Here is a 69260-nt window from a genome sequence, read left to right on the forward strand (position 1 = left end):
CCGAATGAACCAACCTTCGCCAGCTATGGTCGTGGCTTGTGCTTTACCTCAAGTGTTACAAAATAATTTAAAGATTCTGTGAAAGAAGCAACTTGGGAAGGAGGGTGGTAGCAGTTGTGATGAGAGTTAGGTGCTTGTCCCTGGTTGTACTATGTCAATCACATCCACAGTGTGTGTGTGCATGCTCTCACACAGACACTTTTAAGCTGTTGGGAATTAGCTGGGTTTCCCTGACCTGTGTCCACTATACAACTTCGGGTTCCACCTTAAACAGGAAAGGTGTATGCATAACCCTGAGGTTTTATAGCTGTGGAAATTTGGAATGAATCCCAAATGCAAAACAAGAAAAAGGAAATCAAACAAAGGGATCTTAACTGAGGAAGTCTTTTATTCACAGCTAAATGCTAGCATTACAATCTGGCTATCTGTTTTTAAAAGATTAAAGGGGAGGGGAGAAGAAGGTTAAAACAAAACATTTATTAAAAAATTAGAAAGTTTTTTGTGGTTTTTTTTTGCAAAGCTTGACTAGAACCATCTTACTCGGTCTGCACACCAAACTGTACAGATATTCTAGCTGAGCAAGTAAGCATTTGAGAGAAAGGAGTGAGATTTCCCTCCCCATGCACAAAATGCAATTGAGAAGGTGGGAGAGGCAGCAGCATTGTGTAACGCGGTCACCCTTTCTCTCCCGCCCCTCCAAAGACAGTTACTGTACACAAAATAAATACCTTTTACAAGAGGCTCAGTACAATGCTACAGTCCTTCACTGAAGGGAAACATATATACATATAAATCCTGTATATAACTTATTTTACGTACATCACCATCAATGCTACATGTTTGTTTGTTTGTTCTTATTTGAAAAAAGAAGGGCTAATTCAGGCAGGCATTCCAAATGCAGAAAAAGATAGTAGCATTACAGGAGTGGGCAGTGCAAAGTCAGGAGGATGGGGCTGAAGACAAACAGAATTTGAGTGGAATGATCCCCAAGGAAGCATCTTTATGTTACAGACTTAGGGGCCCTTCCAGACTGGTGTTAAGTTTGTTTGCGTAGGTGGGTGGGTGCAGACATGTATTCTACAACATGTCATTGACACAATAACAGTGCATGAGTGGTGGAATTATACAGGGCAGTCCACACATTATTTTCCTTTATTATTTTGTGATACTTCCCCAATGTTACCACATTATTGACTTCTGGAGGAGCACCCTTGTGCTGTAGTGCACCAAAGTCGGGACAGTCTACCCCCACATAAAATTTGTGGTGTGAAAAGTTACAAGATTTCAGCAGAAAGCTATGGGACACGCACTGACTGGAAGCAAAGCAGTTATGTCTGCCCCAAAACCTTTATAGGCACAAACAGTATTGAAAGCAGAATCATGTATAACCATCCAGATACCGCCATCACGAGCACAAATGACCATAAGTGCACAATAAAAAAGGACTCTGAGGAGGTCCCTAAACTAGTTTAAGTTGGGATTGTGTGAAACCCTTTTGAGAAATATTTAATCTTATCCAGTTTGTTGGGGTGTGTGTATCCTTTGAGGTTTCTTGGTTGTTTCACCTAAGAAGGAACCTTCAAATTTGCTGTGAACTTCACTTCAGTTGAAATCCAACAATAACCTCAGGCATACGTGGACTCTCCCAAGAGGAATTTAATTGTATACATCTTGCTGTTTCTTTCTTTTTTCCAGCAAAGCATAACAGAACGAAGAACCAAATTGGGCTTTAAAAGGAGCAGCTTACTGAGTAAGGTCTATTTTTCTGTATAAGGGAAAACCAAACACCGGGCTTCACTGACAGTACTGATAGATGAGATGTTGCTCTCCCCAATTCCAAGTCTAGCACAGGCTTTATGACAGCATACATATCTCTAACACAGCCTCAGGAAAATGTCAGGCTAAAATGCCGGGCATATTCCAAAGAAGTGTTACTTACAGCCCGACAGAAAAGACGCACACAGTGACCTTTTGAGTTTTTGGAAGTGCATTGCGAGAGAGAAGAGTGAATTGGGGAAAGGACAGCATCCAGCATCATGTTAGAGTGACTGGAATTTCACTTCCGGTAGATGACCTCATACATGGGGTGAAGACACACAGAGGATTTTAAGCATGGTAGATTTGGTATGAATGCACTTTTCCTGCCTTGGAAAAACATGTCACTTCTTCCAGTGAGTTGGGGAGGGAATAGTTTTGCACGTTTCTGATGTGTTGGAGAAAGGCTGGCTTAAGAGGGTACCTCTTGACAAGTGCCCCATTAGCCTGGGCCTGCGACACTGGCAGCATACCTCTTCCCTTTCTCCCAATCTGCTGGAAGTACATTATTTTTTGGTAAGGCAAAGGATGGATGCATGGAAGAACAAATGTGCATGTGCTGCTTTGATCTAGCATTTGACTTACCAGGCAAGACAAGATGCAAAGTTTGGTTGGCTAACAAAGAACTCACAGATGTTAAGAATGTTATGACTAACTGGATAGCTCAGTTAGACTGTGGTGCTGCTAACACCAAGGTTGCAGGTTTGATCCCCATACGGGATAGCTGCATATACCTGCATTGCAGGGGGTTGGACTATATGATTTTCAGGGTCCCTTCCAATTCTATGATTCTGTCTTCAGAATACAGCACAACTCATTTTCACAGCGCTGCTGCTTTTGCCTGATCTCCAGGTAGCATAACACAATATGTAAGTATAAATAGCTAGTAATCTCCCCTTTCTTATCTACCCATTCTGTTTCTCAAAAAAGTCCAGATATTCCCCCTGATAAATGAAGTCTTCCTGCAGTTATTAGAGATAGGTCTGATTTGCACACAGCAGGGGTAGAATTTAACACTATACCAAATTTTGCAGCTGGCCATGACTTTTTTTTTAAAGGGCACATTAGAAAATCTGGTGCTAGTCCTACATATAGTAGACACATTAAAGTTAATGGGTATGACTAACTTAGGTTCATTAACTTAAGTGGGCCTACTCTGAGTAGAATTTACTTGTATACAACATCCCAGAAGAAATAGTGTATGGCTTGGATTCATCTTTTGTTTAATGGGAAATGTATTATACCAGTAAAACGATTTATACTATTTTTTAAAAACAAACTGCAGTTTAATGCGAAACAAGAACAAAAAATAGTGAGAGGAATATAGGTATTATTTCTTACAAACGAAGGAGAACATCCAAGGATTATCCCAGATATCTGAAAGAATGTGAAGTGCAAGACTTGTGGTTTGGCTCAGGAAACTAACCCTCGGTCATAAGGAACCCTATCTTCTCTTCAACCTTCTTCATAGGGTAATAAATGTTCTTGGCTTCTATAGGAGCTCTCTGCATCTTGCAAAAAGGGAGAGTGGGATTGTTGTTGCCAAATGTCTTGTGTCTACAAAATTAAGATAGCTGTTTGGCAAGGAAAAGCTTTCTGGCTAAGAGTTCCAGTATTTCCTGTAGTGGTCAGGTCTCTCAAACTACTTTTTGTCCTCCCGGTGTTTAGGAATTTCTGCTTCTGGTTGCACCCAGAACCTTGAAAGCCAGTGGGAGCATCCAAGGTTTTTTGACCAGACAAAGTTCAAATTGGTGGTTAAAGACTGAGGGAACCCTTTTTCTTTCCTATCAAAAGTGGGATCTAAAACTCCAGAGCTTACTCCCTGGTTTAAATAAACCCTCTTCTCCTTTTTTTGTCCCTCTAGAGGATTTGGAATTGCCTTTTATGGAGAAGGGCTGTAGCATGGGGTTTTTGTGTGCAGGTAGTCCTAGGTTCAACGCCTGGCATTTCCTGTTAAAAAAGCAGGGCTGGGAGCATTGGTGCAGTAGTCCAGGGTCATGGTGGTAAGTCAGAGACCCCTTACTATTTCTGTAGCAGAGTCCCAGTATTCTACAGCCACCCTATTCAGCATGAAAGGGGAGCTTTTTTAGTCACTGTGTACTTCAAAGATAAACATTTAGAAACACTGAAAACAAGATGCTTCAGTTACTATGCATATTAGATAATTAGGTATATTAATTGCATGCAGCAATGTGTATATTAGGAGAAACTTGCACTAGAATACTGCTGAAGTTTCAGGATTAGAGAGAGAGAGAGAACACAAACAGATGTGGAATGCGGAGACCTGAACTTAAAATTGGAAAAGTGAGAAAGTGAGAGAAACCTAAATTGGCAGATTCACCCATCCCTGATCACTACCAACTATATCTGTTTCAGGCTGCAGCTGTTCTCTCCCTCTGGCCGTTCCAGCGGGATAGCTTTTAAGCAGTCATTAACTGGCTCCGTTCAAGGGGAACAAAAACAGCTTCCCCTTTATTGTCAAAAAGGTGCTGAGGGTCAGAGCCCTTGCGTAATGGTGGATCCTCTGAGAAAAGTTCTTTTCCTTTTCATGTAAGCAGAATGAAGCTGCAGCCTTCACACAAAGCCGAAGCAGCAACAGCCGAGGAGCCCATCTTAAAACCTGCACCCACTGTGCAGAGTGGCTTTGTTTGAAAGGTTGCCATCTGCAGGAAACAGGGTCATCCTTGCCTTGGACTCACCCATCTCAAAGCTGCCAGAGCACATTCCGCACTGTTTCAGCCCCGAGAGGGAGCAGCCAAGTAGCACCACGGAATTCCATTGCTTTTTCCCAAGAATGCACCACTTCTCCCAATCTCCCAACAGCCAGATGCTGAATGACCTTCAGCGCTGGCATCCAAAATCCTGCATGTGCTAGATACAGAAATCTGCCTGTGCCTTGTTTCCACAAGAAAAAGCAAAGAGGAAACAGGCAGCAGCTTTGATCACACCAACCTTCTGCTGATGGATGTTGCCCAGCAGCAGCAAAGAGTTGTTCCATGCGTTACGCAGAACAAGTTGGCAGGCTTCTGGACTGTACCATTGAACAGTAGATGGGGTCATTGCCAATGTTCCCTCATGTAAAGAAACTCTCTGTACATCATGAACTTGCACGTCAGGGAGAAAAGAGTAGGGCAGCCCTCTCTGGGATCCAGGAAGCTTTCCAAGTGAAGCATTTCAGGAAAATATGACCCCTCCATCAACAGTCTGATGTGATTCAGTCTAGCATTATACCGCCTCAAGGTTTGCAGTCGGTAGAATGTCTCTAAATCTTTGGCCTCCGTCCGCATTATACATTTAAATCCGTATCATAGCACTTGAAACAGTCACATATTCCCCTAAAGACTCCTGGGAACTATAGTTAATTTTAAGTGTGATGAGAATTGTTAGGAGGCCCTTGTTCCCTCACAGGGTTATAGTTCCCAGAATTCCCTGGGAAAAGGAATTGACTACTGAACCATTCTTAAGAATTGTAACTCAGGAGAGTTGGGATCTCATAACAAGCCTCAGTGAGCTTAACAAACCACAGTTCCCAGGATTCTTGGGGGAATCCATGCCTGTTTAAAGTGGTTTGATACTGCTTCCAGTGTATAGTACAGACGGGCCATTTGTCTACATGGGCATGGGCATTACATTTCCAAAGCAGGAAGAGCCAAACTACCCTATTTTTGTCCCCAAATGCCCAGTGCTTTCCTTGGTCTGTTTACATGAAGAGCAGCATGGGGCCTTACATTGAGCAAGGATGCCAAATGTCATGTTAAGTTACAAGGTGGAGGCATTTAATTGTGGGGAGACTCCATGCTGACCCTTTTGCCAGACGTGTCAAGATGGAACTTTAACAAAGTGAATCTGCCTTTCTTAAGGTTGAATCCAGCCTAGTTTCTCATACAACGGAATTCTTAAATAAGAAGCTATTCCCCCTTCTCAACACCAAGTTAATTCAGGATATAATTCTGAGTCATTTGAACATTGGGGGCCTTAGAAAAGAAATTTGAGGACCACACAGGTTTTGATGAAGGAGGAAGCTCGTTACAAGCCCGTTGTGCAGAAATGTAAAAGAAGGTGTTAGGTCAACCTTCACTAAACTGGTGCACTGGATGGCGCTGATGGGAGTTGTAGTCTGAAACATCTGGAGGGCACTTGATTGGCAAAGGTGCATTAGACAAACCAGGACTGACCTAATGGTGTACAGACTACTACATAGGTAACCAACACCATGTTGGCTACCCTTGGAGTACTAACTCTTACAGCAGAAATGAGTAGGCTCCAGGACTTGAAGTTTCCACGAAAATAGAGACTGGGTTTTTGAGTACATAGGTGGATAAAGGAATAGGGTGCCCCTATATTGGGACGCAGGTGGCGCTGTGGGTTAAACCACAGAGCCTAGGGCTTGCCGATCAGAAGATCGGTAGTTCGAATCCCTGTGATGGGGTGAGCTCCCGTTGCTCCTGCCAACCTAGCAGTTTGAAAGCACGTCAAAGTGCAAGTAGATAAATAGATACCGCTCTGGCGGGAAGGTAAACTGTGTTTCCGTGCGCTGCTCTGGTTCGCCAGAAGCGGCTTAGTCATGCTGGCCACATGACCTGGAAGCTGTACGCCGGCTCCCTCGGCCAATAAAGTGAGATGAGAGCCGCAACCCCAGAGTTGGCCATGACTGGACCTAATGGTCAGGGGTCCCTTTACCTTTAAGCACATGTTAAGCCCAGGATTTTGTTGTCAGTACCACATCACTCCTTGCAACTACTGCTTGTGTGCTTTTCTGAGTGCATACGGGGTGGAAAGAGGAAAGTATGTTGTATGTTAAAGCCTTCTCTATATAAAAGAATTTTACTGGGAGATAAAATGTTCAGTTGAAAGACAGTACATCTCAGGATGATTAAGCAGAAGTGAGGAAGGAACCACATGTTACGGAGGCACACCCTTGTCTCACAAATATGTACACTCCAGTTAACACAAATGCAAGGGTGAGGAGGAGCATGTGCAGGAAAGAAGTGGCAGCTTGGAGGAGTGCATAACTCTCCACACCTACTAGCTCTCCACTGTCACCCGCTTCCAGCCCCTGGAATATTAGCATGTGTGATCAACATAAGAAGCTGCTTTATAGTACTGGTCCAAGTAGCATGGCCCTGTCTGCACTAGCTGAGGGCAGCTCTCCAGGGTTTCAGGTGGGAGTCTTCTTCAGACGTACCTGGAAACTGAACCCTGGGACTGTTCACATGCAAAGAATGCGTTCTACCATTGAGCTATGGCCCTTCCCCAGAGGTCCGAGAACCCAGTCTTTTCTCCCCAACACACATGCTTCTCCTACTACATACTGAATCCCATTAATTTCAGAGGAATCCAACTCTCACTGCTTAGGAGACTAACTGCACTAGTGCCTCCTGCACTAACTTGTTCTTTGGCTTCCAGTATTTAACCACTGGAATTACTAGCAGGGTCATGCCTGCTGGTGTAAGATTCATAAGGAAATGTGATATATAGTTAGGGCTGCCGGATAGTGTTACTGCCAAACATTGGAGCAACGTGCGCATTACAATGGATAGCGAGGATAGTTCCTGGAACTCAGTGTAAGTATTTCTGTCCTCTTGAACAGGAACAGTTGACTAGAGTATCCACTAGCAATGCTGCATCCTTCAACCTCCCTTCCTCCCTGCAACTCTATAGAGCTGAGGTTTGCTTTCTGAAGCAGCTTGTCACGCAAGCTCCACCTGCTGAAATCTCTTCTGCACAACTATTAAAGGTGCAGGAGTCCTGTCCTTTTTTGCTTCTGGCCATCCTAGTTCTCTTCTCACTGTCCCTGGAGATGCCAGAGATTGAACTCAGAACCTTCCCCCTTAAAGCATATGCTCTGCTATCCTGGTATGGCTCAGTGCAAACTTGCCCTAGTGAGAGATGGGAAGGTGTCAAGCTTAAGGCTTGGGTGCTCACCTTATACTACCAGGTAGCATGGGGAACTAGATTCCTCCTGCTTTCTGCAGCAAACTATGTTCTTGAGCATCTCCTTTGCTGCCAGGGAGCATGGGAAATATTGCTTACGATGCATTCCAGTTCAATTCACTGAGACAAGCAAGGACTGGGAACTCCATTTTCCATGCATCCCAGTGGCAACAATAGCACTGGGGCCTAAGCTTGAGGCCTCTCCAGTGCTTTTTATAAACTATATAGTGATTTGAACTTTAAGGATGGATAAGCCATTATGAAGAATGTAGGGCTTTTAATTGGTGCACAGTAATTAGAGCTACAGTCCTAAGCACAAAGTCTTGGGTAGAATTGGAATACAAGGGAGATATGAAAGATTTAGCAAAATAACAACATCTGCTGGATATTCTCTTAGTTTTTGGGATGGAAAGTTGCAATTTTGATTCAGCGGAAATATTTTCTGAAGTTCTCCATACGGCCATTATTTCCCCTGGCTGCTATAGCTTCAGCACCGTTCCTGTCCTCCCCACTCTCCGAGTTGCTACTTTTCCTTTCTTCCTAGGTAACACATGGTTTTTAAGGGATCACATGGTGAAGAGGATGGCGCTAGAATGTCATGTATCCATTCAGATTGATGGCAACTGAGAGACGAAGGGCAAATGGAACATAAGAAGAGGCCCTGCTGGATCAAATCAAAGGCCCGTCAATATTCTTGCATTCTTTTTCACAAGGAATGCCAAAAAAATACCATAGGGGAGATGTTTTTCAGTTTTTCCAAAAGTGCTTATAGAAACTGAGTAGCCAAAGCATGTGAAAGCCACCAATATCTTTGTAGAATATATACCATATTTTTTGCTCTATAAGACTCACTTTTTCCCTCCTAAAAAGTAAGGGGAAATGTGTGTGCGTCTTATAGAGCGAATGCAGGCTGGTCAGCTATCCCAGAAGCCAGAACAGCAAGAGGGATTGCTGCTTTCACTGCGCAGCAATCCCTCTTGCTGTTCTGGCTTCTGAGATTCAGAATATTTTTTTCCCTTGTTTTCCTCCTCCAAAAACTAGGTGCGTCTTGTGGTCTGGTGTGTCTTATAGAGCGAAAAATACAGTAGATCATACATTCATACCATACTCACATACCACTTTTAACAGTCATGGACAATCCTGGGAACTGTAGTTTATTAAGAGGGTTGGAAATTGTAGCTCTATGAGTTCAGCATCTTTAACAAACTAAGGTTCCCAGGTTCCTCTGGGGGAAGTAATGATTGTTAAAGTGGTTTCATAATGCTTTAAATGTGTGGTGTGGATATGACCTTATCAGCTTTGGGAATGTTAACACTGTCTATGAGCATGATGCCATACACTTAAAGCAGAGACAGTAGAAATTGCTTTAGCTTTGATGGCTAGTTCCTTGATCCAATAGCTGTAATGTGATATTTAATCACTGTTTCCCTGTTTCATGTGCATGAACCTTGAGTCACCTTAGCATGAAAGCCAGTATGAAGCCATGGTACATATAATAAATCCACAAGTAAAGCAAGCTGTTGGGTGGGGAGAGGTACTGGGGAAATATGCGTAAATATAATCACATCCATATTATTATATACACTGAAACTGAGCCAACTATTTACAAGTAATGAAATACACAGTAGGTATTCCGCTTTCTTTTTCTGAATAATCGCCTTATCCAAACATGTAGCTGACAAACACATAATGGCCTGGAAGCAACAAAGGTTTCCATAGAAAAGGAAATGCTAAGCTGTGCTCAACCCAAGAGACGGCTGAGGTTCCTTTCTTAGACTGTATTACGCAACTGAGCAAAGGCATCCAAATGTTTTGGATCAATGAGCCTGTGTCAATTTTCAACGTATTTTGTTGTGTCTCGGTTTATAGAGTTTGTTTGCTGAACTCACTTCCTGATTTACAAAGCCTGGATCCGACTGGGAAGGGAGTTTTCTTTTCAGGCCATGGCGGGACATTGCTTGGTGATATCACCAAGGAACCCTTTTCAAGGACAATACTCAGAGTAGATCAGTTGAAATTAATTAACCCAAGTTAGTCATGTCCTTTAACTGGGTCTGCTTTAATGTTGGTCTGCTTTGAATAGGACTAGCACTTGAATGAAGCCCAGTTGTGTTTCCCTTCCCTAAAATAAGGGGTGGTGGTATACCTTTCATAGAGTTAAACCTATATCATCTTTCTTTGGCTCACAGCATTAATATTAAGCTTAACAAAGCTTCCAAATTGGCAGATGTTGTTGCATGGCAACAAAAAGGAGGATGAGCCACACCTGCCATTTTCAATCCCTAAAAGCCAGGGGTGAGGATTGAATGCTGCATGTCAGTGCCATTCTGCTCACACTGCTTTTAACCATGACATGATGTTCTAGTCAGAGAGCAGGTGAAAGGAGAGGCGAAAGAAGCTGCCTTATACTGAGCTAGATCCTTGAGCCATCTAGCTGAGTCTTATCCACACTGACTGGCCCTCCAGGGTTTCAGATAAGCTTGCATTTGATTGAGCCTGGGGCCTCTTGCATGCAAAGGAGATGTTCTACCACTGAGCTGCAACTCTTCCCAGGGTTTCTATGTCCCTCATGCTGCTGTTCCCAATGACTTGAGAGTGCAGGTATCAGATCAGTCAGCTGCAGAATTTTGATCTAATGGAGAACCAGTCTATTGCAGACCATGGCCAACAAATCACTGCAAGAAAAACATCACCATATAATAAACACTGTATATAATAAGCCTTCGACTAATCCTGACGAAAGCCTGCAGAACAGGTTTGAATTGTGTACCTTGTTTTGCAGCTGAGACAACCATCGGAAAGTCAGTTACTCCGGCAGAATCCTTCTGATTAGGAGCTATGAGTATCATGGCCAGCGTGGGATTAAGTGGCCTGCTCATTCATATACAGATATTCAACATGGGGGCTGGGTTAGGGGCCCACAGTAGATATTTGCTATACTGATTATGGGAGCTGCATACTACTGAAAAACTGATTGAGGGTATCCCTGTATTTGAAGAGTGATAGGTTCTTAGATGCCATTTCTGTGATAAGACCCACAAAAAAGCTTGGGGAAAGTGTGAGGAAAATTCAGGTCCAGCTTAGGACCTGTTTATAAATTCTCCTAGGTGTAAAATAGCGGCCAGAAAAAAAAGAAGAATATTTTTCAAAACATAATTACCATTATTCATCCAAAATCCCATGCTATTCCACGCTCACGCCCCTGAGGTAGATGCCAATTTGGAGGAAGACAATGCAAGAGAGAGAGAGAAAGAAAGTGGTTGGTATTCAATGCCTGCTATTCTTTCAAACAGGTCTACCCAGCAGGGCCTGTTCAGGTCAAATAGTGCACATTTGCCTTTAAACCTACATCCTTGCTTGACCATGCCAAGCCTGGTTCGGGTCAGGTTAGTAGCCTATGTTACACATGCCTCTGATCATGTGTCGGCCATCCCTTTGCCCTCAGCACTCCTGAAGCATGCAGGCGGTGGTAGCTGCTGGCGGCCGCGGCGAACCACATTTCTCTGAGGCGATAGGTTTCCCTGTGTAGTCAACGCACAAGGCGCTTCGTGTCCGCATTCCCTCTCCACACGTTTGAGAACAGGGGGACCAAGGCCCCATCTGCCAGATGGGGCACGGGAAGTCACTGCAGGGCTTGATGTCCTCAGGCTTGAGGGATTTGTTGCAGGCTGAGGAGGCCTGCCCTTCCACATCCAGGCACTCCACCGCTCGTCTCTGCCAGCCAGAGCCGCATGATTTTGAGCACTCGGACCAGTCTCCCAGGACCCACTGTGACGTTAGCATGGGCTTGATTACGTTGGCCAGGTTCTTCTCCTTGCTCTTCTGTTTGCTGAAGTGGACGTCCTTGGGGATAAAGAAGGTGTATCTCACCCTTGGGGGGAACAGCTCAGCGGAAACGGTCAACACCTGGACAGTAAGTGGCTCCGGGAGCTTCTGGAAACTTTGGATGCGTTCCAGGGTGGTAAGAGAGCCACTGTATCTCAGTACAGTCCCCTTGATGAAAATGTCTTCTTCCATAGCTGAAATGGCAAGGTTTCCATTCAAGAGGTATTTGCCATCCAGGGTTTTCAGAGCTAAATAGTTCTGGTCGGGCCACACCCCTCGGCGACCGTGTTGCTTGATGTCAATATTGGTTGCTCCTGCGGGGATTGTGACAATGTCGTTATATCCAAATCTGTGGAGACCAAAGAGACGTGTTTGTTTGTTGTATTAATATTGTGGTTGCCTCTGGCTTTAAACAATAAAAGTTTTCATTTATTCATTCATCCATAGTCAGATAATTTTGTTACGTCCGTGGTTTTTAAAGACTTGTTTTTATTTCAAATTTCAAATAATTATTTCATACCATTTTATGCAAATGCTTTTAAAAATTAAGTGGCATGAAATAAATATTTCCAAATAAAAAATAAAACAAATCATTAATATGTATTATATCTACCACAGAATGAAATTGGCTTAAGTTGTCATCTCTCCCAAGCTACCCCTAGGAACTGTGGCTATGTCAGGGGACAAAGGACTGCTAAGGGAATGCCTAGCACCCTCACCAAACCTGTAAGTCCCAGGATTCTTGGAGGTGGGGGAGAGAGGGGTGATAATTCAGAAGCAGTTAGGGGTGTTGCTGCATCAGGTGCAGCATCCTAGAAATGTAGCAGAAGCTAGAGAGACACTTCATTTCCCAAGAAAAGAGGGAATTGGACAGATAGGGCAAAAACAATGAGTTTTGCTCATAAATGCAATGCTTTTTTTTTTTACAATTCCTTTATATATACCTGTTATATATACCTGTCTCAAATCCCTGGAAGAAGTATTGAAAGAATATTGCTATCTGCCTGAACTCTCATCTCCCTTGAGGGTTGTTGGAGAACTAGCTGACATATCCTTAATAATGGTAGCTGGCAGATCCTTGTTCTTGCTTGCACATCAGAGCTGTTTCTGGATTCCCCAACTCAGTTACACGGCCCATGCTCTACTGGTAGGAACATACACTGAATGGCAGCAGCTCTCCTGGGTTCTCTTCCAGCCCTACCTGGAGACACTGGGAAGTGAACCTGGAATCTTCTGCATGCAAAGCAGATGCTCTGTCACTGAGCTGCTGCTATTAATAATAATAATAATAATAATAATAATAATAATAATAATAATAATAATAATAATAATAACCTACTTCACGGCAGAAAGCCATCAAAATAGCATACAAAATAAAAGTGGAATAATACACAAGCTCTCAAAACAGTAACACCATTACTACAAACTCCAGAAACAGCACAACAAATTTCTTCAGCTACAAAATTGATATTCCATAAAGGACCATGGCCCCTTCTGCAAAGGAACTCTCCCCTGTCCTCAGCAGGGAAACTGCTTTATACATCGGTCGATCTATCTTATTACTGTTTGCACTGATGGGCAGTGCCTCTGGAGGGATACAGACAGGGAACATTCCTAGCTGTGCCTGAAGATGCCAGGAACTGAAACTAGGGCCTTCTACATGCAAAGCTACGAGCTTTCCCCTTTGATCTATGATTTTTGTGCTTCTGCAGCACCATCTTTAAATCCAGCTCCAGAACCATAATAAACAAAGAGTCGGGTCAGCTATCGCCTCCTATGCAGTCTTCCTCTGGTCTACCCCGCCATCGCCCAACCATCTCCCTCCTTCGCAATACTGGGATTGGCTCTAGCTGCCCTGGTCTGCCTCGTACTTAGATTTGTTGAGTGAGCCAGATATTTTCTTGCAAGTTGAGCCGTTGCCACCGCAAATCCCACACTTGTCTAACTTCTTGGGCGAACCAATGATGTGGTCACAGCCAGCCTTGATGCACTGCCCACTCACACAAACAGAGAGGGTGTCGGGTGCACAGAGGGTCCCATCAGCTACCTGAAACAAAAACAAAGTGAGAGCAAAGTGAGGTTCCATTGCCCTTCTCTGTGATACCATGATTTGGGACAGGCACCCCCAAACTCAGCCCTCCAGATGTTTTGGGACTGCAACTCCCATCATCCCTGATCACTGGTCCTGTTAGCTAGGGCTGATGGGAGTTGTAGTCCCAAAACATCTGGAGGGCCGAGTTTGGGGATGCCTGATTTAGGATAACTCCAGTCTGCTAAAATGTACATACAGTTTGCACATAATTCATTTTTTTGCTTTTTTGTTTAGTTGCAAAAAGAAGCTCAAATGTGCTGTAACTAGAATATTAAGAAAAGTGAATAAGATGGATTATAATTGGAAATTGTTTTAGTTTAAGAATGATATTGGAAAGCTGTTACTTTCAACTACAAGGAAACTCAGAAGGGAGGGACTAGAGGAAGTCAACCAAGATGTTTAAAAGGTTGGATTTGTAAAGAATTAAGTTTGTTGTTATTGTTTATTTGTTTATTGTTCCTTTTTTCTTTTTTCGTTCATTGATGTATTTTTCTTTTTTCTGTTTTTTTCCCTGTGTTTGTGTGTCATTCTGCTTTGTGTTTTTTGTTATAATTGTAGAAAATCTAATTATTATTTTTTAAGTGCTGTAACTGCTCGAAGGGATTTTGAGGTTACTCTCAGAGCAAAGAGGAAGTCTTACTTTGGACTCAAACACTTTGAATTGACGGGTTCCCCCTTTAGCCCGGCAGAACAGCTTGCAGCGGTCGCGAGGTGACACGCCTGTGTACATGGGGACCCACTCCAGCAGATTCCCGTTTGTGTCTGTATAGTTGTAACTGTCATACTTTTCACACTGTTGCTCTCGAAAACTCTTGCCTGCAAAGGAAAGGAAAGGCATCTGATTGCACACGAAGACATGGAAGCCCAGAAAAACAGCCATAGTCATCCTGACTAGTAGCCATCGATAGCTTTCTCCTCCATGAATTTTCCTAATCCTCTTTTAAAGCCATCTAGGGTTCTCTGTGACATGCTTCTGTAGCAAGTCCTGATCTTGTTCGTGTTAAAGGGCATAGCTAGACTGCAGCCATCGGTCGTGTTCACATCATACATTCGAAGCGCTATGTTATCACGTTAGACCAGAGCTTTACAAACGTTTCATGTTGGTGACACACATTTTAGACATGCATCATTTCACGACACAGTAATTCAGTTTTACTAGCAAACCAGAGGTTAAACTAACCCCTTTCCAGCCCTGGGAGGAGGACGGGGAGCGCTTGCCCGACACACCTTCACACTGCAGCCAACACACTAATGCATCGCTACACACAGTTTGGAAAGCTCTGGGTTGGACAGTCGCAGCTTCCCCCAAGGAATTCTGGGAGCTGCAGTTTGTTAAGTGTGTTGAGTGTTATTCAGAGACTCCTATTATCCTCCCAGAGCTACAATCCTCAGTGGCTTAAAAAGCAATCTCTCCACCCAGGGAACTTTGGGAACTGTAGTTCTGGGAGGGCAATAGGGATCTCCTAACAACTCTTAGCAGTCAATAGCAGACTACAGCTCCCAGAATTCTTTGGGAGAAACCATGATTGTTTAAAGTGATATCATACTGCTTTAATGGTATAGTGTGAATTTGGCCTTAAACTAAGTTAGTAGTCATTCTGTCATTCCAGGGACCCCAGGTATTGTAGTTTTCTGGGGGGGGGGGATATTAATGATCTCTAACAGGTCATTCTCTGCATCCTGACTAGACTAATAATCCCAGGATTCATGACAGATAAAGCAATGGAAAACTGACAAATGTCTGCAGTGTAGTTAACCCTTACAATATATTAGCTGATATCTTAACGGCTTCCTGCCCATCCTTACAATGGTTGCATTCTTGTCACAAGCTATTTCCCTTTGGTTGGGGTGGGGTCAGCTCTGCTTCTTCCTTCTGGAGTCAGTGGGAATTAAGGTTTGCCGGGAAACAGCTGATTACCATTCGGTGGGCATTCCTCAGTGTGGCATGATTCATACTTGACTCTTTGGCCTTCGCAGTATTTGCCTCCATTCTTAGGTGTGGGGTTGTCACACCCTCTTTCGGAGAAATGCACTCCTCCACCACATGTCCTGGAACATGGCCTCCATGGGCTCCAGGGCCCCCAGTTTCCATCCACTGCCGGCTGCAAAATACAAATCTCTGAGTTAAGGCCCTGATTCCAGCTGATTTACCATTGGGAGGCTGCCCCAGCCCCCGTTATCATGGTAGAGAAAAGACCAGCTTGCCCTCATCCATTGGCCATCCAATGGGGAAGTTGCTGCAATGCTGGTTTTCCCTCTTCCCTCCCTGGTCCTCTTTCCTTTTGTATCATGTCTACTGGATTTGTATAGCAATTAGAAATTTTTGCATGCTTTAGTTAAATATATGACGATGACGACGGCGACAACAACAACAACAACAACAATAGTATCAGGCATGAAGGGAAAATACACGATCCCTGTATATTTTTCCATGTGAGTGGGAAGGTGTTCCTGTGTTTATAATTTTGAAATGGCAGAAAGAGAAAGGGGTACACACCCCTTCCTGTTTGGAGGAGAAATCATAGAAACTGTGTTATTCAAGTGTTATCTGGCGTTTAGTAAGAGGTGGGCTGTCTGCTTCTCACTAGATGATTACCTCAGGCATCACTGTGTCTTGGGCCACACAGTGTCCATCCAAACACATCTTCTCTGCCCCACAGGGTGTCCCATCTGCCCAGGGCAAGCTGCCATTCCTGGTGTGGCACAGGCGCTCCCCTGCCTCCAGCTTACACCAGAGCTGGGAACAGATGTCCTCCTGCGTGGTGTTTGGGCAGTGTCGAAACTCCTTGCCAAAGATCTGCTGGCACTGATGATCAAGGTTGTATAAGGGGACTTGGCCTGGAAGGTCTGTGGGGAGGGCAATGGGTTCGGCAGGTTTGTCAAGCAGGCAGTCACCTGGTGAGGGAGAGAGGTAAAGAAGGTCACACCATAGGCTACTTTTTATTCATTTCAATAATGAATAATAAGGATTTCAAAAGATGGTTGTATTTTGGCTTGCATATTGTTTAGGAAAGTGTGAATCAGGTAGGTATGTCTTTAAATGTGCACTGTACTTCCCAGCTACTGCACAGCCATAGTCAAATCGCATACATAACAAAAGAAGTCTGTATTCCAATTGGAAATATCACCAAATCTAGAGAAGCTAAGGATTTCCTTGCATAAGAACAACCTCCTGGATCAGACCAATGACCCAATGAGTCCAGCATTCTGTTCTCACAGTGGCCAAGCAGATAGATGCCTGTGGGAAACTCACAAGCAGGACTTGAGCACAAGGGCACTTGCCCCTCCTGTGGTTTCCAGTAACTGTCTTCAGAAGCACTGATGCCTCCAACCATAATGGCTAATAGCCACCCATTCTCCTCCATAAATTTGCCCAATCCTCTGTTTTTTAATTTTTAATTTTCAATGCAAAATTACAACAAAAATGACAAACATAAAATCCAGAAAAAACAAACAAAAATAAAGCAAAACAAAACAAAACAAACAGAAACAAAAACACACACACACACACACACAAACCTACAGAGAAAACCATGTCATCATCATAATCTTTACGTACATATACACATATTGACTTCCGTACATATACACATATTGACTTCCTTCCTCTGTTTTGAGACCTCAAAATTTTTAATCTTTCTGAATTGTTGTATCTAATGTAAATTACCTCTATCTTTATACCCTTTGCACCGTTTTTCAATTTCTTTAACCCTGCAAAGCTTCATTCGTTACATACCGATATACTTACTCCAGAACAATGTTTTTTTCATATATTCTTTAACACAATCCCATTCTTTTGCTAATTTTTGGTCCGATTGTCCCCTTAAGAATGCTGTGAATATTGCCAAATTTATATACAGTATTCACAAAGTTTAATTTGCTATTCTTTTATTGATGGATTTTTTTTATTGATGGGGAGGGGAATGCCCAATCCTCTTTTAAAGCCATCCAAGCTGGAGGCCATCTGTACCTCCTGTGGGAGCAACCTTCACTGTTTAACTATGCACTGCATGAAGAAGTACTTTGCATTACCTGTCCTAAAATCACAAAACCGTAGCACATGAAAAGTTGCAAAAGTGTTCAGATTCTGACACATGGCCTTTCTTGAGTTTGGCATTGACTAAATGCCTTGTGCAACTGAAGAGGGAGAAACTACAATATTGTCAATATTGTCAGAGATGTAATCTTGACATTACCAAGGAGTTTCTAATAGCCATTCTCAAAAGATGGATGGGCATCAATGGGACTGTCCCAGCAGACATCTGAAAAGGATAGCAAGTTTGATACCTACCGTGCCCTCCATCCAGAAATTCTGTGATGTGCATGGCACTGCAAGGGGACCATGGCAGAGTCTTGTTTAAGTGGATGAACAGAGGGGCCATCATGTGATGCTTCCCTAAGGTCCCAAAGTTCTTCTCACAGGCCTTGGAATCGTCATGAGGCATGCTGAGTACATGCCCTGGAATGAAAGAGCATAGAAACAGGAGGTGAATGAGCTATTCCTGCCTTTCTGAACTGATAATTGTCCTTGGAGATGCCTTCATTGCCCTAAATTCCTTTGCAATGTCTCTCCCATCCCCAAACAAAGTGCTATAATACCCTAGTAAACTTCTTTCCAAGTCTGCCATCTGAAAGCTTGGCTCACCCTGTACAAAAAAGGCCACTGAAAATAAAAAGTTACCCTAAAACAAAGCTTTGATTTTCAGTGCCATGATCCCCATTAAATGGTAAATGGACCCCTGACCATTAGGTCAAGTCACGGACGACTCTGGAGTTGCGGCGCTCATCTCGCTTTATTGTGCGAGGGAGCTGGCGTACAGCTTCTGGGTCATGTGGCCAGCATGACTAAGCCACTTCCGGCAAACCAGAGCAGCACACGGAAATGCCATTTATCTTCCCGCCGGAAGCTTTCAAACTGCTAGGTTGGCAGGAGCAGGGACTGAGCAACGCTCACCCCGTTGCGGTGATTCGAACTGCTGACCTTCTGATCGGCAAGCCCTAGGCTCTGTGGTTTAACCCACAGCGCCACCCGCATCCCTATGATCCCCAATACGCAATAAGAAAAGCTGAATTTTGAAACCTGCATTTTGCAAAGCTGCAGGTTTTCTATTTTTGCAGCACTCTTCTGCAACATTTGCATACTGCATAGTTTATTCTGCTTTTGCTAGTTAACTATACAACAGTGCACATGGCAATGAAAAACTTGTTCAGCAACTACTTGGGAAACGACTGTAGTTCAGTGATTGAGAACATGCCATGCAGGCAGAGAGTTTTGGGTTCAATTCTCATCACAGGACTGGGAAAGGTTTTTGGCAGCCACTGCCAGTCAGTGCAGACAATATTGAAGCAGATGACCAGTGTTCAGACTCCGTAAAAGACAGCTTCTGAGATTCCATTGGCTTCCTAAATTTCGGCAGTCATTGTTTAAATATACGCAAGCTTAAATTTCCAACTATGAGGGCTAGAAAAGGGTGGTGGTGTTTTTTTTAAGGATGGCAGTATGATGGGCTTCCTCACGCCTGCTGTGCACATCAATATGGGCATGGTAACTACCTAGTTCATGGGCCAAGGTGTAGGCTGCCTGGAGACCCTCATCTTCGATCACAGAACAGCTCTTGTTTGGGTTGCACATGGTGCCTGTCTCAGCCACTCCAAGGGTCCTGCAGCCCTGGTGTCCACAGAAATCCTGTGAGTGAGAAAATGAAGCAGAAACTAGTACACAAAGGAAACGGAGCCACCGTCACCCCCAATGGACCTCTCACACAATAATATAAATGAACAGATCGTTCCACACTTGAAAGGAACTGATGTTTCAGTGGGGTAGCACCTGCCTTCTGGAACTGCCTTCCCCTTGACATCAAGGCAATCAGTATTTCAATGCCGGTTCTAAATGTGTTTTTATTGTATTATAACTATTGTTTTTAACTGCTTTGTCTTTATTACTTTGTGTTTTAAAATTGTTTTTTAAAATTGTACGTTGCCTTGAATCCCAGCTTGGGATTTTTTAAAAAAATTATAGCCTGAGGTTTTTCTTAGGTCAACTTGTTTTTTAACTTCTGGTTTTTACCAATAATTTTAATGTATATTTTATGTAAACCACTGAGAGTTTTTTTAAAAAACCACACCAATTAAGTGGTATACAAATCCTGTTTTTTAAAAGCAAATAGTGAGGAGGCCCACCTAATAGCTATTCTGTTATCTTTTTAGTGTCAGGGAAAGACCTTGTCATTCTCCAAGGGCTTTTTGAACTTCTTAGAATTTGTTAATTCTTTTAAGCAACTGTGAGGGTTTTCCCATAGAATTGTAGAATTTTAGAATTGGACGGTACCCCCAAGGGTCATCAACTGCTTGGAATGCAGGAATCACAGCTCAAGTGTTCCTAGCAGATAGCTTCCAGTGAAGGAGAGTCCACCACTCTCTCCCTTCCTCTCTTAGTGATTTGTTTCAGTTGCTGGCTTTGCTATATTATTTTATCAAACAGTATTGTTTTCAATCTTCCTGTTAGTCCAGCCTTCTAAACAAACCCTTATGTCAGGCATCCCCAAACTCGGCCCGCCAGCTGCTTTGGGACTACAATTCCCATCATCCCTGACCACTGGTTCTGTTAGCTAGGGATCATGGGAGTTGTAATCCCAAAACCACTGGAGGGCCGAGTTTGGGGATGCCTGCCTTATGTATTTGGGGTGTGTGTGTGTCATCCCTAATACAGTGGTACCTCTGGATGCAAATAGGATCCGTTCCAGAGCCCCGTTCGCATCCTGAAGCAAACGCAACCTGCGTCTGCGCATGTCGTGATTCGTCGCTTCCACACATGCACATGATGTCATTTTGAGCATCTGCGCATGCGCGAGCGGTGAAACCTGGAATTAACACGTTCTGTTACTTCTGGGTCACTGTGGAGCGTAACCTGAAAACGCTCAACCTGAAGCATATTCAACCTATGACTGTAGATATTTACTGCAAGTATACCGTATTTTTCGCCCTATAGGACACACTTTTTCCCTTCCAAAAATGAAGGGGAAATGTGTGTGCGTCCTATGGGGCGAATGCAGGCTTTCGCTGAAGCCTGGAGAGCGAGAGGGGTCGGTGCGCACCGACCCCTCTCGCTCTCCATGCTTCAGGAAGCTCTGCGCAACCCTCGGGAGACTGGCTCCGAGGGTTGCGCAGAGCTGCCTGCAGTCCCGGGCTCAGCGCAGCTCTGCGCGGCCACCGGGAGCCGGTCGTGAAGTCCCGCCCCGCTCCCGATGGCCGCGCAGAGCTGCCTGCAGTCCCCGGTTCAGCGCACTTCTCCCCATAGCCAGCCCCACAAGCTCGGGGGACAGCGGGGAGGCAGAGCGCGCCTTCCCGCTGTTCCCTGACCTGGTTCTTCCAGCCCCGCACCTGGGGGGGGGAAATAATTTTTTTTCTTTATTTCCCCCCCCCCCAAAAAAAACTAGGTGCGTCCTATGGGCTGGAGCGTCCTATGGGGCGCAAAATACGGTACTCTTATCTCAAACATTTTGAAATGAATGCAGATGCTGTTTCCCACTCTGCATGCAGTTCAGACTTCTAACGGTCATTTTTCTGGTTGCCTATTGCAAAGAGGAAAAAATGGCAATGTAACAAAGGGTGCTCCCAGATGACCTCTTTATTGAACCTTTGCCCTGGTTTGTTTGCAGGGAGATTAGACAACGTTGGCCTCTGAGCAATTCTGTCTACACGCCTGACTGCAAGCGTCTACACACCTGTCTCGTCAACAAGACTGCCGTGTCATAGTGCTCCGGGAGACGGTCACTTGCAGGGTTGAACTGCTGCTGCCACTTGCAGAAGTTTCTTAGCATGAGCCCTCCGTTGTCAGACAATTCTGGCCCAACCTTCTCATCTTCCACCACCACCACCTTCACCACCACCAAACTGATGGAGTTCTTCAGGCTGGGGTGCTTGTAGATCTGAGCAGCCACAGACATCAAAGTGAGGATGTGATTCTGAAACATAGAAGCAGCCAAGGGGGTCAAGGCAGGGGATGATATCTCATTCTTCATTCAGGGGGTGATACTCTGCATTCTACGGGGGGGGGGGTCTATTTTGTTTTGGTTTTCCCCCAAATTTTTTTTATTGATTTTGACAAATATAACATATAAAACATACAAAAGAAAACACATTACAATACTAAAAAAAGAAAAGAAAAAAGAAATAAAAATATAAATACATATTCATTTTAATTTCCTCGAATCCCCCCTAATTGAATTTCATTATATCCCCTTGTAACAGCTCTCCTCTTCTTTCTAAAAATAAAACTAACTCTCAATTTACTATCTTCTAGTCTTTTCTTGATGTTCAAAATCCACAATGCTTAACAAATCATTCTTATTTTATTCCTAAGCCTATTTAATATTTTCAAGTGACTTCAAATTATCTTATATTAAAATATTTGGCTAAATAGTCTTTAAGTTTCTTCCAATCTTCTTGATACTCCTCTTCTTTCTGGTCGTGGATTCTTCCAGTCAGGTCGGCTAGCTCCAAAAAGTCCAACATCTTCATCTGCCATTCTTCTACTGTTGGTATTTCTTGAGATTTCAAATTTTTAGCTAATAGCAGTCTAGCCGCTGTAAAGGTAAAGGTAAAGGTACCCCTGCCCGAACGGGCCAGTCTTGACAGACTCTGGGGTTTGTGCGCCCATCTCACATCTATTGGCCGGGGGCCAGCGCTGTCCGAAGACACTTCCGGGTCACATGGCCAGCGTGACAACGCTGCTCTGGCGAGCCAGAGCCGCACACGGAACGCCGTTTACCTTCCCGCTGGTAAGCGGTACCTATTTATCTACTTGCCCCCGGGGGTGCTTTCGAACTGCTAGGTGGGCAGGCGCTGGGACCGAGCAACGGGAGCGCACCCCGCCGCGGGGATTCGAACCGCCGACCTTTCGATCGGCAAGCCCTAGGCGCTGAGGCTTTAGCCCACAGCGCCACCCGCGTCCCCCTAGCCGCTGTAGTGGCATACAAAAACAATCTAACATCTATCCTATTATTCCAAGCAGAAAGGCTTCTGGTTTCTTAACAACAGAGGGATCTATTTTGAGGGTTTGGAAGCCGTGAGCTGGTACAGAAGTATCCAAAATGCATCACAAAAAGAGAGGGGCAAGTTGTGTTTTTGGTTGCTCTTAAATATTCCTTAGAGCAGGGATGGGGAATCTGTGTCCCTCCAGATGTTGCTGGACTGTAACTCCCATCATCCCTGACCATGGACAGTCATGACAGCTGCTGATGGGAGTTGGAGTCAGCCATATCTGGAGTTTGAATTGTGCTTTACACAATGAATAGGGGGGTGAAGGAGTTAGCACACAGATTGTATTTAAAATATTGATTCCAAGCCATTTTTGCCTCCATTCTAACTGAAAGGTAATTTAAAGTTTCAAAGAACGTGCGTACTGAGCTGTCAAAGAAAATATGTCCAGAGACGTGTAACAGACAGCTTAATCCTCGGTGCAAATAATATAAGCCACCCTTCTTTTTGTGACTTCCTTCCCACTCCTCCAAAACAATCCGGATAGGATTGTTTGCTTTGCAGAGGCACCTACAGTAAATGTTTGCCTTACAGGATCAATTTGCCTTCAGTAAAGAGGACTATTCACTTTCCAGAAGCCTTTGTATGGCGACCCCCCAGCGAGATGCTCTCTTCTTTAATGACTCAACAGGATGCATTGTCTAGCCTAAGATAACCTGTTGAAACTTCATAAGGTAAAGGATCCCAGAATGGATAAGTCCTGTCAAAGGCGACTATGGGGTGTGGCACTCATTTCCCTTTTCTGGCCGAGGGAGCTAGCGTTTGTCCACAGACAGCTTTCTGGGTCGTGACCTGCATGACTAAACAGCTACTGGCGCACAGAGGGCTGTAATGAATGCCAGAGCACACGGAAACACCATTTACCTTCCCGCCATAGCGCTACCTATTTATCTACTTGCACTGGTGTGCTTTTGAAGTGCTAGGTTGGCAGAAGCTGGGACAGAGCAATAGGAGCTCACACAGATTCAAACCACCAACCTTCCAATTGGCAAGCCCAAGAGGCTCAGTGGTTTAGACCACAGCGCCACCCACATCCCTAAAACTTTGTGTCTGATACTAGTTGCGATGGGAGAATCTGGCAATTTCAGTTCTCATTTTTCCAAACTTAAGCTTAGTTCTCCACATTTTTATGTTGGTTTGCCATGATAATAATAATAATAATATCCTCCTGAAAATTAATCTATTTAGGTGCAACTTTCTCTGAATATACACATTTTCAATGCAATTTTGCCTAACTGTATTTTTGCCAAGCCATTCTCCCTAATATGCATTTCAGTACAATATCTTCACTAATTTGTACATTTAATGCACATTTTACTCAAATATATGCTGCTTGGCTGGAGAACTGCATTGCAAAATTCAGAAGTGCAAACTTTGAAGAATGTCTGTGTGTTGGGTCGGTCCACACATTGTTTCAGGTGAGTCTTGCATGTGAACTGAATTGAATTCCTCCCTCATCTCTAGCTACTAGTGACATGGTTTTCCCTACCTTGGCAAATACAGTTGAACACAGCAAGAGAAATGGAAGGCATCAAAAGATAATTGACACCCCTAATCCCCCCTGATACTGATAATTCTACTGTCTGAACTGCAATGTACCACAAGTAAGAGATCAGAAGCAGTTAAAAAAGAGAGATGGTTATAAGGGTTGCCAAAATTGGGGGGCTGTGGACACATTTGCAAAGCTGGGAAACTGTTGAGGGCACCACACACCCATACAAACACACACACACACACACACACACACACACACACACACACACACACTCAAACACACACACACACACACACACTGCAACCTGTTCTATTGGCTGCAATAGAATGCTTCATTCGAGTCTAATTTCATTGTGTGGGAGGGGCTCTGATTGATTGGTGTTGACTTCAAGCCAGCATGGGATTAGCTACACTCCAGAGTTTCCAGTCAGGAACTCTGGAGCGTAGCTGATCTCTGCCAAAAATGGGGCTTGGTTGGTGCTGACTTCAAGCCCCACATTCAGCAGGGACAGGCTCCACTCAAGAGCTCCCAAGTGGAAGCAATCTCAGCAGGATTGCCTTTGGTGCCAAACTTAAACAGTGAGAAATACAAGCCTCACTCGCCAAGGAATAATCACAGCACAGCAGAAGAGGGCTGTTGCCTTCATACCCTGCTTGTGAGTTTTCCAGAGGCACCAGGGGCAGAGCATCAGTTTAGCACGCAGAAGCTCCCTGGTCCAGTCCTTGGAATCTCAAGGTAGGGTTGGGAGAGAACCCTGCCTGAACCTCTGGAGACTTGCTGTCAGGCAGTGTAGACCAGGGATTGCCCACGTGTTCTGAAGACATCACAGTCTACAATTCCCATCATTCCTGCCCACTGGCCATGGTGGCTGGGGCTGATGGGCATTGTAGTCCATCTGCAGGACACCATGTTGGCTACCCATGGTGTTGGTTGGCATCCATTTGTCTTGGGAGACAATGGAGGTGTGTGCCTTTGGGGGTGAAACCAAACTGTTGGAAGGTCACAGTGTCTGCTGTGGCTGTAGAGACCGGCGGCCGGCAACCTAAGGCCCATGGGCTGGATACAAGGGGAATCCGTGGTTTTTTTTTCATGGCACGGGCACCGCTCCCCCCGCTGACATTTCCCCTGCTCTCCCTCACTGCGGCAGAACCTCCCCCTCCCAGTGGCGTAGCGTGGGGGGTGCAGGGGGGGCGGGCCGCACCGGGCGCAACATCTGGGGGTTAGGGTTAGGGGGCGCAAATCCATGGGTTAGGGGGCGCAAATCCACGGGTTAGGGGGCGCAAATTACTTGCCTTGCCCCGGGTGCTGACAACCCACGCTACGCCACTGCCCCCTCCTCCCAGTGTAGCAAATCGCTGGCCAGTCGCCTGCTAAGGTTTGAGACCCTGGCCAATGGGTGAGCGGCGCATGAGCGTGGCCAAGAGGAGGAAGGGGGCTGGGCTGAGCTGGCTGAGTGCATTTCCAGCAGCCCCTCATTGGAGCAAGCTGTTTTCTGCCGCCGCCTGTGCCACTGCTGCTCTGCCCTTGTGAGCGGCAGAGGCTGTCAGAGGAGGAATAAGCAGCCCGAAAGCAGTCCTTTTGGGCTGCTCATTCCTTCTCCGCCACTTCTGCCACTGTCGTTGGTGGAGGAGGAGGAACGAGCAGCCCCAAAGCAGCCCTTTGGGGCTGCTTGTTCTTCCTCCGCTGCTGCTGCCACCGGCCTCTGCCTCTCAGCAGCACCCTCAGCACACTCAGCAGAGAGCCAGTGTGGTGTAGTGGTTAAGAGCGGTAGTCACGTAATCTGGGGAACCGGGTTCATGTCTCCGCTCCTCCACATGCAGCTGCTGGGTGATCTTGGGCCAGTCACACTTCTGTGAAGTCTCTCAGCCCCACTCACCTCACAGAGTGTTTGTTGTGGGGGAGGAAGGGAAAGGAGAATGTTAGCCACTTTGAGACTCCTGAAGGGGAGTGAAAGGCGGGATATGAAATCCAAACTCCTCTTCTTCTTCTTCTTCTTCTTCTTCTTCTTCTTCTTCTTCTTCTTCTTCTTCCTAGGTAGGCAGGGGGATGGGAGGGACTGGGGGGGGTGGAGAGAGAAGCCCCCTCTGCCATGTGCATGTGGCTCACCAGGAGGTTTGTGGTGCGGTGAACCGGCCCACCCCCCAAAAAGCTTGCCGACCCCTGGTAGAGACTGATGTGGGAGAGATACGTTTTGTTGCACCTGGGACAGATGAAGCTGTTCGGTTGTGTGGCTGAAGATGCACCACAGCATTTCTTCTCTCTGCGTTCCTCCCAGCAGTCATTCCTCCTCTGGTCACTGCTATGGATGCTCAACCTGACTGCCTGTCTCCAGGCACTGCAGTCGTGTGCAAGGGATTCCCACATGGCGGGGTTGATGTTGCCAGCCTTCATGCGATGTTTGCAGACATCTTTGTAACACAGAGTTGGTCTGCCAACGGGCCTGGTGCCTGAAGCCAGTTCTCATAAGGGCATGTCCCTGGGGATCCTGCCATATTCCATTCCGAGGACATGACCAAGCCAGTGTAGAGGTCACTGAGACAGGAGTGCAAACATGCTGGGAATGTAGGCATGGGAGAGCACATCTTTGTATAGAGCGGCAATACTTATCTAGAAGGACCATCTATAAGGCAACTTCCTATGCTCCTATCTGGTTGGCCAATGGATCAGATGGACCTTTGGTCAGATCTTTTGTTCTGCAGCCTTTTCAAAGAGGCCCAGCAAGGCTGACTCCAATGAGTACTATGGCAAGCCTTGCCTTTGTGAGATGTAGGCGATATACACCAATGACACATTTGTGAATGGGATGTCTTCCTACACAGACCATTTGCGTATGCTCTTGAGCCTTCACCCTGCAGCACCTCCTGCTCGGGTAAACGAGACAGTGGGGAGATGACCTCATATATCAGACACTCCAGCTATGTTTAAGTCAGATGTTAACATCTTATCAGAATTCTGGCTTCTTTTGGCACTGGCTCACGGAACCGTCTTCATGACAGAAAAATGCAGGCGTTACACAACGACATGGCTATTGAGAAATAGCAAACGGCCCCTGCATTCCCAGACGTGCTTCCTTGTGTCAGCTTCTTGCCTTTGTGACTTCACCATAATTGTTCAATTAAGGCACACCAATAATACTTAGAAGCAACTGTGCAGACTGTGTTCTACTCCCTACTCCATGCACCTTCTCTGCCAACTGAAGCCGGGGAAGTTAACACCAATACAGAAGAGATTAGAACATTGGGCCCAGTTCTTAAATAGCCAGCCTTGCTTTTGAATGAATGGTATCTGCTACCAGTCAGTGGATTATGATTGTGTAGGCCAGGGATGGGGAACCTGTGGCCATCCAGCTGTTGTTGGACTCCAATCAGCACAGCCAACAGTCAGAGATGATAGGAGTGTCAGAGCTTCCATACAACCAAGCTGTAATAGCTCTCCTCCTCGTCGTATCTTCGGAATCCATCAACCTCTGCTCTGACAGTGATTAACAACCTAAGCCTTTAATGAGGCTTCAGGCACGCTCCCCATTACGCAGAGTACCCGGACAGCAGACGGAGCCAGGAAATATGTGCTACATTGCTACATTTATTTCTATCTACGCAGGACAGAAAAAAATATGCATCTGTTCTCTGTGAGAGACAGTGAACAACAGGAACAAAGAAACAGGAAACCAGTAACTTCAACATCCGTCTCCCGTGAGATTTCCAACAGTCTGGAATGTCAACAGAGTCTTGTGACTCAAAAAACTGCACAGTGGCATAACAGAAATCTAAGAAGGAGTTGGATAGCCAAAGGTTAGCCAGCCCTGATGTGGACTGTGGATGAATGCCTTTTTAAAAAATAAGATATTTATTGAGATTTTCAAGAGATTACAAAATAAAAAGAAAAAAGAAAAATACAAAATAAAAATAGTTAAAAACAATTCAGTCTTTCCGTCACATATCTTTCATTTGCTTATTTCCCGGACCTCCTCACGCCTCCCTTTTCTGTATTCCAGTTCAAATTGTTAATTCAGCAAATCCCTCCCCTCTTCATTCATCTTAATCTTCAATTTTAAAATATTATAACATTAAATTTTTACCTATTAATAACCATTTTCTCATATTCTCTTATAACATTACAGCTAAAGACCACTTAGTTTCTATCCAACATCATTCTAACATTCATTAATTTTACAGTATTTCTGTAAATAATCTTTAAACTTTTTCCAATCTTCTTCCACCGACTCTTCTCCCTGGTCTCGGATTCTGCCAGTCATTTCTGCCAGTTCCATATAGTCCATCACCTTCATCTGCCATTCTTCCAAGGTGGGTTGTCTTCCAATACTTTGTGATGAGTATTCTTGCTGCTGTTGTGGCATACATAAAGAAAGTTCTATCCTTCTTTGGCACCAATTGGCTGACAATGCCCAGGAGAAAGGCCTCTGGTTTCTTCAAAAAGGTATATTTAAATACCTTTTTCATTTCATTATAGATCATCTCCCGAATGCCTTTTACTCCTCTGAAGTTCAAGTGCAGCTGGGTCTTTTGGTCAGGTGGCAAGCAGGCAAGCTGAAGGTGTTCAGAGGAAGGCCCTGGCAGCCTCCCTCAGTGACATCATACCCAGATGAAGGGAAGGCAGGAAGTCTGAGAACTTGACATCACCACATGGCAACAGATTAGCCCTGGTTTGCCAGGTCAAGAGGATTATGGTCTGTGGCCCGAATGCCTGTTATTCCTTTTACTAACCTGGTGAAACAGGAGGAAAGCCAGTATCTGATCTGGAGGCTCCTGGTCTGAAAAAGTCCTACCATGTATTTCATCAGGCCCTTTTCAGAGGTTATGGCAGTCTGAATGTGGATACCATCTGGAGGAACCCAGACCATGTGGGGCCTCTACATGGGATGGGCTGCTTGTGCAATGCTGACTATGCCTATGAAACTTTGCATCGTTAAAATGGACCTGAATTGTGTGGCTCTTGCTACACACAAAAAGCCAATTTAGCAGCTGCATGGTTTGATTTCCCATAAGCAACCAGAACCCACCCCTAATATTGTATGAAGCTGGCCCAAGGCCCCTAATGTATGGAGCAGAAGACAATACAACATTTACTCAGGCTGTGTACACACCGTACATTTAAATCACATGTCTTCTCCCAAATAATTCTGGGGACTCTTAATTTGTTAGGGATGCTGGGAATTGTAGCTATGTAAGAGATAAACTATGGCAGACAGGATTATTTGGGGGAAGTCATGTGCTTTAAACATGCTTTAAATGTATGGTGTGTGCACAGCAGTAGAGAAAGGGCAAGTGTCCACACATGCCACTGGTGTGGTTGCTGGTTATGTCCTTCCTGCTCTTTCCAGGCTGACAGTGGATAGCAATCACATCACTGATGTCTGGTCACATAAGCTGAGGCCGCTTTTCTCAGCACAGATCCTTTAATTTTTTTCTACCTCTTCTTATCCCCTGTCCTCCACCCATCCAGCAGCCCTGCATACAAATGCTCTGGCTCCTTATCCCTGCCTTGAATCCACAAACAAATAAAAAAGCTGGAAAGCAAAGATGTAAACTAAACTGAGCAAACAGCTATTTGATGAAGATTATGAGGTCAGGTTCACTTGTTCCACCATCTGGTGTCTATTTACACCCTTTTCCTCAGCTCTTTTCTCTTTCAGGAGGGGAACAAAGAAGTTCGGCTGGCCCCAGAGTGAGAGAACCTGGCTGCTGTGGGGTAAACAACAGCCACCTGGGTAAAGAAGCCCCTTGGGCTGGTGATGGAAGGGACATTTCACTAGGCTGGACTCTTGAGGAGGCGGATTCGAGAGAGATTGGTTGGCCCTGTTGCCCTGAAGACTGTTGCACAGGCTTTGAGCTTCTCCAAAGGCAGGCAGAATTCCTCTTGTCCCACTGCTTTCCACAGGGGAATGCCACTTTTTAGCACCCAGTTGGAGCAGACAGCAATAGGGTTTTCTGTGGATTGCCATTTGTTCCGATTTAGAGCTAAAGAGTGGGTTTTCCCTTGGGAAAGGAGCAGGGTGAGGGGAAAACAGCTTGGACCCGTGCCTAGAAAGCATGGGTCAAGCAGAAAACTGCTCGGCCCCATGCTTTCTAGGCATAGGACAAGGGGCAGTGTAGACAAGCCCTAACTGTGTCTCCAGCAGCTTCTCCAAAGCTGGTTATTAATTGTCTTGACATCAGCCAGGTTGTCATTCTGCTTGTGTGACTTGCTAGTCTTGTTCCAGGTATTCTTCATCTGTCTTGCTCCTTACCACTTTCCTGCCTGCCTGCCAGCTTCCTAACCTCTTTGCTGCATCCTTCTTCCCAACCCTTTTGAGCCAACTTTTCCAGATTCATAGACCTTCAGGTTGATCCCGCCAGGATTTAAGGTAGTTGCTCAGGCCTGCAAGCAAACATCTATGGGCTCATCCAAACTTTGATTTGTGCCACAATTTGTAAGCACAAGTCCGTGCTTTCCAGGCACAGGTCTGAGTAGGGGTTTTGTTTTTTGGTCTCCTCAGGAAAACCTGCTGTTCACTGTTGAATCAGAACAAACGTCAATCAGTTTTTCTGTGGATCAGTGTTCGTTCCAATTCAGTGGTAAACAGCGGCAGTGTTTGGCAGAACAACAACAAAACAAAAACAAGAAACCCTGCTCAGACCCATGTCTGGAAAGCATAGACCTATGCTTATGAATCATGGCACAAATGGAAGTCTGGATGAGTCCTCTGTTTCTCTTCCCAAGCCACACACCCTTAAGGGTTTTTTCCTGCCTAGAATGTATCCTCAAAACTCTTGCTTCCTTGGAGGGAGGACATAGAGGGGTGTGTGAGTGTGCATAGACTTTGCTTCTGCCCCACCCACCACTGGCATGTGGGCCCAGGAAAGTTGCCCAGAAAGGAATATGGCTTTCGGGATGAGAAATATTGTGGGTAGGGAACCTATCTAGCTACTATTATCTGTTTTGACTGATGGAGTAGAGCTTTTTGCCGCCACCTGCTACTTTTAGTTGGAGGTGTCAGAATTTGAACCTGTAACTTCCTACCTGCAAAGCATATGTTTTACCGCTTTCCTTCCTCGGTTGTCCCTCAGCTTCCCATGTGTTCAAACAATTGCAGCTCTTCACTGAAACCACTTAAAAGATGATGGAGGTAAAGGGATTGCAGCTTCCTCAGGACCACCCAGAGAGTGTTTGAGCTGTGTTTGACCTCGAACTTTGGGTCAGAGTCTAATTTAAAATATCACCATTTGAGTCTTTTAACAGAATTCCACTTGTAACAATAATAACGGAACTATTATAGTGACTCAGTTGCACCTGATTAACAATCTACAGTGCAGAGATTCTCCACAAAACATGACTCACTGAACTGTATTCATATCCTTGGCATTCACTTGGACCCCTGTGTAAAACAGAGTGGAAATAATCCACTTGGCACTTCTGTGTAGCTTAGAGCTTGCTGATGACTCTTGGTTGAAATATTCAGTTAAATATGTCTATTGTTATAGTCCAGTCAGAGGGCAAATATTTAGCATGAATAAGGTGCCAGGTTCAGCCTCTGATAACTCCAATTAGAGAGTCTAAAGTAGCTAGGGAAGAAGCAGAGCTAGGAAACACTTTTGTTGGTGTGTACAGACATACATAATCAGAGGTGTCAATCCTGGATAAAGCTGAGGAGGAAATTGGTTCTATTAATTTCCATCCTGCAGAACTGATTGGCTAGACTTTATGACACAACACACACTGGCTAGCTTTTGTGACATCATGGAGCCAGCATATGCTGACTGATTAGTTTTTCTGATGTCATGGAGCCATCTCTCCCCACGCCCGATTCTCTAGAGTAGTTTCTCAAGGAAGAAGAGAAAGGGGAAAGAAGAAATTGAACAAAACCTAGTAGGAGAAACCCAGTTGAGTGTCCCCTTGACTGAAAACGCAGGCTTGTGCCGGTACACGTCAAGCATGTTCCGTGTACACTTCCAAAGTGTGGCTGCGTCAACATATTTTCAAACCTATCTAAGCTCATTAGGGAGTCCGAACTGGCTGCAGCTCCATTGTGTGTACACTCAGAACCATTTCACAACTTCCACAGTATCAAATCCAGGTTTGCCATCAGGTGCACGCTCAATTGGGAACTGTAGCCAATTCTGGCTCGCCAATGACTGTATTGTGCTACACATTGCATTTTTGGAGTGTACAACAAATGCACTGTAAGCGCACAAATAAGAAAAGCAAAGTGAGAAGAATCAGCTCCAAGGAGCAAGAATCAACGCTCCGCTGGTGCCTTGCGGTGGAGACACTATCAGGTCAGATGGTGTCTGAGGGAAGGCCTGACCACAGTAGCTGGCCACATAGAACAGACTCAAGAGGTACCGTCTTGGAGCTAGTCTTGCAAAGCTAATAAGAGTCAGCTTGTTGGGAATCATTTGCCATGGGGAAAGGGGAGCGAAGCCGGCAGCCTGTGCTGTTTACCAGACTATCAGCAGAATTCCTGGTAGTTTCTGCAAGGACCTTGGCTCCCATCTCAAATATAGCACCTCCGTTGGCGGTTTAAAGTGCGAGCCAGGAATTTCCTTGCACAAAGCCAAGTGGCAGTCAAAGGATGCTGCAGGCAGTGTTTGGGCATCGGATAGCTGGAGAGGGGCTGAATCACCCCACTCCTTGGCTTCCTCCTTCCCTTCTCCCCCATTGGGACTGCACCCACATTTCATTTCCCTAAGATCTTTCTCCACCTCTTTGTCTTGCCTCTTAAAACAAATCCCTTCTCCCTTTCTCTCCTGCATTCTTTCACCTTCTCATTTCACCTTTACAACTTTGATCATTTCAGACCTGCACTGAGGGGCTGTAGCTTTGCATGCAAAAGGTCCCAGGTTCAGTCCTTGGCTGCTTCAGGTAGGACTGGGAGAGAGACTCCTTGTCTTAAATCCTGCAGCACCACTGCCAGTCGGTGTAGACCAGGGATAGTCAACCTTTTTATACCTTCCGCCCACTAATGCATCTTTCTGGATGGTAAAATTTCCTTACTGCCCACCAGTGCTCGATGAAAGAAGGATTCAGCTTGTGCCCTAGAACCCCCTGCTGCCCACCTAGAATCCTGAAGCGCCCACTAGTGGGCGGTAGGGACCAGGTTGACAACCCCTGGTGTAGACACTGCTGAGCTAGATGGATCACTGGTCTTACATGGTATAAGATAGACTCCCATTGTTGTGAGTTTGGGCTGTAGATTAGGCTGTACAATGTCCAAGTCCCTTCTAATTCCTGGATCCTGCAAAGGTTAAAATCAAAAGGGTTTAAATCATTATTGAGGAGCCAGGCAAAGGCCATGATGACCCCTGCATGTGAGTTGCTAGCATAAGAAAGCTAGAAAGCTTCTGGGTGGGCCCTTTCCCTCTCTTGGCTGGTCGTGAGAAGGTCAATAGCCAGTGTGGGCTCTAAGTAGGTGTCAGGAGTGCGTGCAGGAGCCAGGCCCTGTGACCAGTAGGGCTTCGAAGGACTGGGGCCTTCCTAAGTTTGTTCTGGAGAGGCAAGGTGTGGCCGCACAGGTGAGGCCGCTTGATAACTCACTGCACGAGCCGGGAAGGGATATAAGGTCAGCATTTCCCTTTGGCTCTTTGCCATAGCAACACGTTTCCTGCCTTGCTGTGTTTGGCTTCTTGCTTCCTGATCCTCGGACCTTGGCTCCTTGCTTCTTGACCCTCATACCCTTGACTTCATGACTCCTTGTTTCTCGACCCTCGGACCCTTGACTTTGTGACTCCCTGCTTCCTGACCCTCGGACCCCTGGCTTCTGGACTGTAGTTCCTGCTCCCACCCTGCCATCTTGCCCCCGGTCCCGACGACCTCAGCCGGGACTTTGATCGCCTGTAGACTGGACCATGACAGCAGGCTGCAGGTAGAAGCCTAAGAATGAGAGTAATGCTTGATTTCTGCTTGAAGCCAAGGCTGTAGCTATGGAAGCAGCAGTACTGTACCTTCTAGGGTGTTAATGCTGTGAGCACTTCCATCTTTGGCTTGGGTTGTATATATGTGTAAATAAGTCATTTATCCTAAGTCCCTACTGTTCCTCATTCCAAGGAAACTGAACCCTGGGCAAGTGCCTGGAAGCACTGAATCAGCTTTCCATGACAAGTTAGTAGGAAGAAAGAAGTGGAGGGAGAAAAGGTAAGATTTAGCAAGGTCCAAAGTCAAACTCTTTGATACGTTCAAAGTTCAATTGTGGGAAAGTAATTTCTAGGAGCATTTGCTGCAGTTTTGATAATTGGTCATTATTATTTTTTTGTAATTTTGTTTTGATTTGGTATCACAGTGCTTTAAATGTATGCCATGAATGTGGCCAATGTCCAGTTGTAATCCGAACAACAGCCCTGTAGAATACGTCAGCATTGTTATCTCTCAGGTTGCAGATTGGGCAAAGGGAGTAAGACCGAGGGAGGGTGGCTTGTCTGCAATCACCGAGTAAGTATTTTTAAGTTAATAGCTGAACAAAAACTTAATTGATTCTAATTTGCTTCAGTAGTCTCATATAAATCTTCTTTTCTGTGTGTCACTTTGAGACTTTGTGGGGGAGGAAAGCAATCAGATAATTAAATTTAATGCCTGCCCTTCACCATGGCTTTTAGCAATTTAAAATTTAGAATTAAAAACAGTTAAAACGGGTGACAGGAATAGGGTGGGTCCTGAAAACGTCTCAGGTGTCAAACAAGAGTATGGAGTGAGCCCTCATTCCATCTTGTAGTATTTTGGCTCAAACATTGACCTCCCCATAATCCAATTCCCCACTTGTGGGAGGAAAGTGGCATCCCTCCCTATGGCTGCTTTTCCATTTCCGGTGTCTGTCCCCTGCGATTGCATTTCATTGTTTAAAAAAAGTGTTGGGAGAATGTTACGTGTTTTCCTTCTGCAGTGCCTTAGCTTGGCCCAGAGTCCTATAAGGGAATTTAAAGCTATCTTATTACAGCAGGAATAAAGGGAGGCACAAAATGGGAAGCATATCTTGGCAAAAATCTCCCACTGAGCAGGCGAGAGGAGGACCAGTTCCAAAACTTTTTGCTGCAACAATGGTTCCCTGGTTCCTCAAAAAATCTCACTGGAAATCACCAGTGAGTCTTCAGAAACTGGGGCATACCCGTCCATCATTCTCCCTGACCTAAATCCGGACTCTACCCTTATTTGCCTATCTGCATTGTATGCAACATGGTCCAGTGGACCTTTGCCATATCCCGTGAGCCACGCACAGAAGCTGCTCCCCATAACTCATTTGGGGATTCTGTTCTGACCCTCCACTTAGGCATCCTTCCTCTAGATCATGTTTCCTGCCACAAGCAGAATGCTGGAGTCCCTGACTCTGTCCATTTAAAATATGTAGACCAGCTATTTGTAAGCTGGATGCCATCCAGTTGCTAGTATGGCGTAAAAAAGTACAACCCTCTTCCCCACAGGGCGGCTGCCTGATTTATCTCTGCACTATCCATTGCTTGGGATTTGCCTCCTGCCATTTGTTGGGAGCAGGCAATTCTGTCCCACTAGGAGGAGACTGGTGTATTCAGTCACTTGAAACAATATCAGATAGCCCCAGATAGGGCTGTGTGCTGTGGGTATATGCATGAGTCAGGCACCGAACTGTGTCCTGAAAGCACAGTGCAAAAGGAAGTTTGCATGAGCCCTTACTCGTATGCCGTTTTGGGGTGAGAATGAGGCATGCGTCATTAGACTTTATGAAGCACCTTCATGCATCAAACCAAAGGTCTGTTTACATCCAGCATCTTTTCCCCACAATGGCCAACCAGATGTCGCTGGGAAACCCACAAGTAAAAACGGAAAGCAGTATCCCCACTTCCAACACCTGGTGTACTCCTGGAGGCTGACTAGAGCTGCCATGGCTAGACTCGCCTTCTATGAATTTGTCTGATCACTTTTTCAAACTAATGGATGGCAGGGAGTTCCATAATTGTGTTTAGTTGGATGCACCTCCTCATTGAATGTACCTCTTCCACCTATCAATCTCACTGGGTGATCCTGAGTTCTGGTATTATGGCAGAATGAGAAAAAGCTCTTTAATGCACACGCATAATTCTACTAGATTGATTACATCACTTGCTGCTTAACTTTCTTTTTCTGAACTAAAATGTCCCAATTACCGTAGCCTCTCTTCATAGGCCAAGACACTGCAGCCTCCTTGATAATCTCAGTTCTCCCTTTCCTGCCCCCTTTTTGAGAGGTTCAATTTTTATGGGAGTTGGGGGGAGGAGTGTGTGTCCTCCATCAAAGTCTTAGGAAACACCGACACACAGGGGGCATTTCACAATGAATTCTGAAGCAACGTCACCTGTTTCTTTTCAGCGTGGGACATGAGCAATTGTTTGACAACCTGATAACCATAATACCATTCCAGGGCTGGCCTGCTTTCCTCCCAGCCCTTGGAAGCTACTCCTGCTGGGTCCTCAGCCATCGCCTCCAGAATAACAATGTTCACTTGTGTGGCGCGTTTTTCATACCAGAGTGCTTCATAATCAGCAGTTGTTTTGCCAATGTTTGCTCTAGAGGAGGACTGTGGCAGCTGTTTAGCATTACATAGAAGGTAGAGGAAGTGGAGAAGAATCCTGTAGTCCAGTGTGTGTGTGTGTGTGTGTGTGTGTGTGTGTGTGTGTGTGTGGATTGCAGATTGCAGACTTGGAAAGAGCCCTACAGCTTTTGTGTGGAGATACGTTTCAGAATCTGCATATTAACTCCTCAAGCTTATGGCTCCAAGCAAGATACCAAACACAGTTCAAGCTGCTTTTATGCTCCTTTGCATGAGAGCATACATCTAGTCAGGTGCTTTGGAAGAGAGAAGGGCAAATACCTAAATCTGAGTTGCAGAACTTGAGGCCTAGGGGCAAAATGTGCCCCCCGACTTCTCTGTTTGGCCCTTGGGACTCTCCTCAGGTCACACTCTCCCCCCCCCCGTTTCTTCCTTCCGTTTCCTTCCTGGAGTGTTTCTGCCACTGTCCTTGAACTCTGATGATGCCTCTTTCTTGCCAGACTGGGGACAGAGAGGGGTATGTGTAGAAAGCAGCCTACTGCACAAAGGTGAAATGTATATTCATTGTTCCGCCCGCTCCCGGCATCTTGATGATGGCAGAAGGTTGCCCAGGAGGGAGTGGTTCAAAAAAGGTTCCCCACCCCTGACCAAATGGAACTAGACCCTCATTTTGCTTATCCTTTGGGTCTCTTCCAAGGATGTAGTCAGACTCCAGATGCAGCCTGAGCTGAGCCTTGCAAATTGCACCCCTCCCCACTATCTGTCTAAGCAGCTTGACCCCTCTGGGAGCCACATGTCAGGGGTGGACAGGGCCAGAAGCCAAAGTGGGGGCAATGACAAATATACGGTTTCCCTTTGTGCAATGGATTATTGGGTCTTCTCTGAGTATAGCTAGCGTATGACTCACTCTATCCAGAGCAGGGGACAGAGCAGCCTAGGCAACGATACAAAGCAGGAAGGTATCTTGTGATAGTTGTTTGGGAGGTAAAACAGAAGCCACCCCCTCTTGGTCCATCTGTGTGAATCTGAGCTATTTCGGGGGCCCCCTCCACCACAATTAATGTCGGAAAACAACTTGCAAAGGACGCATCTGACCTTTTAATGTTTAGTGATGAAAATGCGGCTGCGAGGATTGCAAGGAAGCCAAGTAAACATGGACCCTTCTGACACAATGTTTCTGCAACATGTGTGTACCTTTTCAGGCAGACCAGACCGACACACACGTATTTCCCCTCCATCTAACCCCACCACCAGTGCCATCAGAAACAGCTGTGGGCAAGTGATATACATGGATCCTTTTGTTTGGTTAGTCTTCCACAGGAGATTGGAATGATGTACTGCTGCTAATGTAGGCCTCCTGAAATGTGAGGAAGATGTCAAAGGGCTTTCATTGAACACTATAAACTAGGGGAAGCCAACGTGGAGCCCTTCAGATGTTTGCTGCATTTCAGCTCACATCATCCCTAACCACTGGCCATGTCGGCTGGGGCTGATGAGAGATAGAGCCCAACATCTGAAGGGCACAGCATTGGCTATATCCCTGCTTAGCTTTAAATGTGCTTAGCTATCATGGATTCCCTTCATGGAAGTCTGGGATAGAGAGCTCTGTAGCTATTGTAGGCTGGGACGTGGGTGGCACTGTGAGTTAAACCACAGAGCCTAGGACTTGCCGATCAGAAGGTTGGCGGTTCGAATCCCCGCGACGGGGTGAGCTCCTGTTGCTCAGTCCCTGCTCCTGCCAGTTCAAAAGCATGTCAAAGTGCAAGTAGATAAATAGGTACCGCTCTGGCGGGAAGGTAAACGGCGTTTCCATGCGCTGCTCTGGTTCGCCAGAAGGGGCTTAGTCATGCTGGCCACATGACCCGGAAGCTGTACGCTGGCTCCCTTGGCCAATAAAGCGAGATGAGCACCACAACCCCAGAGTCGGTCAAGACTGGACCTAATGGTCAGGGGTCCCTTTACCTTAACCTGGCTATTGTAGGCTAGCCCTCCACAGCCTGATGGGGATCTACACAGCATTGCTTTCTCAGCTGTTATGACTTCTCCACAAAGCAATCTTGGAAATTGTAGTTTGAGAGAGAGATAAGCCTTCTCCATTTGACATCTGTAGCCTGGAACAGCCTTCCCTGACCTGATGTGTTCCAGATGCCATCCAGCAGCGGCTGATGAGAGTAATAGTCCCAGGCATCTGGAGAGCATCAGGCCCTGCAGACCTGCACTCCATAGGTCAGCCGCTTAGCACAGTATTTGAGTGTCGGTTGGGTGGTAGAGGGAGCAAGACTGGGGACAGGTACCCAGCACCTGTTGCAAATGCCCAACCAATCCACACTATAAAGTTAAAGTACATCCAGTGCAGGGGTGTAGGAAGGGGGTGCGGCCTGCCCTAGGTGACACCCTGATTAATAATAATAATAATAATAATAATAATAATAATAATAATAATAATAATAAATAAATAAATAAATAAATAAATATTATTTATACCCCACCCACCTGGCTGAGATTCCCCAGCCACTCTGGGTGGCTCCCAACCGAGTGTTAAAAACAATACAGCATTAAATATTAAAAACTTCCCTAAACAGGGCTGCATTCAGATGTCTTTTAAAGATAAGATAGCTGCTTATTTCCTTCACATCTGAGGGGAGGGTGTTCCACAGGGCGGGCGCCACTACCGAGAAGGCCCTTTGCCTGGTTCCCTGTAACCTCACTTCTCGCAATGAGGGAACCACCAGAAGGTCCTCGGTGCTGGATCTCAGTGTCCGGGCTAAACGATGGGGGTGGAGACACTCCTTCAGGTATACTGGACTGAGGCCATTTAAGGCTTTAAAGGTCAGCACCAACACTTTGAATTGTGCTCAGAAACGTACTGATGGTGTGTGTGTGTGTGTGTGTGTGTGTGTGACAAAATGGCTGGCTGCACTAATGGCGGGGCCTGCAGCATGCACGAGCCATGCGTCTTGTCACCCGCAGACTCCGTGCTGTCCGCTGGCTGCCTCCCCCCAGCTGTAGGGTGGCTGAGGCCCCTTGGCATGTCCTGTCCCTCCCTAAGGGCACCCCACGCTCTGTGCCGTCCCTATGGATGCTGCGTGGCACCCATAGGGACAGGGCACGTGGTGCCCATAGGGAAGGCAAAGGCCATGCTGTCCCTATGGGAGGTTCGCCCTGCTCCTATGGATGGTTCTCACCACCCCTGGGCATGCCGCCCCAGATACCCAAGATCCAGTGCACATTTAAAACACATGACTTCCTCCAAAGAATCCTGGGAGATGCTATTCCAACCTCACAGGGCTACAATTCCCAGCACCCTTAACAAACTACAGTTCCCAGGGTTCATTGGGGGAAGTCATGTGTTTTAAATGTGTGTCTTTAAGTGTGTGATGTGGATCTGTCCCAAGGCTGTCTCTAACATCATCCCAAGTCTTTAAGGTCCAACAGGGGAAACACACCTGAGCAAGATCCAAAATTCCCAGTGTGCAGAGGATTCCTATGACTATGTATGGACTGTGAAGGACTGTAAGAATGGGGGGAGCTTCCAGATGGACATACTGTTCCCATTTGTTGCTTTGAGATCAGAATCCCAGGCTAGGAATACTGCAAAGCACATGGGTTTGGCCACTGCTTGGATGTGCGGCTGCATGGGACGTGATGTATGCTGCTCTGAAAGGCAATCATAGCTGTCAACGTTTCCCTTTTTATAAGGGAAATTCCCTTATTCCGAATAGGATTCCTCGCAAGAAAAGGGAAGAGTTGACAGCTATGAAGGCAATACTGTTAAGAAATTTAAGAAATCAGCACACTTGTGCCCAGCCCTGCTCAGGGATTCTAAGAAACAAAACAAAAACCAAACACCAGTGCAGTTTCGAAACCACAAGTTTAAATCAGTGCAGCTTTGAAAGGTTCAGCCCGCCATCTTGATTCAAAATGGCGAACAATTGTACCTAAACAGAGACAAAAATCTGATGCTTGTTCTCAGCAGTCATAATCCAAATATGGTTACAATATCTTAAGAGGTGTCTAAAGGCATAGCAAACAGACAAACAACTATCCAAAATAAATCACTTCTAGGGAAAAACAACAATTGTCGTTCAATATCTTCCTATTTTGGGAAATCCATTGTATTTCTTGACTACTGTACAGATTTACGATTCATATTTTACCCAGTTTAGACATTCTACTGCTGCTGGCGAGATTCCCAGATCCGCATGACGTCTGGATATAAGGGGGTTATTAGTATTACAGAGGTTTGGCACTGTAGCAGGGAGTCTATCGTCTGAGCCAGAGTTCAGCCTAGTGAGATGTCTACTGAAGCATTATGTATTCGTATAGCACCATCCGATGTCTACCATTTTTCAAAGCAACATAGCAGTTTTATATATTTATTTATTTACTCACTTTACAAAATTAATATACCACTTTTGTTTGTCACGAAACCTCTAAGCGGTTGACAAAAAAATATTAAAATAAACAATGAAAACGGATAAAATAAGTAAAACATAAAAAAATTAAACCAGCAGTTAACTAAAAACTGATTAAAAGCACAGCAACATATACACATCTCAATAGGCCTAATAAAAAATGTGTTAAGCAGGCACACAAACAAAGGAAAAATAGTAGAAGTCCCTGCCTGATATCAATAGGCGGGGAGTTCCAAAGTGCAAGTTATGGCAAGCTAAAGGAGGAATTTCTGAAATGTTTGGAATGGGTATTGTGCGACTGTGTGACTGCCAGTTCTACAGATTGAAACTGTCGAGTGGGCACATAGGGGGTAAAGCGATTACATGAGTAAAAAGTAATAATAATAATAATAATATAATATAGGTCCCTACCCTTAAGGATCCTGTAATTTTAACTCCAGTAATGGAGGACACAGCAGAGGGAAAAGGATGGAGAAGGGGAAGAAGCAAGAGCAGCAGGACGACTGAAGAAAATGCAGTTCTGTGTACATAGCCTTCTTTGCAATTGGGGATAAGGATTAAAGGGTTAAGCCAAAGGCTTGAAATAAATCCTTTCTATAGGGAGATGATGGATGTAATTGGCTCAGCTCTAGTCTTTCTCCAGACAAAGGACTAGAGTGTTATTTTTATCCCCACAGAATTGAAATCGTTTTGAAAAAGTGATAGCTGCTTGTGGCATATGTATACAACCATCCGATTTTCACCTCAGGTAAATAGAGCTGGAAAGTTGTTTTTCATTGTTTAAAAAATCTGCAAAATCTGTTTGATCGAGAGCAAAAGTAGGATAAAGGAAAGTTACACTTGTATGTATGTCATGTGTGTGTGTGTGTGTGTGTGTGTCTCGACATCATAGGAAGCAAAGTCTCTAACCGTTACAAACTTTTCTCTCTTCCTGCCCTAAGAGTCAAGGTTTCCTTAGTTCAGCAGTTCCATGTCATTTCTGCCAGCTGTTCATTGAGCACACATTCAGATTTGTTTGTTGGAAGGGTATATCAACCTGTGCCAAGTAACTATTATCCCTTGCTTTCCAAGGGTGTGTTTCCCAATCATTTCCCTCATCACAAAACGTCTGATTTGAGTGGGGAGGGTGGTTTGTTGCACAGAGCAATAACCAGCTTTATTTGTGCAATCTGAGTTTGCTGGCATGTGGTTGAATCCCACCCCAAAAGAGCAAAAGTCTGGAAGAGTCCAAAGTGTGATTCCACATGCATCCTGCCTATCATGGAAATGTTTCATACATCTTACTGCGTAATAACTATTCACATTTAACATTTCTGAAGTTCCACCTGCTATGTGCTGAAAGAAGGAGGTCTCCCGAATAAACCTGACTTGTACTGAGCCCATTCCTGCTATTAGCACCTCAGATAAAATACTATAACTTCCCCAGTAGAAATGCAGGGACTGACGATGAACATGGCCCCCCACAAATACTCTGTTAGCAGAACCCCTTGTAATGGCCCATGCATCTCTGTTCCCCTCTCATTTTAATAGAATGCCCTTCATATAATTTCTGCTTAATTTCACCACTGTGAAAGCCGCTGTCCTAGCAGAAGTTAGGATTTTCCTTGCACACAAGTTCCAGGATAGAAACTTCCCTTTTACAAAGCTGAGTAAGACTTTCACACGGTGAACATAAATTTACTGATGTAAATGGTACTTGTGAAATCTGTGGGTCTCCTGGTTCAAGTGGTTCTCTTCAACCACGGCTTGGGGGTGGGGATGCAGCCCAAGAGAGAGGGAGGCTCCCATCAAAACATGACTTCTAGAACTTTTACTAATCTTATGTGGCTACTAATAGAGACTGTGCCTCTTCCCCTTCTCCTGCTAAACAAAGCCCCAACCCCCCCATTAGTCTCCAAAAGGTAGTATCAGGTACCAAATTAGTATACCAAAGAGGCAGACCTTACAATAGCGAGGAACACAGATTAGCTTAATGGCTGTAATATCAAATTGCTTTACAGTTCTCATGTCATCAGCTTAGCATAGGCAAAAGATGCTGTGCTCCTTTCCCACAATAATTCTTTTTTTTTAAAAACCCAAAAAAATACGTAGTTCAATTTTGCCTCTCTCTGGACAAAGTTATGCTTTGAAAAATACCAGCTTTCAAGTTCTGCAGCGCACTTTACCAGGTACAAAGAAAATGATGAGTTAAAGTTTCATCTCCACCAGACAAGGTGACTCAGGCAGCTGCTAGAAATGTCATCTGGGTGTTGAGCTCCTCACCCCCACCCCATAACATCTAGGAACATCCATCAGATGTATGACTTCATCACACTGTGCAATATTCGATGATGTGAAGCCGGGGCGGGGAAATGCAGAACGTGATGACATCACATTGCGAGGGATGTGTTAATTGTGTGTTATTGGGGTGGGGCAGGGAGCAGGAGATAACTGTTCCTTGTTGGAACAGTTGCTGTTTAGCGGAAGTTCCTTGTTAACAAGTCTGCCCTTCAATAGTGAGCAGTCTCAAAGAAGTGCTTTGTCCCACAACGACCCCGTGCACACCCCTGCATGGAGCATCATTCTCCCAGATGTTTTCCACTATGATCATTTTTGCTATCATGTGCCTTAAAGTGTTCACAGTGCTTCACAAGTGTTATTCCCAGTAAGTAGCCCTGCAACATGGATCAGAATTATTATGGCCCTTACCCCATAAAATTACAGACAGGAGGCTGAAAGACAGCAGTGAACAAACCACACATTTAGAGCATATCACACACCCCCCCCCGCAAGAATTCTGGGAATGGTAGTTTGCTGGGGATTGTAGCTGTGTGGGGTGAACTACAGTTCTCAAGATTTTTAGGGTATGTGTGTGCTTTAAATGTGCTTTGTATGTGTTGCGTGAACGCAACCAGGAGTTAATGTGCATTAAATGTATGGTGTGTACGCATCCAAAAGTTGAAGGCAAGCGAGATTTGGAGAATTACTGCTCAGGGTTCATGCTTTTACCATGATCTGCCCCTGACTGCATCACCCCAGATCTACCACCCCACCCACAGCTCGAAGATTCCCACTTAAGATTCCATGCATATTGGCATGCACCTCCCAACCTGCACCTGCTCTGAGCATCTAACAGGAAGAGAAGGAAAGTTGTAGCGCTGCTTACCGTCAGGTCTTCCCCATAGAACTGGAGCATGGAGGCATCAGCCACCAGCAGGGTCTCCACATAGCGGGCTTCTGAGATGAACCTCTTGGTTCTGCTGGTGCTGTTGGACTCTGCTACCTGGGATCCCTCTTCTGGGATGTCCTCTCCAACTTCTTTTGCCCACCCCCTCTTCTGGAGCTGGTGGGCCTGCAGCAGAGGATCTCCATTCTCATGACCTTGTGGGTGGATGACATATTTGTCTCCATCCACCAAGAAGGAGCCACGGATGCCCTGGCACAGGCTGACAGCCACCAGGGAGTCTGGCTGGGAGTTCACAGTCCCAGAGTAGAAGCAGCTCCGGAGCCCCACGTCCTCCTTAGCAAGGAGCTCCTTCCTACCCACGTGCTGGATCTTCAGCCCAGGTGCCAAGAAGCTGGCATCTGGCTCCAACTGCAGGACAAACTCCTTCCTGAAGGCACGGATGGAGAAGGAAACCTGCCCTTCGCTTCCCGGAGGGACCATCCAGACTGGCACCACCCCCTGGGAGTCGCTGTCCTGAGTGGGCAGTGCCCAGGCATTGCCCAGCACTCGCAAGACCAGCAGCAGAGGGAAGAAGAGCGTGCGGCCAGCGGGCAGCCGGCCAGCCGAGGGCTGCGGTGGTTGCAGAGAACGGGGCATTGATGCTCCCAGGGAGCCAGTGACGGGATGGGAAGAGCAGGCTCGGTTGAAGAAACAGCAAAGTCCCCAGCTGTGTATGCTGCAAATTGGCAAGCCGCGATCCCCAGGGAAAAACCGTGGCTGGAAATTGATAGGAGAGGAGTGAACAAATTTGGGGTTTTAATGCCAGGTTTAGTCAGCGACAACTTGCCCAGCGTAGAGGGAGAATTGAGGGGCCCCAGGAAAATCCTCTTTCTCCCCAAAGGCTGGTTTGTGGGGTTCCTTCTGTTACCAGCTTCCAAAGTAGCTCTTGCACCTTTCCGGGCAAAAGATGCAGCAGCAAAGCGGGCTGTCCACTTGGAAAAAAGTGTGTCGAGTTGAAAGAGGCTGGGGCTGGGTGGGTGTTGGAATCCTGATTTCTCTCTCTCTCTCTCTCTCTCTCTCTCTCTCTCTCTCTCTCTCTCTCTGCCTCTCTGAGTTTCCCTCCCTTCCCTTCCTAAGAAGCTCTCTAGCTCTCTCCCTAGGCTGCTCCGCTCTCTCCCTGGGCTGCTTCTTCCCAAGCCTTTGAAGCACCAAATCTGGCTGCAGAGTCCTCGGTATTTATACTTTTCTTCCCCCCTTGCTTTGACATAAGAGGTTTATTTTTTATCTCTCTCACTATTCCACATTCTCCCCTGGGACCTAGAGAGCAGGAGGAGGAGGAGGAATGAAAAGGGGGGGGGGAGGGGAGGTTTTTGGATAGAACTTGAAGCCAATCAGGAGCTAGGAGGACACGCCTCTCTTGTTTAAGTGTCAACTCAAACATCCCCCCCCTTCTTATTCTCTTTGTGTTAACTCTTTCCAGGACTTTGATCACCCTTTGGCAATCAGACATTCTTTTTAAAAATTACTTTTAAAAGGCTGCATTCCAAGAGATTTGTCATCACTTGCATTAATTCTGCACTGTATAGGGTAAAAGAAGAAGAGGACTTCCACTTGTTCCTTCCTTTTTCAGGGGCTCTTGGGGAAGGGAAGTAAGTCTGCCATGGGGAAAAGTTCCAAATCCTAAAGAGATAAAACTCCATTTTATCAGATACTAGCATACATTCGGGTCCTCCCAAACGAGATCTTCATCATCCCTAAAGGAGCTGCTGCTATCTAAAATCAGGGAGGGAGTTGCCAGGGAGTTGGACGTTTCATCTGAGAATGTTCTTCAAGAGGATACAGAAGGAAGCATAGGGAGGTTTCCTAATGAAAGCATTAACAGGGCCATTTGGAAAATTAGAAAAGCAGTGCATTTAGTTCTTCCACACAAGTATAGCTGGTCATGTTTCCTTTCCTTTTTTATTTTTTAAAAAGGAATGTTTTAATCAGAATTCAGCTCCGTCCCCCTTCTCCAAGTACGTGATAAACTTGGAAAGGAAAAATAAAAATAAAAGGAAACATAGAGAATGGATTTTGTGCTTATTTGGTTTTTTACAAAAACAAGCACCCCAAACATAAACCATTTTTTGTCTTATGACTGTCTTTATTTACAGCATGTCTTTTATTACTCACAAACCGCCCACTGCACATAAGTATCCGTTTTTTATTCCGGTGTATTGCTGATATAGCTGCTAGATACCCTTTATTTTAAGCAGCCTCGCTTCCTGTATACATCATGACACGGCAGAACACCAAGAGTGGCCTTTCATTTCATTCACTGGACTTTTGCTTCTCTACATAGCTCTCTACATTCTAAACACTTCAGCTCTGGGCAGAATGAAATAGTCGCGTGTATAATCCTCCATCCCGTCATTTCATTTTAGTAAATAATTATTCTTCAACACCCCCCCCAAAAACCCCCAAAAACTTTCTGAACTTCCCCATGCACAGGCCTCTCAAGGCAGTTTACAATGAACTCATTTATAAAAATCGCATAAAACAAACTTTCTAAACTATCCTCTAATTAATGAGCAGCAACAACAAAGAAAGTTCAAGAATTAGCACTTTAGCCAAGTACAGGGTTCTTTTAAAAGCCAATATTGATGGGGCCGTGCCTATTATTCCCTAGGGGAGAGAAGTTCAATCATGTGGGGCCATCACTAAAAAGTCCCTGTCTGTGATAACTGTCAATATAATAGATCATGACAGCAGCACAAACAGAGAACAAGGGCCTCTGAAGCCCAGTTTAAACTGGGCAGGCTTATATGTATGGATGCAGACAGTTTGGAAACATTTGAGCTGGTATCTCTTCTTAACTGTAGAGGACATACGATGCATTACATTCACCATGATTGGTCTAGATTCTGGAAATCCCATTGTGCTTGACCAAAAGGAACCGATTGATAATGGAGAAAAATATTTGAATAAGGAACAGCTAATTGTGGATAAAGGAGAAATCTTTTTAAAAGGTCCATATGCCATGCACACTGGAAGTAACTTCCACAATGGAATTCCGCCAAGCCTTGTCCAAGTCCCACACACCCAAAGGGATGCATTTTGCATGGCGGAAAGGGACCCACAGTTGCCCCATTAGTTCTTAGGGGAGTTGTAGGTTATCAGGAATCAGAGTAATTTCCGTTTTCTCAAAGCGCCACAGAGGAATCCCCTTTCCTCCCCCTTAAAACATGCTGTTCGAAAGCTTTAATCCTCAAACTATTTGAAAGGATAATATAAGCAGTGTTTTGAGGTTCCAGATACCTTCCTCCCGGGAACCTGGGAAATCAGCTTTATGGTAAATGATTGAGGACGAGGGTCAGTGTTTAAAGGCTGTTTACTCTGGACAAATATCTGTGCGTCCGTTTGAGGGGGATTATTTACATCTGCTTGGCTCTGTTGAAAAGCCACCTCCTTCTACTCAGACACACACTAGCTGTGTCTCTAAATAACTGCATCTTTTCCGGGGGTTGGGGGGCGGGTAAAGTTTCTGATTACCGAATTTCTTTTTATAAAGTGTGATTCTTTTGACTGTAAAGAAATGAAGCATGATGAGCATTCGCTGATGCGTGTTCTAAACAGTCCCATATCAAATATGCTGTCAGCGGAGGCTCCAGTGATGCAATAAGTGATGGCAGGATAAGATCCATGGGGTGTGACAGTCAGCAGCCCAGCATAAACTGTTGCAGAGAAAAAAACGGTCCATGGCCAGAGATGGTCTTTTGGTAAAGGGAAAGAGAACAAGATTGGAGACGGGCAGAAGATCTGAATGGACAGAGCAGGAGTTCTGGGCTGAATCAGGAGCAGATCGCTTAGTGAAGAGCCATTTATGTGGGGAGGGGGCCAGGGGGATTGACCTGGGAGCTGAACCAGCAGAGGTTAGAGAGAACCAGTCCTGAAGCTGGTTTGTGGTCTGATGATGCCAGAGAAAGAGGCCCTCTGCTGGTGTTTTTAACAAGAAGATTTGTGGAAATTATGATTGCTGTTCATAGGGCAGCAAAGGTCCTAGCTCAGTCCTATCAGATGTTCAGTTTGCAAAGTGAAGGGACTTGTACTTAACAAAGGAGCATAGGAAGCTGTCTTATACTTGAGTCAGACTATTGGTTCATCCAGCTTAGTGTTGTCTACACTGACTGGAAGTCGCTGCCCATGATTTCAGGCAGAGGTGTCTCCCAATCCTACCTGCAGGTGCCTGGGATTGAATTAAAACAAGTTACACACAGCATTTAATATAGTGCTATACAGTTCAGCAGTGCCCTTCCCTACAGCCAAGATCCTCCTACAGTTTTTAGATAGAATTCAGTCTCAGTTGAAAACATAAAACTACCCTGGTATCCTTTGAAGGCAGTAATAATACTTACCGCTAAGCCCCCTGCAATGTTAATTGCAAGTTTCCTTTCTGCAGGTTCTGGCTGCGCTATCACTCCCTGTTCAGATTTGCTGGAGGTTAGTGATGAATTTCCTCTTAGTTAAGTCAGCATCTGCTCTGGGAGGAGACAGTTTTAAATTATGCAAGGAAGCCAGCAATTAGAGCCCACCCCAACCCCTCCACCAGAAATGTAAGCTTACTACTCCAGGCACCAATTCATTACACCCCACACTGCCCCAGACGTTTTGAACAGGAAATAAAATGGGTGGAACCTGCAATGAGGAAACCTAACAATTGGGCATTGTCTGTAAAATAAGAATGAAGCAAGCATGGCAGTTCCAGATAAATGGGCGAGTGTCAAAGCAACCTAGCACAGCTATGGGATTTGTTACTATGGTAGTCCTTTCCTGTCTTCCTAAAACCCAAAGCAGCTACTCCGCAGAGGTCTTAGGTGTGGAATTCCACAGCAGGGAATGCTGTGCTCCTTGTAACCTCTTCTTAAGCCCATATGGACATGGGAAGAGCCTGGTGGATCAAGCCAGTGGCCCATCTAGTCCAGCATTCTCACAGTGACCAACCTAATGGTGATGTTGCCATTGAGGACTTGTTTGCTTTATATCCCCCATTCCTCTTGAAGGAGACCAGGGTGCCAGATACCTTTTGCTTGCAATTTCCAGCAACTGATATTCAAAAGCATCTTGCCTCCAGCAGCGGAGGTGGAACTGAGCATGGCCATTGTGGTTCCAGGCCCTCCGAGCAACCTTCCAGTTGACTACTCACTTGAGCCACTCTCTGTCATGCTCCATGCCACAAGCATCATGCATGCAACATAAGAAAGGAACCTTCCCAGCAAATGTCTCCAGATCCACCCCTCAAACTTAAGGAGACAGCCTCCTTGCTGCAAAGGGCCTCCCCAGTCCTTCAAAGTTCTTCAGCTAAGTTTGGGGGTCAGTTTCTTCTTGTCTGCAGATAGAGGAAAAGAAGCACAAGCCCACATAGACCCCAGATTGTGGCTGTTTACACCCCATACTATTAAAGCATATCCCCTCCCCACTCCACCACCCCAAAATCCTAGGAATCTTTGGTGAGGTTAATGTGCTTTATATGTATGCCAAAGTGTGTGTGTGGCTAGCTCTGGATCCTAGCATGTATGTGGGAAGGGGGTAAAGAGGAAAAGCAAGATGATCTATTTATTGTGCATTCACCCTGATTCGTTTGCAGGGAATGTGGGCTATTTAAAGGGTAGCCATTGCTGGGAGGTTAGCTGATGTTGCAACAAAGCAAGTGTTATTACGCATTTTCCAGTGTAGTCACGCTCATCACTTTCCATATGGCAAAAAGTCAAACCTTTGGGGGAAGCAGGTTTGTTGCACAAAGACCTCCCAAGCAACTAAATTTGCCTGCATGTGACTGAATCCCACCCTGGGAATAGTGGCAGTCTGGAATTGTAACCCAGGCACCCTAAATATAAGGATCCTAGATCTAGCAAGGTGGCAGAGGAACCCATTTCATACATAGCTCTGATGAGGCACGCTCTAGCAGAATCAAAGCTCACATCAGCTACTTAAATATTTTGTTGTTTTATTTCCTTTTTTAAAAAGAGCCTTTCCTTCTACTACAGTGAACTGGCCTCTTCTTATTTCAGAAAAGGGGGAACTTTCTCTTGAGGAACACTAGCCTCTCTGCAAAACTCTTATGTAGAATAGAAACAGCTTTCCTTTGGGACAGCACCATCAAGTTTCTAGATGGCCACTCATTTTCAGTGGAGCTGTATCATGAACTGTGCAAGTGCTGAAGGGTCAACAATACTCACTTATCTGCAAGGCAAAGGGTTCTACCAGAACCTCTTTCAGACTCCTTTGTCTGCACCACATAAATAAGGGAGAGATCCTTGGAACTGAGGACTGTCCTAAGCACCAGATGGGAAGCCTCTGCCTGCTGGATTGAGCCATTTTTCCTGCTGTAACAGCAGCAATGCTATTGCTGTGATTTGTCAAGGCTGAGATTTGCCTGTACAGATTCTGCAGCCACTGGACTATTTGCAAGTAAGTAAATCAGTTTGTTGGCTCTTGAAAGCATCACCAAGTACAGAATGCTGCCTGTAATAGTCCAAAGACAATACTTTGGAATGGGACACACTTCATTCCCATGCCTTCCCTTTACCTTTGAGCTTAGAAGAAAGACACTTTTTGGTAGTTGTTGATTCTAGGTCTTCCTGGTTTTCATTAAGTGTTCCTGGTTGAATAAAAAGAAACTTGGAATTTCTGGTAGCTTCAGCCAGCTTTCCAAGGGCTTATTAAAGCAAGTTTGGAAGAATTAAGACATCCCAGGCAATCAAGATTTGTACCTTTCCAGGATCTCCTTTAATCAGAAGAGCAGAAGACGTGAATGGGAAAAGCTCCAAGGGTGTAAGGGCTGGGTCTAAGTCTACCTTCACCTGTCATCATTAGAGATCATATTTAAAAAGGGTCCTAGCTAATGTAAGTTAATTTAACTCTAACCCTGAAGAACTCATGGTCTCCCCACTGTGTTCAGAAAACTACTTGTTTCGCCCCTGCAGGTCCTTGATGAGATAAGCTGAACTGGAAGGGAGAATTGACTTGCCCCTTCTGGAAAGGCCCGGCTACATGGCTCCCTCTGTCCTTCCTGCTCTTTCAAATAGCCTGTCCTTGTTATGCTCCTGAAATCACAGGGAGTGATTCACACAAAGTGCCCTGTGCGCATTGATTCACTGCTTTGCATTTTGTAGAATGCAACACAACCATCCTTGGGTTGATCTATGCTACACTGAACGTTGCTTCTGAGGCTAGTTCCCACATTATTCTGCAATGGGATTTTGCACACACTGGTGCCATTCTCCTGCACCCGCACCCATGGATGCAAGAAGCAAGTGGGCCAGGTTCTCGCAAATGTCAGCTTTGACATATTGAATGATATGAGTCTCTGAACAAACAAACAACCCATGCTAGAAGTTGATGCTTCTGGCAGCTGCTATCTGCCAGCACACCAGCTGCTTCCCTCACGCAAAACTCATTCCCTAATGTAACTTGGGAACCAGACGTTAGGCCATTGCATTTCAATATGAAAACAGGGATACCATTAGTAGTTGCACAAGAAGCTCTCATTAAGACATCAACTTGCAGGGTCTTTGTGATAACATTCTGGTTGCTTTCTACTGAGCTCTGTGTACAAAGTACATTCTACAAACCTTTTTGCAAAAACAAAATAGAAAAGGAGTACACTTGAGAATGACAATATCTGCATTTTGCCCAAAATGTACCCCTTTGATGTTGGAACTCATGTTTTTATTTTTTGTAAAGGGCTTCCACGTACTCCAAATTACTGTTAGTAATTGTCACTAAGTTATTTCTGTTAATGCAGAACTTAAAAATATAAGACCATTAAAAATCAAATTCAAATAGCTTCTTCTTATTATTTTTAAAAAAGAAGTTTTGTAGCACTGGGAAATGAAAACAACCCCAGTCTGTAGCAGTAGATGAGAAGATGTGCCATATCCCCATAGAGTGGAATTGAGAACGAGAAAGCTTCAGGCCAGATCAGCTTTCTCCCTCTAGACATTTCCTTATTCACCAAGGACACTGAACAGTGGGAGATTCAGGACAGACAAAAAGAAATACTTCTTCATGTACCGCACAGCTAAACTATGGATTTTGCTGGCACAAAGTTTAATGACAGCTGGACAGAAATAAATGGGGATTAGCCAAATTCAGGGAGGACAGGTATAGGGACCCCTGACCATTAGGTCCAGTCGTGACCGACTCTGGGGTTACGGTGCTCATCTCGCTTTATTGGCCAAGGGAGCCGGCGTACAGCTTCCGGGTCATGTGGCCAGCATGACTAAGCCGCTTCTGGCGAACCAGAGCAGTGCACAGAAACACCATTTACCTTCCCGCCGGAGCGGTTCCTATTTATCTACTTGCACTTGGATGTGCTTTCGAACTGCTAGGTTGGCAGGAGCTGGGACAGAGCAACGGGAGCTCACCCCGTTGCGGGGATTCGAACCGCCGACCTTCTGATCAGCAAGTCCTAGGCTCTGTGGTATAACCCACAGCGCCACCCGCGTCCCCTTCAGGGAGGATACATGATGGCTATATTATCATCAATACCAGAAGCAATATGCCTCTGTATAAGTCGCTGGAGGTTACTGATGGGATAACGCTATTGCACTGAGGTCTTCTTTGTGCGCTTCCTGGAGGCATCTGAGCAGCCACTGCAAAAACAGTGGGCTAGATGATTCATTGGCCTGCTCCAGTGTGGGTCTCTCCTAACATTCACCTCTTTCTCAAATGAGTCCAAACTAGCTGGCTTAGAGTCTCATTAGCTTATTACAATGTGAGCTCTTTTCCTTCCAGGTGCACAAAGTCATCCAGGACCTGCACTCGCAAAGCGGCCGAGATACATTGAACATGCACACAGATGTCTGAAATCCCCAGTCGCAGGAAGTTGGCTGTTCCTGTATTGATGGCACTCTCAGCCTGGAATGCAAATGTCAGTAGGAACAGAACAGCTCTCCCCTGTCACAGAAGCCTGCCAAATGTTCTGGCAAGACAGTTCCTAAAACACCCAGATTTTAAGACCTTAACTTAATCCATTCCCTGTCCAGTGACTGTTACAATTTTTTTTTAATGTTTAAACAACTTCACCCGTTGATAACAGAGCCAATTTGTTGTTGCCCTTTCATAAAGCCACCACCAGATGTCAGTGTTGTCTCTCTGGTTTGTTGTGAAATGTAGGTACAGCACATGTGCTCACAGCCGATCTGCAGAACTGATGGTGTTATGGGGGCCGTGTAAGGTTTGCTTCACAGTGGTAAGAAATCAGCCTTTTAGTGTGGCAGCACTTACACTTTGGAACTTCCTGCCTATTAAGATGAGGCAGGCGCCTTTGCCGTTGTCTTTTCAGTGCCCGCTTAATACATTTTTTGCTTGGGTGAGTGTATCCAAACATGCAGATGTTGATCTGATTCTTTTCTTTTTTTACTGTTAATCTGAATTATCTTATTGTCTATCTTTATTGTTTTTAACTGCTTTGTTGATAATTGTAGTATTTCTTGTAAACTGCTTAGAGGTTTTACTACAATCAAGCAGCATCTAAGTTTTGTTAAAATAAAATAAAATTAAAATAAAATAATAAAATAAATTAAATTAAATAATGGAAGAGCAGAACTTGGCCCCCCACCCCACTGCAACAGGTAGTGTGCTCTGGCTCTAACTGATGGAGCAGCAGCTCTCCAGGGACCCAATCTGCCACAAAGATGGACATTTTGCTAGGAATGGGGCAGGGGATAGGAGAATGGCATGCAAACACCTAGAATTTCAATTTCTCATGGAGTGCTGAATTGCAGATATGCAGCACAGCACTTTCCCCAGTTATAACAGCTGGGGTGTTTCTCCTTGCTCTCTCTTGCTTTGCTGCAGATACAGAGATGTGACCTTAAAGCAACTCATAGGACAACCTGTGCAAGTCTCTGTTGAAGTAAGTCCCGCTGTGTTTGATGGTGCTGACTCCTCAATGAGTGTGCATAGAGGTTCAGCCTTAGTGCACGATTAAGAGAGCCAGTGTAGTGCAGTGGTTATGGTGTTGGACTAAGACTTGGGAGAGACCAGGGCTCAAATCCCTACCTCAAGCTCATGGGCTTGGTCCACACTGCCTTAGCCTAACTCACCTTGCAGCCTTGTTGTAGGGAGAGAACTGGGTAAGCCACCTTGAACTCCTTGTAGGAAAGGTGGGTCATAACAATAATAATAATAAGAAGAATAAATTAATCAATAAATTTATATTTAAGTAAGCACCAGGGGGCACTCTTGTTTTATTCTAGTTTAGTATAATGTGGTTTGATGTTCCTTTGAAAAAGGAAATCCTGGTGGGATCCCTCGACTTACAACTGCAACTAATTTTTAAGAGGGTCTTTGAAATGAAGAGGACCACAGCAACACCTGCTTAGCCCAGTGACTCACACTCAGGAGAGACAAGCAAAAGGGCTGTTTAACCTCCTCCTTCCTGGTGGGCACAGCCACATGCTTTGGCAGAGTCTTCCAGTTACTGTGGCCCTCGGCTACTGCCCACTCATTCACCACTGGTTCAGCTTCCGCAACAAAGCCAAACGTTGAAACGCAAAAGGGAAGAAAACTGCCAAAGGTTTGCACTGTTAACGCAGCAAAGTGGATGCTTCTCCCTTTGCCCTGACTAGGCCAATGTGTGCAAGTGTAAAGGACACAGATTATCAGAGTTGGGAAGGGTCCTCGGAGATCATCCCAGGAACCTTGGAATGACAGCATCCCTGCAGAATGACCACCCAACATTGATGGAAAATTCCTCCAGTGTAGGAGAGCCCACCTCGGAGAATTGTACAGTTAGAAGGGACCCAAAGTCCAACCCCCCTGCAAAGCAGCTCCTTCTTAGGCAGTCTGTTCCATGGTCAACATAGGAAGCTGCCTTATCCCAAGCCAGACCATAGGTCCAACTAGGACAGCATATACCGACCACCAGTGGATCTTCAACAGGGGTCGCCCCCAGACCTACCTGCAGATGCCCACCTGTCAAAAATGGCCCACAGAAGGTGGACCAGTTATGGATCTGATTCTCTGGCTGGATGCAGTTCCCCACTCCTGCTATAACTGAACTATGTAATGTGCACAGAAGTGCTTTCTTTTCCCCCTGCCTGCCATCTCCTGACATGAGGGACGTGGGTGGCGCTGTGGGTTAAACCACAGAGCCTAGGACTTGCTGATAAGAAGGTTGGCAGTTTGAATCCCCGCAACAGGGTGAGCTCCCGTTGCTCGGTCCCTGCTCCTGCCAACCTAGCAGTTCGAAAGCATGTCAAAATGCAAGTAGATAAACAGGTACCGCTCCAGCGGGAAGGCAAACGGTGTTTCCGTGCACTGCTCTGGTTCGACAGAAGCGGCTCAGTCATGCTGGCCACATGACCCGGAAGCTGTACGCCGGCTCCCTCGGCCAATAAAGCGAGATGAGCGCCACAACCCCAGAGTCGGTCATGACTGGACCTAATGGTCAGGGGTCCCTTTACCTTTACCTTTTATCTCCTGCTACTGTGTGAGTGTATCAGATGAGCCCAGAGTTTTTGCATTACGAAAGCAAGAGGGAAAAGTTATTTCCATCTTTCTTTACACTGTGTAATGTTTTATAAACTTCTACTTTTTGGGGGTCTGTTGGTTGGAATACTTTTTTTGTCAGTTTAGAGAAAAGAATGTTTTGGATAAGGAAGTATTAAGTTGATGGGGGGGACTGCATCTAACTAGGAGCAAGTGTCCCTGACATTGTGCGTTTTTGTAGGCTTAGTTTTAATGCAATGGATGTGCAGGTGGAATCAACATGAATTCAAAAACTTATGTCACATGGTATGGCTTAATTTCCAAATAAGAGGTATGGAGTCAATCTTTTCGTGAAAATCTTTATTGGATTCTCTTATATGGAAGAAGAAGAAGAAGAAGAAGAGGAGGAGGAGGAGTTTGGATTTGATATCCCGCCTTTCACTCCCCTTCAGGAGTCTCAAAGCGGCTAACAATCTCCTTTCCCTTCCTCCCCCACAACAAACACTCTGTGAGGTGAGTGGGGCTGAGAGACTTCAAAGAAGTGTGACTGGCCCAAGGTCACCCAGCAGCTGCATGTGGAGGAGCGGAGACGCGAACCCGGTTACCCAGATTACGTGACTACCGCTCTTAACCACTACACCACACTGGCTCTTCACCTCCCCATAGATGTGCAAAGAAAAAGATATTTTGTTCAGCCAGGAGACAAAGACATTCTGTGCATGTGTAACAGCACACTGCCCTAAATAAATGTTGCACAAGCCCTATTGTGATCAAAACAACAAGATTAAAAATTGCAGTCCTGCTGAGTCAAAATGTCACCAGTTGCCTTGCATATTCCCTAGCAGTTCAAACCCCATCAGTGTTGCGAAATCAGGATTGTTATTATTATTGTCCCAATGTGCGTCTCTTACCACTTGTATTTTTGTTGCCTATTTATCCAATCTGGAAAGTTCACAGTCTGTTTAGGCTTTCACCATCTTGAATAATTGGGTGTCATCCACAAATCTGGCTGTCTCATGGCTCACACTTTATTCCAAATGAACAAGTTAAAAAGCACCAATAACCAACACAGACCCAACTCCTTACTTCCTTCTATTTCAAGACTTGTTTACTCCTATTCTCTGCTTCCTGTTGTTTAACTAGACAGGAATCTTTAGGAGAACTCATCCTCTTATCCCTGTCTGCTAAGTTACTCAGGAGCCTTTGATGAAGGATCTTGTCAAAATCTGTTTTAAAGGACCAGTTATACAATGGTTACTGGACCACCTTTCTCCACATTCTTGTTACTCTTAGCAGGCAGCTGATGCCCAAAATAAGGGATTCTCCTTGAGATCAGAGGTGTCTACGCTAGGGCATGGAACAGATTAAGCCCCAGGGCTGTCAGCTGCCAATCCTCATCCTAAAATATAGAAGATGTGTGTTCTGGTTGTAGTACTGCTGCACATTCCTTGGATTACCTCTGACAAACTAAGTTAAGGCTGGTGCATTAGGGCATGTGGGGCACATCCAATATTTCACGGCCATTTTGGGTGTTGTGATCTCACACACTCTTGCTCTGCGCTCTCACCCTGAAAAAGTGCTTTTTGGGGGGCGAGAGCAATGCTTGGGTCACATGACTTGCATGGCAGCTCATCTTGGAAGATGAGCTTTGGGTCTCCAAATGTTGGGTGGTATAGTGGGGTGCTGCCCCCATACCCCAGTCCGCCATCTATCTGCCTTCTTTTTTAGAACCAGCCCAGGAGGTGGCCCTGCCTGCCTGCTAGCTACTTCTTCCTCCTTAGCTTCATGGTTTTCATTGTAGGGAACAGCAAGGAGGAGGATGGGGACAAAACTAGAATTTGTTGGCTTTGCCTGTCATTGGCTCTGGCGCCACCTACTGTTGGGCCTCCAGCCTTCCACCCACCAGTCCAACAGGCACCAGGTGACAATGGACTAACCTTAGGTTCAGAGCAGAGTCATCCAGAGACCACAGGAGCCTTCTCTCTGTGCAAAGGCCTGCTCTCATTTTCAGACATCCAAGATGTTCTATGGGCGTGAGCAGCCGGGGTAGCCCTAATGATCCTCAGCCCGCTCCGAAAGTTGGAGGGTTGTGTGGTTGCTGTGTTTACAGGCTGTTCAGAAAAAGGAATGAACTGTAAAACCATTGGCCTGGCCCGTAAGTGTACATCCTTGGTATTTGGGTTGCAAACATGCTGAGAGCCAGGTTTATTCCAGATGTGTAAACTTTGAGCAACCTCTTGTGGTCTGTTGCTTTGCAATACTGGAGAGGCAAGCTTTCCTCCAACCCAAGCTAGGGCTCTGCCTACGCACTTCCAACAGGGACACTCAGCACGAGGCTTATTAATCTGGAATGAACCCTGTGCCGAACAAGTGTGTGCAATATAATGCTATATCAATATTGGCTGGACGCTCCGGGGTTGTCTATTAAACCTCAGTCCCAGGCCCAATGTGTGGGAGACTGTTTTGCTGCAAAAACAGAACAGCCTTGCCAAACATTTCCAATCTGTCTTTTGGCCCAGCTCACCTCTCAGCGGTTCACACCCAGCTCTAAGCACTTTTTCCCATCCCAGGGGTAGGAGATCTGCTCCCCTCCCACCAAATACTGCATGCTTCCCCTCCCCAGGCTAAACTCTAGGCCACTAACCCAGGTGTGCTGCTGAGTTTGCACAAAGCAGAAGGCTACCACTCATTTTGTTATGTGCTACGATGTGTCTGCAAACACATATTTGCAGTCTTAATGCATTGTCCTTTCAACACGCTTTTGTTTCATCAATCAGTTACACTTTTAGATGCATGCACTGTTAAATGGGAAGAAGCTGCCCTGCATTTGATTGTCTGGGAGCTGTGGGCTCTCAACAGTACAGCACATATTTGGATGCAGTCAGTTAACCTAGAATAACAGCTCTACTCTCAAAGTTCATTTTAACGTCTGTGGTTTTTTCTGCATCAGATCTGAATACCTTGTGATCTGTTGAACTGAGTGCAGACTGCCAGAAGAGAAGACACGGAGGTGACATGCTAGACATCTTCAAATATCTGAAGGGCTGTCACACAAAAGAGGGAGCAAGTTTGTTTTCTGTTGCTCCAGACGGTGGGATCTGAACCAATGGATTTAAAATACAAGATTAACAGAGACAATTAGGGGACAACCCAGACAAGAATTTCAAAAAGAATGGGGAAAATGCAGAGAATACTTTACCAAACAGTGCCCCAAAATATATACCTGGACTTGTTTCAATTAATTTCTACAGGAGACTTTGTGGTTTTTAAAACTCATAACTAGGAAAAATTGTAATAATCACATATTAAAAAAAATATACAAGAAGTAAATAAGGAGGCCATTTACAGGATAAAGGAAGTCTTTTATTTTTATATTACGTTTTCTTTATGTAAGGGGATAGGAGTTTAATTTTGATAATTAAGTTGTCAATGGTGGTGGGTTTGTTTGTATGTGTGAGTTGATGTGGACTATGTTGTAAATAAATTATTAATAAAAAATAAAATAGAAGAAGAGATTCTGACTAAACATTTGGAAGAACTTGCTGCTGCTGAGAGCTATATGACAGTGGAATGGACTCCCTTGGAAGGCGGTGGACTCTCCTTCATGGAAGGTTTTTGAACGGAGGTTAGGGGTGTCATCTGTCAGGGGATTCTTTAGCTGTGATGGCTGCACTGCAGGGGGGCTGGGCTAGATGACCTTTGGGGGTACCTTCTGCAATTTTGTTATTGTATTGTGCCCTGCCGGGTACTTCAGAAATCCTGCTTCTGCAATCCCAAGCAGGCAGCAAAATAAAGCAACATCTTGAGTCGCTGGTGGATGAGTCAACTATTTGTGGTTGGTGAGATGCTCCCAGTGTGGTGGCTCACACTCAGCACTTTTTAACATGCTCAGGGGATGAATCAGAAGAAGCTGACACTAGTAATAACCCTGAATTTTGCATTTATCTTATTTAGAGTATGGATTTCTGTGGTTCACAAGGCTTCGATGCAATTGGTGATTTCATACAAAGGTCGTGTCCACACCAGAGCATTTAAGCGCACACCTGGATCAATTGCTGTGTGTTTGTGTGCCATCATCTACACATGAGCTTGTTCTGTTTTATGTATCTTGAAACATGATACTTCTCATCCACATTGGTGGGTGGGGCTTGACGGGATGGGATACACCAACATCACTTGGCTAGCTCATTCTGTAAGAACATCTCAGTTATCCACCAGGAACCTTTGCATGCAATTAATGTCCATGGTGTAAGAGCCAATATGAATTACTTTTGACATTCGCCGTTTCACTGCTCAAATGTGTTCTCAAAGGCTGTTGAAGGAAACTGCACAGTACTATTGATGAAATGCCACTGTCTCAGTTTGGGGCCAATGAAATAAAAAATCGACAGACCGGCTAGACGCTGATGTAAGAAAAACCTGCACCCTCCTTAGATTCTTCATCCCAAGTGTTGCTTATTGATTTATTTGTTGGCAAAACATGCTAAACTGTAAGTCCCTAATGCAGTACAAGCCTGTGGTTTTCAAGGTATGTTAAAAACCCAACATCAGTGTTATTTGGCTGCAAGGGAAGAACCTTCAAGACTCTAAATCCATCACCTGGAGTTGTTTAAATTCCCCAAATCCAAACAATCCCTTTGCAATTGCTAGAGATGACCCACTACAGTTCAGTCTAATAGGATGTCTGCCCAGATGTTCTAGGGTACAGATTTGGAAAGCAGTAAAAAAATAAATAAATAGCCAATCTGATGGGCATCCTATTGCTCTTCTAATATAAGCCCTTTTGGGGCTCTGTAGGCATGGCCAAGGCTGACACCGTCGCTGCTGCCTTATTTGGCGACCATTTTGATGACTCCAGAAAATGGAGGACTGTGTGTTGCGGTTGCTAGGCAACACCAGGATGTGCTTTCCAGCCGCATAGGTGACTGAGGAGCATCTTCTATGGTTGCTTAGTAACCATGACATGCTCTCCCTGTTTGTTGGACCTGGCAGAGTGGCTGGCTAGATTTGCAAAGGCAAAGCTGGAGAATGCCACAGGCAGCCATATCGTGGAGAGAGGCAGCAGTAACCATGTGGTTTTAGATGTAGTGAGGATGTGTTAAGTGTAGCTTTTAAAAATGCAAAATGAACATGGCAAGCAGGTGTTTGAAAAAGGTTGGGCCGTACTAGTGTACCAGTCAGGGAACCCGGACTGAAAGCACACTAGGTGGCAAACCCAGGGTCTGTTACCAGGAAGGAGCAAGGGTGGGTAGGAAGACAGCTGGGTTGATGGCAGAGGGGGAAGGAGTAGGGAACATAGTTCTGTCTGGGTTGCAGCTATGGGGGTGGGGCGGGCTGGCTATCAAAGAATAAGAATACAGTGGTACCTCGGGTTAAGAACTTAATTCGTTCCGGAGGTCTGTTCTTAACCTGAAACTCTTCTTAACCTGAAGCACCACTTTAGCTAATGGGGCCTCCCACTGCTGCACAATTTCTGTTCTCATCTTGAAGCAAAGTTCTTAACCCGAGGAACTATTTCTGGGTTAGCGGAGTCTGTAACCTGAAGCGTCTGTAACCCAAGGTACCACTGTAATATTTATTAGCTGTCCTTCACCAGAGGTTCCCAAGGTAGGTTACAGCAATAAAAAATGCAGCATTAAACACAGTTTTAGACAAATTATAAATGTATCTAGAATGGCTCCATGTATGTGTGTGTGTGTGTGTGTGTGTGTAGCCAAAGGTCATGACAAAGAGGTGTGTCTTCAGCATACAACAATAGCTGTCCGATGAAGGTGGTGGATACACCTCTGTGGAGAGGAAATTCCAAAGCTTAGAGGTCACCCATGTGAATCTCTGAAGATAGTGGAACCAACAAGAGCCCACCCACCCACCCACCACTGATCACAAGACCCAAGAGGGTCTATAAGGAAGGCTGCCATCTCCTATTTATTTGGGACCTAGGACATTTAGGGATTTAAGCACTAGTGTGAGCACCTTGAACTGGATCCGGAAACAAAATGGCAGCCAACATAACTTTAAAAAAATAAAACAGGTGATATGAATTCTAAAGGGAACCCCAGCTGGTAAACCGGCCTCTGCATATTGGACCAGTTGAAGTTTCCAAGTTGTCCTCAAGGGCAGCCCTTGTGATCAAGTCATCTCTGTCCAAAAAGGCCAAAACTGGTGGAGCAGCCAGAGCTGGAAAAAACCCCTCTCCTTGCCATCAAGACCACCTGAGCCTCCAAGGACAAGGTTCAACCCAGGATATACAGAACTGCTTTTTCCAGGGGAATGCAGCTCACACTATGGCAAACCATCTCTCCATGTCCCAGACTTGAAAACTCAGTGCAACGGATAATCCCTCTGCCCTTTCAGGCTACAGCTTCATACAAAAATGCTCACTAGGGAGCCTGACTTGGGTGTGTCTGCTGGCACAGCAGGTGGCGTTGCGGTCTATACCACTGAGCCTCTCAGGCTTGCTGATCAGAAGGTTGGCAGTTCGAATCCTTGCGATGAAGTGACCTCCCGTTGCTCTGTCCCAGCTCCTGCCAACCTAGTAGTTTGAAAGCATACCGGTGCAAGTAGATAAAGAGGTACCACTGCGGCGGGAAGGTAAATGGTGTTTCCGTGCACTCTCGTTTCTGTCACGGTGCTCCATTGCGCCAGAAGCAGTTTAGTCATGCTGTCCACATGACACGGAAAGCTGTCTGTGGACAAACACCAACCCCCTTGGCCTGAAAGTGAGATGAGCGGCGCAACCCCATTGACTGGACTTAACCGTCCAGGGGTCATTTACCTTTTACCTTTTTTACCTTGCTAGCTAGCAAGACAAAGTTTACCACTTTGGGATGAATGAAATGGCCATAAGTCCCATGATGCATCTGATTACATTTAGGTTGGGCTTGATTTTGTTCCATCGCAAGAAGCCATCCTTCTTGGTCAGCCTGAGAGCTGTTGGCCCAGGCAACAGGAAGAATGTCCCTTGCACACTCTTGGGCCGGTATCCAGCTTCTTGCTGCTGCCAGCCTTTCAAGTGGAGTGGAGAGACAAAGAGAACATTTCCTCAGCTCCTCAAGCCCTTTCCAGTCTATCTTTGGCTTGGAACTCTTGAAAGGGCTATATTAAACCAGAGTGATTGTTGTTTTCGAAGCAGAATATAGGGTGAGATCCTCTGGGTTTTTCTCATCTTTCTTCTGGCTTTAAATTACTGACATTTCACACAAGGCTTCCAGAAGAGACAGAAATGTGCCTTTGTAGTAGGGGAAGATGGATGCAGTCAGAGAAAGAAGAGGGTGAATGTGAATCCAGAATAAGTGCTCTGATTTGCAGATTAGGGCAGGGTAATTTGGATTTACTTAGCCAGAAAACTCCATTGCAAATTTTTGGAGACATGTGAACTTCAAAGGATAGCTATGTTTGGAAAATTCAAATTTGCTTCAGTTCACTTTTAAATGGGAACTGAATTGAATTTCTCCCTCTTCGCTGCTCCTCAGATTAGTTAAGCCCACACAGACTTTGAGTTGCAGATCTTGATGTATTTATGTCAATACATTTAACTTTAGTTTATCCAATGGCCTTGTGCCTGGTCTCTTTATCTGGTGGTCCCTGGCAAAGGTACCCCAAAATTATGGAAGTTTGCTTCGTTATGAAAAAAATTGTTTGGAGATGTGATGTTAAAGGGTATATACTACGTCACAAGGCACTCAACCAAGATGATTGGTCGAAAATTGGTTTAGAACTAACTTTCATGGTTTTGACTGATGAGTCAACTGATTTAAACAGTCCCTTGTGAACTGGAGGTGGTTTGATGATTCAGAATGAAGAAAATGGCGCAGTAATGCTGGAGTGTAATTTTAATCTATCATAGTTTGCCCCACCCCACAAGCCGAAATCAGATTTAGGTGGCAAAAGCAGCATTTTGCCATGAGCTCTTGAATCCTTCTCCAGATGTTCCTCTCCATCAGAAGCTGAAGTCCACACCCCTCATCATAAACGTTGGCTCAAAAAATGTAACCAAAGCAGGAACTGCAGTTTCAGTCCTCTCACCTTCCACCTGGCAATTGATATTTTTCCATGAATTGGCACAGATAAGGAACATGTTCACACGTCGTCATAATGCGCCACAACCACCAACATCTAAGACAGTCCACATGAAATCCTCTGGCCGTAGGACCTCACCTCATAAACCATTAGTCTTCTTGATGTACTGTGGCTGTGCACACACCGTAACTTGAAAGCACATTTCTCACCCCCATAAAGAATCCTGGGAACTTTAGTTCACCCCTCACATTCCCTCACAAACTACAGTTCCCAGGATTTCCCTTTTTGGGGTGGAGGAGGAAATGTTCTTTATCTGCTCTTCAGCTGAAGTGTGTATTTCTGCCCTTAATGATACAATTAAAAAGCGCTTTGCTTTCATGGGTCTGCCTGTTATCAGGTGCCTTTTGAGAGTCGGTGCTCTGCCGGATGGAGTTGACCTGCCCATTGTGTTTCTCTGCCCCTCCTTCGGCAAAGTCCTCATTCAACCTTTGCCAAAAAGTCTCCAAGTGCCCATTAAGGGGAGGCGTTTCCTGTTGACTTAGCAATTAATGACCTTTTCCTCGACTGCTCCGCTCTCCTTCCTCTTTACCCTTCCGTACTCGAAACACAAATACAAAAACTAAGGGGTGGCGAAAAGAGATCTGTGCAAATGCTACAGTGGGGGTACACTGCACACAGGATTTCTTCCGGAGGCTTATTCTGATGTCCCCCCCCTCATAACACTATAATTTAGGGTTGCCGTCTTTGAGCTATTTTTATGGAAAATCCAGACATATGGCAACCCACTAACTCGTGAACATCCAATGGAGCTTAGGGTTGGAAGATTCAGGCCATTTTGGGTGCCCTGAAATAACGTGATTTGGGGCCAAGATCTTGTCATGGAAAAACAACAACTTTTCATGGCCGCAGTCATTTGCGGCACCCAAAAATGGTGCATTTTGGGGCACCATGAGAGCACATGTTGAACAGTATGCAAGTGTATTATAGCAGATTCCTCCCCCCTCTTTTGTCACTGGGCCCTGGTGGGCTTTCCAGTAATAGACAACTATGGCAGCAATGGTGCTCCAAGCAGTTACCCACAATGCCCTTGGAGCAGGGTTACTTGCAGCTATTTGGGGATGTTAAAATGGTGGCAAGACCCACTGCTTGAAGTACCCAGTCAGAAATGTTTTAAAAGGAGTGGGGGCTTAGGGTATAGGTGGGGAACCTCCAGCTCACAGTCTGAACATGACCCACTAGGCCAGAGTGGGAAAGGTCCAGCCTGCTGTAGGTATATTGATCCAATGGCATCAGGGATGGGTAAGCAGATTTTAGGACTACAACTCCTATCAGCCCCAGCCAGTGTGGCCAATGGTCAGGGATGATGGGAATCATAGTCTAAAAAATCTGGAATGTATCATGTTGACTTTCCCTGCAACACACACACACACACACACACACACACACACACCAGTGCATAATACCCATTAATAGGATCACATACCCTCCAGCGTTTCTCCGATGAAAATCAAGACATCCCGTTCCATAACGATAACTTTACTATTTATACCCCACATATCTTACTTGGTTGCCCCAGCCACTCTGGGCAGCTTCCAACATGTATATATAACAACATAATAAAACATTACACATTAAAAAACTTCCCTATACAGGAATGGCTTGGGGGTCGGATAACTCCAGACCCTTCAACATTCCTTCAATGAAAATAGGGACATCCTAAGGAAAAACGGTTTCTCTAAATCAGGGATGTCCCTGAAAAATAGGGATACTTGGAGGGTCTGGGACAATGAGTAGGCAAACTAAGGCCCAGGGGCCAGATCTGGCCCAATCGTCTTCTAAATACAGCCCATAGACGGTCCAGGAATCAGCATGTTTTTACATGAGTAGAATGTGTCCTTTTATTTAAAATGCATCTCTGGGTTAATTGTGGGGCATAGAAATTTGTTCATATTTTTTTCCAAAATATAGTCCAGCCCCTGACAAGGTCTGCAGGACAGTGGACCGGCCCCCTGCTGAAAAAGTTTGCTGACCGCTGGTCTGGGATCAGCGTAACTGCAACCCTGTGCAGAGTTTTCTGGGTGTAAATTTCACTGAGCTCAGTTGAGCTTCCTTCTGACCTCGTATGTTAAACGCCCTGAGCTCTCACCTTTGGCCTTTAATTAGAAATACAATGGTACCTTGGGTTACAGATGCTTCAGGTTACAGACTCCGCTAACCCAGAAATAGTACCTTGGGTTAAGAACTTTGCTTCAGGATGAGAACAGAAATTGCTCAGTGGCAGTGGGAGGCCCCATTAGCTAAAGTGGGGTCTCAGGTTAAGAACAGTTTCAGGTTAAGAACAGACTTCCGGAACGAATTAAGTTCTTAACCTGAGGTACCACTGTATTGACAACTTTGCAAAGAAGTGCCACCACTGAAACTCTTCATTCAAAACTGTGTATCCCTTTCTACATCAAAAGAAAGAAAGGCCCAGCCTCTGCCTCATTCATCTCCTCATCCTCTGCTTTCCTCTATGCTAACCTCCCACCCAAAAATGATAAAACTTGAAAGCCATGTTATCCCCTCATTCACTTGCTAGAGCCACGAGGATCCCTCAATGACCCCGGTGCTCTAGCAGATGACATCATCACTCTAATTCTGAGAAAGGTCCCGGAGGAGCCCCACTTGCCTGCATTCTCCCTCCCTTCCACCAATGATGGGAACGTCATTTTTGTCTCTGAAGGATCATCTGACATGCAACTCAAGAGGTACACACAATTAGGGCCCAGCACTCTTTCGGAGGAGACAGTTCCAATTAAAAAAACCACACGTCAAATATGCAATTACTGAATCAGCCCATTCAGCTATACTCATTTGTTCCCCCCCCTTTTCCTTTTCCAGCAATAAACTGTCACGTCCCAGAATAAGGGAGAATCTTTTCAAACAAGGAACATCTGACTTTCTCTAAGTGAGTGAGGTGCTTCTGGGTGGGGAAGTTCTGTTAAGTCTCTGAAGTCCTTGAGCCCTGTAAGTGCAGCTGAATAAAATTCCCTCTTTTCATCTGCAAAGTACTGTTCATTCAAGTAACTGAGCTCATTAGCTAAATTCAACCATTCACTCGCTCTGAGTTGCTCAGAAAGCTTTTGTGGGTCACAGGTTTGGCCCAAAAGAGGCCTTGATGATGGCTGATGTGAGCACTAGCAACAGATCTCTAATTTTATGCGCTAGCAAGACAGGCTTGTGGGGTGGAGGGAAAGCTCTCTCTCAACCTCCTGGTAGACAGCCCCGTTGGTTTAGATTTCAGAAATGCATAAAATTCTTCAGCTGCAGCTGTCTCCCTGCCAAATCTTTAAATCAAAGCAGAAACCAGCTTGTCTGCAAGGACGGCTTCATTTACCATTAAACCATTTCAGGGCAATAAAAACAAGCATTGGTTTTGACTACGTGACTTATGTGCAAACGTGTTGCACAGGGGCGGGGAAGGCGGACACCACAGGGTGTGTGTGTGTGAGAGTGGGGCAGGTGTCAAGGGGCACAGATTGCTGGCAGAAACTGGCCAGCTTGATTTTATCAAACTATTCCCATGTGATTTGCACCGGCTGCCAGTTAATTTCTGGGCTCAATTCAAGGTGCTGTGGTTCACCTTGAAAACCTTTAATGGCTTGGGACCTGGGACATCTTTTTCCCAGTGCTTTTGCCACCATTAGGCAGAGTGAGGCAAGTGCCTCAGGTGGCAGATGCTGAGGGACAGCTCCCTGGCTGTAGTTTCTATTGGGGGACAGAGCTGGGTTTGCCACATAGCCCAACACTGATCCTTCCGATGCAACATAGGACACTGTGCCACTTCAAGTGCTGAAGGCACATTGAACCGCCTGTCCAGACAGCTTATGGATCAGTTCTGCTTTCCCCATATGTTTTCCCTTGCATGTTCTGGTTGCCATCTGAGCCCCTGCTTCAAATCTCTTGGCCTCAGGGTGCAAGGCTGCTGTTAGCAACCAGTGGCAGGGCCTTTTGTGTTGTGGCACCTACCTTGCCAAGTGTGGGTTGTCAGGCTCCATCGCTATGCTGCTTCAGGTGATTGGAGAAGGCCTGGCATTTTCCTTTTCCTTTTCATAAAAAAAGATCTTTTGTTATTTATGTTCTTTCTGTGCTACTGAAATTTGCTAAAATACACTGCATATTGATAAGTTATTCGTCAGAGGTCAGTATAACGGAACTCCTTCCCTAGAGAAACTAGACGGGACCCCTCCTTGTCCTCCTGCCGGCAGGTGAATATGTTCTTGTTCCAACAGGCTTTTGGAAAAAAACTACAGTGGTACCTCTAGTTACGAACTGAGTTCGTTCCGGAGGTCCGTTCTTAACCTGAAGCTGTTCTTAACTAGAGGCGTGCTTTCGCTAATGGGGCCTCTTGCTGCCGCTGCACCGCCGGCACACAATTTCCGTTCTCATCCTGGGGCAAAGTTCTCAACTCGAGGTAACTCTTCCAGGTTAGCGGAGTTTGCGACCTGAAGCGTTTGTAACCTGAAGCATTTATAACTCGAGGTACCACTGTACTTTTAATGAAATGGTTGGTGCCCTGCTGTTTTTATTGTAATTACTGGTATGGTTTTAATAGATTTTAAGGTCGGCAGTTTGAATCTACATGATGGGGTAAGCTCCCATTGCTCTGTCCCAGCTTCTGCCAACCTAGCAGTTCAATGGCATACCAGAGCAAATAGGTACCACTGTGGTGGGAAAGTAAACAGCATTTCTGTTCGCTCTGGCACTCATCATGGTTCTCCGTGTGCCAACAGCAGTTTAGACATCACCTGGAAAGCTGTCTGTGGACAAACGCCAACTCCCTCAGCCTGAAAAGCAAGATGAGCGCCGCAACCCCATAGTCACCTTTGACTGGACTTAACCATCCAGGGGTCTTTTACCTTCACCTTTAATAGATTTTAATGTATTTATGTAGCTTAAAAAAAAACAATAAAACACTGATAGAATCAAAGCTACATAAATACATTAAAATCTGTTAAAGGTAAAGGACCTTTTGTTATTTCCCTGTGTTTTTAGCTGGTCTTATTTGATCTGTAAGCCACTTTGAGTCCTTGTCCAGGAAAAAGGTGGGGTGTAAATAAATATTTGATAATGATAATAATCATATAAGGGGATTGTGTATGTTTTATTCTGTTTTTATTACTTTTCATTAGCCGCCTCAAGTCTCTTTGGTAAAGTAGGTGGGATGGAACTTTTGAAAATAAATCAATAAAAATAAATCACTTCTCCTAGCAGAAAGCCTTTCAACCATGTGACTAGAATAATATTTAAGATGAATGAATGATTCATCTTCATGAAGGAATAATCCTGCTTTGATCAGGGCACAGGGATGGAACAGCAAGTCACAGGGGAGACCTTGGCAGGATGCAGTGCCCAAAGCGGTCATGTTTACATCCCTTTGATGATGGAACCTTATAGTTCTCCTCTTCCATCTTGCATGCCTGTCCAGCAGACTGTCAAAACCTGCCTTTTCCTCCTCCCTGCTATCTGCTGCATAT

The 69260-nt window shown here is 45.3% G+C and overlaps 1 protein-coding gene across 1 annotated transcript; it reads right to left on the reverse strand.

The window, feature by feature from the left end:
• Positions 1-370: 370 nt before the first annotated feature.
• Positions 371-45467, reverse strand: ADAMTS8 (ADAM metallopeptidase with thrombospondin type 1 motif 8). Its single transcript, XM_082201145.1, has 9 exons — positions 44251-45467; positions 21391-21630; positions 19220-19352; positions 17958-18125; positions 16263-16561; positions 15585-15768; positions 14307-14482; positions 13446-13621; positions 371-11923 (listed from the first exon to the last, which is right to left on the reverse strand). The coding sequence occupies exons 1-9, from the start codon at positions 44905-44907 to the stop codon at positions 11191-11193; spliced, it is 2766 nt and encodes a 921-aa protein (XP_082057271.1). The 5' UTR covers positions 44908-45467; the 3' UTR covers positions 371-11190.
• Positions 45468-69260: the final 23793 nt, after the last annotated feature.

The sequence above is a fragment of the Podarcis vaucheri genome, assembly GCF_965113315.1.
Source record: "Podarcis vaucheri genome assembly, chromosome: 15".
NCBI classification, from domain to species: Eukaryota; Metazoa; Chordata; class Lepidosauria; order Squamata; family Lacertidae; genus Podarcis; species Podarcis vaucheri.

Coding starts and splice junctions, on each gene's coding strand:
- ADAMTS8 (XM_082201145.1), bottom strand. CDS start 44,907: ATGCCCCGTTCTCTGCAACCACCGCAGCCCTCGGCTGGCCGGCTGCCC. Junction 21,631..44,250: donor TCTATGGGGAAGACCTGACG/GTAAGCAGCGCT, acceptor TCTATGTTTCAG/AATCACATCCTCACTTTGAT. Junction 13,622..14,306: donor TCAAAGTGTTTGAGTCCAAA/GTAAGACTTCCT, acceptor TTTTTGTTTCAG/GTAGCTGATGGGACCCTCTG.